Source organism: Polyodon spathula, chromosome 4 (genome assembly GCF_017654505.1).
Source record: "Polyodon spathula isolate WHYD16114869_AA chromosome 4, ASM1765450v1, whole genome shotgun sequence".
NCBI classification, from domain to species: domain Eukaryota; kingdom Metazoa; phylum Chordata; class Actinopteri; order Acipenseriformes; family Polyodontidae; genus Polyodon; species Polyodon spathula.
In genome coordinates this window covers 58,681,894-58,753,982 of record NC_054537.1, presented here as the reverse complement: position 1 = coordinate 58,753,982, position 72,089 = coordinate 58,681,894, and the positions used below count along the sequence as shown (strand labels likewise).

The 72,089-nt window shown below is 39.1% G+C and overlaps 2 protein-coding genes across 8 annotated transcripts in view; both read right to left on the bottom strand.

Annotated features, from left to right (window-relative positions):
• Positions 1-14,296: 14,296 nt before the first annotated feature.
• Positions 14,297-60,441, bottom strand: LOC121314678. 6 transcript variants are annotated; one of them, XM_041248176.1, is made up of 16 exons: positions 60,119-60,441; positions 52,821-52,869; positions 51,801-51,869; positions 48,987-49,007; positions 42,087-42,105; positions 35,148-35,201; positions 33,537-33,599; positions 28,492-28,631; positions 26,811-26,927; positions 24,617-24,668; positions 21,535-21,823; positions 19,439-19,493; positions 18,609-18,674; positions 18,096-18,200; positions 15,475-15,550; positions 14,297-14,909 (listed from the first exon to the last, which is right to left on the bottom strand). In XM_041248176.1, the coding sequence occupies exons 1-16, from the start codon at positions 60,151-60,153 to the stop codon at positions 14,848-14,850; spliced, it is 1,272 nt and encodes a 423-aa protein (XP_041104110.1). In that variant the 5' UTR covers positions 60,154-60,441; the 3' UTR covers positions 14,297-14,847. The 6 variants fall into 6 exon arrangements, with proteins under 6 accessions (XP_041104110.1, XP_041104109.1, XP_041104112.1 ...); XM_041248175.1 differs by having other exon boundaries at positions 35,148-35,204; positions 60,119-60,440; XM_041248178.1 differs by lacking the exon at positions 48,987-49,007.
• A 4,946-nt stretch (positions 60,442-65,387) lies between these two features.
• The window catches only part of LOC121314677 (coiled-coil domain-containing protein 12-like), a 31,474-nt gene continuing 24,772 nt past the window's right edge, over positions 65,388-72,089 (bottom strand). Inside the window, exons 4-7 of one of the 2 annotated variants that reach the window (XM_041248174.1) lie at positions 68,670-68,731; positions 67,460-67,494; positions 67,068-67,144; positions 65,388-65,576 (exon numbers count right to left, since the gene is read on the bottom strand). In XM_041248174.1, the coding sequence (XP_041104108.1) occupies positions 65,497-65,576; positions 67,068-67,144; positions 67,460-67,494; positions 68,670-68,731 (254 nt within the window). In that variant the 3' untranslated portion in view covers positions 65,388-65,496. The other variant, XM_041248173.1, reaches the window with a different exon arrangement.

Below are 72,089 nucleotides of genomic sequence, written 5' to 3'. Positions count from 1 at the left end.
AGCATTCAGAACAGAAAATAGGAGGCACTTTTTTACACAGAGAATCGTGAGGGTCTGGAATCAACTCCCCAGTAACGTTGTTGAAGCTGACACCCTGGGATCCTTCAAGAAGCTGCTTGATGAGATTCTGGGATCAATAATCTACTAATAACCAAACGAGCAAGATGGGCCGAATGGCCTCCTCTCGTTTGTAAACTTTATGTTCTTATGAATGAGGAAGGCTGTTCAGTCTTGGTATGGAGGATTCTTCAGACAAACTCAAAGCCATACAAACATCAATTTAAATGACATTTGAAGTTATTTACGCTTTCATTGTTCCAGAGCTCAGAAATATTGTACTGTATGGTTAGGAAACAAAGAAATCAAACTCAGTCATTAGCTAAAATACAGAACTACACATTTCAAAAGGAAATCCAACAGCAATAATCTCAAGTCGCACTCCCCTTTCAAGTGATACATCAGTCCCTCCATCGTTGTAAAGATTATATTGAAACTGAAACTCTGTTTTGTTTGGTAATGGCCATTTTTGGAGGATATTATTCTGATTATAATTCAAACAACTGTTTTTGTGACAAGGATCTAGGTATAAAATGGGTTTTAGGTTAGATTTTGGCGGAGTGACTAGAACTGCCAGTAATAAAACCTCAAAATATATTAGGGCTGAAGAAAGACAACTCTTTATATTTTATTGGCGCATATTAGGAGAAAAGGAAACAGACAGTCTAGCAAAAAGCTTATTGGTACGGTGGTAACACATTTTGGACTGGATCACTCTGAACAAGAAAGAAGGAATCCAAGCTGCAACTCTACCTCTCGAACAGGGAGAGCGCTAAGTAAGGTTGTTGGTATGCCTTCACAGGGATGGGCTGACTCGATGGTAGAACAGAACCGGAAGTTGTCTATCTTCGGGAAAGGGCCTAGCGGTAGGACTGCTAAACAAATTAATTGGGATCAGCTGTGGAGTGCACACTGGCTTCATAGAGCATGGCACTGTGCTGATCAGGAGGAGGAGTGTGGCAGTACACAAAGGGGATGCAGCTAGTACTGCCCCTTACTCTGAAATACCAACGCACTGGAGCACTGTTATTTTTGTGTCCTATAATTGTTTTGCAGACAAATATCGGCTTGGGGGCTGCAGCCACGGAGCCAGCACAAACCCTGGAGAATATCTGCAAGCACACACACTGGCAGCACCCAACACACCAAAACCTGGAGCACCACTTCTAAAGCACCACCACAAACACACACCAGCACCACTACACTGCGCACAGACAGCCACAACACAGCACCACTAACACACAGCACAGCACACAACACACAAACCCTGGAGCACCACTACCTCTGCACAGCACAGCACAAACTGGAGCACCACTACCTCTGCACAGCACAGCACCACAACACACAAACCCTGGAGCACCACTACCTCTGCACAGCACAGCACCACAACACACAAACCCTGGAGCACCACTACCTCTGCACAGCACAGCACCACAGCACATAAACCCCAGAGCACCACTACCTCTGCACAGCACAGCACCACAACACACAAACCCTGGAGCACCACTACCTCTGCACAGCACAGCACCACAGCACACAAACCCTGGAGCACCAATACCTCTGCACAGCACAGCACAGCACACACACACAAACCCTGGAGCACCACTACCTCTGCACAGCACAGCACCACAGCACATAAACCCTGGAGCACCATTACCTCTGCACAGCACAGCACCACAGCACACAAACCCTGGAGCACCATTACCTCTGCACAGCACAGCACCACAACACACAAACCCTGGAGCACCAATACCACTGCACAGCACAGCACCACAACACGATATGAACATAATTTAGATATTTTATTTAACATCAAGTAATCAAAGAAACTAGAAAATTATATTGCATTAGTCTACTGGAAGCCATAATAGTGGTAACCCGTTCCATACTGTTATCATTCTCTGTGTAAAGAAGTGTCTCCTACCATCTATCCATCTTTATCAGAAAGCAAACATTGTTGGCTCTCCAGTTGATTTACATGTTGGTTTAAATGCATTGTAAGCAAACGTGATTGTTTTTTCATTGAAGATTGGTTGGGGCTGGTTCACCTCATGGCAACACAGCAACACGCTACTGGCCAGGGTCTAATCAAGGCCACGGAGAGAGCTGTCAGGCTCACCTCCAGGATTCAGCAGCTTGGCAACATCAACACCTTAGCTTCAGTTTGCAAAGAAGTGTCTCCTAGTTGTATATAAAAGCAGCACTGAAAAGGAGGATGGTTGTGAAAGGGTTAAGTGGAGTAGCTCTCACTTTCTAGTAGGTGTGCCGGGCCTGCTCAGGTTTGTTATTAATAAACTTAGCAACAGTCAGTGCTTCAGGCAGGAGTGGGGTGTAGCTGTAGGGAGCGGCAAGCAGAAGAATGTACAGGTTTTGCAGCACCATATAGAATTACATAACGTTCTAATGAAACCTACTGAATAATGTTGCATTGACATATTGAATTGCACATTGCTTTGTAGTTTTCCATATACTTAATGAAAATGTGACAAAAATTGAAAATGTGACATTTCTAATTCCAACATGAAATACCGTACTACTATAATGGCTTCCTAGACTTTTGCAATATCATTTTGTAGTTTGTTTATTATATGCTGTTAAATAAAAGATGTAAATTATATTCACAGTTTTTGGGTTTTTTTATTATTATTTTTTAGCATGTCTCAATGCTAAAATTCATGTGACGCAAAACTTTTGGCAATAGCTGTACCTGAGCAGCCTGGAGTCACAGGACAGCACTGCAGGATACCCCTCCCCCTCACATAGCACAGTGGCTAACCCTCCTGAACAAATACAGGACAAAGGGTTCAAGGTAAGCAGATCAAGGCTGCGATAGTGAAAACTAGACAAGATCATCAAGCCCAGGAAAGCAGCAAACTGTTAAAAAAAAAATAAATTATATATATTTTAAAAACCACATGCACTTTAAAGCTGCCGTGCCCCCAGTGATCGTCACTAAAATAATACTCCTGGGAGAATGTGTACGACATATCAGAATGTGTAAGACAAACAGCGCGAAAACAAAGCCTGCCATTCATTGGTTTTTATTTAGAAAAGCACATCACCTCCAGTCACAAGAGCCTCTGCTTACTGCAGATAGGCAAGATGAAGAGAGAGGCTAACTTCCTCTTTGCCATTTAAAATAGCTTGAAGCATAATCATAAACTAGAAAGCCTTCATTATAAATTGTATTTTCTAGCATGCAGTGCCGTATAGTGGCAGCTACCTGCTGCAATGAACTGTGGCATTTTGTTATATTATTAATGAACTGTGGTATTTTGTTATATTAAAATGAGCTGTGGAATTGTACATTAATGACTTGTGCCTTTGCTTATAAAAGTTTACCACGTTCATTTAAATATTACTATGTGTATACTATGCATCTATTATGCTTCACCGTGGTTTCTGATTTTTTTTAACAATGCTTTACCTGTAATTTACCATTTGTACAGTATACTTTACTACTCTTCGCTATTATTTTACTTGGTTCTGTATACAGTGGTAAACTTTTATAAGAGCTGTCATTTCCCCTTGTAATATCACTCCAAAAAACAGTTGGCGTCTGGAGCAATGTGATTGACTGTTTTACAGTGCTTTACGATATTTATCTTTGCTATGTTTTATTATACTTGTACTTGACTGCGTGGTGCTGTTCACTGACCTGCTATATAGCAGGAAACCTTTATAAAGGGTGACCTTTCCTCTGATACTATAACTACCAAAATAAGTGTAATGGATTAATATGCATTCTTATGCAATGTTCTATTGTGACACCCCCTCTATAATACAAAATGCATTCTATAGGCACCTGGGGTACCATGATAATATTTTATCAACTCATCCATTGCTCATAAATAAACAATCTCTCGATAGAGAAGAAGGCTGACAAAAGAATGGAAATGTTTTACCGCATGCATTTGTATCTCGTGGTGTGATCTTTCTGCCTGTGCACAATTACACAGGAGTAAAGAGTTCCCTCTCCTTCAGCCTGGGGATAGATAAACTAGCAAATGAAAAGGAAACCAGGACATGCAGTTACCTGAACTCCTGTAGCTGTGCCCCACCCTGATGCTCAGAGGGACTGTGCAGTTTGTCAGTACTGATGGCTCATAGTGACTCTTCTTTTTGTAATATGAGATGTGAACATTTATTACTTAAAGGGTGCAGTGTTTCACAATCATGTACTTTAATAAACTAAACTGGGGAGAAAACTTGGGTAAAAAATTGGAGACAACTACATTTAAAAAAAAAAAAAAAAAAAAAAAAGTATTGCACCCAAGTTAGCTACAGCTAATTTACATTACAACAACTACAAATACAATGCTAATAACAATAAATATATATACTAAAACAACAATAAAATACAATAAAGGAAAGTCAACAAATGGTCACAAAGCTGGTCCTGTTTCAACCATTTTTTCAGGTCTGTTAAAAAACTCTTGTAGTCTGATTTAAAACACATGGATGAAGGCTATATTTGCATCCTGAGCCATTCGAAAAAAGGCAGAATACTGTAGTAGTGACGTCAAAATGGCACATTCTTCTAAACGGGTTTTCAACCTTTTTTAGAAACTGTGCCCCTTCTGTCCATAGGCTTCAGCTAAAGTATCCTTTACAATTTTCGCTCACTGAATGGTACCACAGTTGCATTAAAAGGCAGAATAATCTGATTAACACCAAACAGTAGATTTAATTCTTAAAACTTAATTATATGTCTTTGGATGCACAGAAATAAAATACATTACTTAGGTATTTCTTTGGAAACAAACTTTCTATTCTGCAAAGTCATTACAAAGAATACAAATGTCTGCACTGCATCACCTTACCATTTACTTACCACCTCAGCTTAATTATGTGTGTTATTTAAAATGTTTACAGCATCAAAAACGTTAAACTCAAATGCAAACTGTAATAACCAACAATAATAAACTTAGCATAATTATCCAAAGGGACTATATATAACTATATATCCATTTCAAATACGGACAACATAATCAACCAGCCGCTATTGCTGTTACTAAAATGCAGCCGCTGTAATAAATAAAAATAAAAATAAACCCGTTATAGTATGAGTATGTGTATTGTGTTTACTATTTATTCAGACGCCTACTTCACCTATCAGAGTGGAAAGCCACGCAATCGAAATCGCGCATGCGTTCTAGTGGAAAATATGGACGTAATAGATTATTATTTTTTTTACTACCTGCGCCCGGGATCAAGTGTGTGTGATTTCATTTCATTTGTTGATTTATACTGTAACTACAGTATAATCGTAAATCTCGAAAAACTACTCACTTCTAAATCTTTTGTAGTCATTTTTGTATTCGTTTAGCATCAATACATGTTAATTTGGATTCATATATTGTTTTTTTCTGACTTTATGTGAACGAAAAGACACACATTTGCCCGTTTTCCCATTGGAAATAGTGATATTTTGAAATATCACTGTCCTGGTCACAAAAGCAAAGTTTGTGGGGAATAATAGCCATTTTCTATACTTTTGAGGCATAAGCAATTAGGAAATAACACTTACTACCCAGGAACAAAAAAAAAAAAAAAAAAAAAAATTGTTACACGGTGTTATTAAAGCACATGTAGTAGTGGTTGTTTTGCTTTATTGTGATATTACTGATGCGCAAGTGTTACCACCGACGCCAGGAACAGTTGAATTATAATATTGCATATTGACACTGGTGTGTATTCATATCAGGTGCCAACACTGCTCTATCTAGTGGAATTCAGCAGTATTGCAGCCTCCTGACCTAGCCAGAATACTTTTTTTACCCTTTTTTTTTTTTTCGGGGGGGGGTATCATTCATTTTTCAGGTCCTCTGTGTTGATACTGAGAACCTAAATACATATTTTTGTGTTTTTGTATCTTACACCTGCCTCCTGGGTTTTCATGTAATTGATAAGGGTCAGAGTGGGGAAGCTTATTTGATATCCTTGCGGGGATTGAACTTGTCTTATATTGGGGACTTGCTTGTCTAAGTGTAATTTCCATGCAGGAAATGAAGGGCGTGTGTGTATTACATGGCATAGCCTGTGAAAGAGCAACAGCCGTAGGGTTAGTTTAGGGAAGGTTGATCCCAAACCGTGTATTGAGAGGGTTTGCGTGGTGTAGTAGGTTCCCGGAGCGGGACGTCTCTTTTAGTTAGGCTGGCGCTCACCTTGTGAGGCAAACTTTTAGTTTTAGCTTTGTTTTGGTTTTTCTTTATTAAATGTGACACTAGGGCTATCATTGCTGGTACTCTAGTGTCAGCACTTGTGTTATTAAATCTGTGCGGCATGTCAACACCCACTGCTCTGTGTCTGATTCAGTATTATTCAATGCAACCCACACACTTAACGAATCCCCGTTACAGAAATGCATCAAACGTTTTTTTTTTTTTTTTTTTTTTTCGGATCAAGAAAATGTATGCTTTAAACCTTTCTTAAGCTTGTGACGTCATTACATACAGCTGTTTGTTCACTGAATCCAGTTTAATGAAAACCAGTTTTTGTACGATAAGATCTAAATATATTTTGTGCGAAATTTAGCAAATTCGCTAGAAATGTGTTTGCCTTGTTGATGGAAACATAGCTTGTGTCAGAGAGATTACAGTGTTAATGTTTGATCGCTGGAGCAAAGCATAGTGTCAACATCGCAAGGAAGCAGCTTACTAATAAGGGAAAGGGTACAAACACTAGTTCCATCTCCACATCTGCCTCCTTTCTGGACTACACCCCTGAAGCCATGGCCTCCTGTGTGGAGCGCCTGCATTGTAGTTGTAACAAGTCTAGCTGGTGTGCTCATGAAACAGAGGATGGAATGAAGAAGTGTGAATGTGCCAAAAATGGACTAATGTGTACTGGACTACGATTCAATGGCGCATGTAATAACTGCTCTTAATTTTAATACAAGACAGTTTTCAGACAGGTGTCCCTGCTGAAAAAAACATTAAATTGTCTGTAGTGGTCTTTTATGGTCTGTAGTTGCAATGGGTCATAGGGATTTAGAATATGCTGTAATGGTGTTTTACAACACAATGGGAAAAAAAAAGTAACAAGTAAATAAAATCTCACCAAAAGGCATACAAGATAAAAATATAATCTAATAGTACAATAACCCTTCCGTTAATAATTCAATTGAAAATAGATATGTTCTACAAAAAATAGCTAACAATTGCAGGTGGCGGAGGCGGAGCTGAGGCAGGAGCAGGAGGAAGAGCCTGATGCTTGACCAGGTACTTGAGGACTCTGAGGCCCCGAAGCACCGAGGGCACCAAGGGTATTGATGAGGGGAGCCAGCCAAAATTCCCATTATATGTTATATATTAACTTAAAACAATTATTTCTGCTGACACCTGCAGGCATGCCAAAGTTTCCAGATGGTGCTGTGTATCTGATTGGTGCCTCTTTAGCTTGCATATTTTTGAAGTCCTCTGCCATCTGATAATGTATGTTGTTTATCGGCTTACTACGTGGTGTACGCGTTAGTAAGCTTTAGGAAGCATCGGTAAACTGTTAACTTTTCTGCTTTTATGATGGATCGGTGGTTGGTTCGTGCAAAAGAAAAGAAAAACACAACAGCAGTGACTGATGGAGCAAGGTCTTTCCCATTATAAAACCAGAAATGGACTTGTTTGGACTTTTCTTTTTAACTGTACTTTAATTAAATACTGTAACTTTTAAAACAAATACATAACTTCACCCACAACAAAAGGGGAAGAGAATGGTTACTTACCGGTTGTGTTTAATTCACTGTCCGGCAAGAGAGAGGTTTCTGAAAGAAGGAAAAGGGGTTGAGGGGTTTGGTTGGTTTTGAGGCGCGATCACACTAGAAATTGCACATTTGCAGAGTGTTGTGCAGATGTAGTTGTTGGAAACCTTCAAATCTTTTTCTTTGTTAATATGTGTGTACAGTGCCTATAGAAAGTCTATACCCCCTTGAACTTTTTTACATTTTGTGTCAGTGCCTAGGAGTTTCATGCATTTAAATCAGGATTTTTTTCCACTTATCTACACACCATACTCCACACTGTTAAGGGGGAAAAAAGCTTTTATTGAGAAAAATTATATATTAAAAATACAAAACTGAAAGATCATAATTGGATAAGTCTCCACCCCCCTGAGTTAATACTTGATGGAAGCACCTTTGGCAGCAATTACAGCTGTGAGTCTGTTTGGATACTCCAACTTTGCACATCTAGATTTGGCAGTTTTTGACCATTCTTCTTTACAAAACTGTTCAAGCTCTGTCAAGTTCCTTGGGGAGCGTTGATGGACAGCAATCTTCAAGTCATGTCGTAAATTTTCAATTGGATTTAGGTTGGGTCTCTGACCGGGCCACTCAAGAACATTTACATTTTTGTTCCTTAGCCACTCGAGTGTAGCTTTGGCTGTGTGCTTTGGGTCGTTGCCATGCTGAAAGGTGAACTTCCGTCCCAGTTTCAACTTCTCTGTACTTTGTTCCATTCATTTTCCCTTCTATCCTGACAAGTACCCTAGTTCCTGCCGATGGGAAACCCCATATTTTATGAATGGTTTATCTTATGCTTGCTTAATGTTATTTATTTGATACTGTGGAAGGGTGGGGGTACTCGCTATTTATTTTAGCCCGCAGAGGGTGGTGTTGTCTGTGGCTTTTGTACCGGCAACGGTAATCGGGACCACAGGGTTACCAACACAGGTATCATCAAAAATAATAATGAAAACCAAACACAGTAATAAAACTACAAAACAAAAGTGCTGCTTACGCAGTGCCCCCACTGCCGCTATGCCGGTGAGCTTGGGTCTCTGTCCTACATTTGGCTATTCTCTATACACTGGGGTGGCCAGAGTTCCCTATAGTTCTACACACGTCCCCTCGGGCACATAATAATTTAAATTCGGCAGATTTGCTACCATAGTGGATTTTGAATTGTCATTTTTCACTCACACGTTCACAAAAAAGCCAGTTTTGCATTTATACTTTTAATTCCAAAAACATTCAAATACATGTTTACTTAATGAAATATGACTGCTAAAACAGTATTTACAATAACTCGTTAGACCACCTAAAGTGTCACTGCAACAACATGGACAACAAAGGTCTTCTAAAAATCAGTTACAGTATTTATCATTCTTCTATGGCTCTTCATTTTAAGGTACCAGTAAACTTAAGATAAGTATTTGCTATCTCTCAGTTTTAAAACTTAGCTACGGTTCACAACATAACACAGTGGAACGATCACAGTACTATCATGCAGTAATTGTAGGGCAGTACTGCCACGTGTGACATCTTTAAGAATAAAGCCAAAACGAAAATGCTTTAAATTTGCTTCGAAATAGTTTCAAACTGGTTAATAGACTAGCAAGCACTGTCAAAATCAGCTCAGTTTTAAACGGCGCAGAACTAATTTATTTTAACATTTTTTAAGTAACTTGAACTCTGCAACTGTTTAAGAGCTGAAAACAATTAACAATGTCTAATTAAGCAAATTATCAGTTAAATTAAGGGTCTAGTTAAGTAATTGAGAGCTCAGCTGGAATGAAAACCAGCAGACACAGGGAACCACTGCTCCAGGGAAAAACAGCAGTTACATTGGATTTGTTGCAATTGGCATTAACTTGCGTACTAGTTTAGGATCATCTTTCATACTAACCACAGGATCATCCCATTAGTACGCTCCTTTTAGTTTTTTACAATTGACCCTTGAACTCTCGGATTTCCAGGTATATTTGCCTTTTTCAAGGTTTTGCTTTCCATGAACACTTCACTTGCATCTTATTGGCACAACGATTATCTACATGTTAATCGCTCCTCTCTGCATTAATAATAAAATGTACAGAAAAAAAGTAATGATAGGTATTTTTTTATTTTGTGGTTCTTAATTCACAGCTTTTGTGCCAGTATGAAATGATTTCATTTTCAACATGCAAGCAGCTGTCCTGAGGGTGGAAATACTTCAGGAATTAGGTGATAACTGTAGTATGCACTGTTAGTCTCAACCTGAGTGCTGGTCTCAATACTGGGAAGTGCGTCAGTTTGTCCTTTTAACAATTATTTGGATAATTAATAGATAAACCCTTGAAGAATCTTTGTTGGGAGAGCTCAGTAAAGCTGCTGACTTGGTCGGATCCCTGGGTTCGAATCCAGCTCAGGTTAAAAGGAGTTTGTAGGAAGGTCACAACTTAGGCGAAGTGGTCACAAAACCACCACACAGATACACAGAATTAGGCCATCTCTGCAGGGCTGATAGGCAAGTGGTGTTCAGGCCAGTAGTGAGGGCTGGATTAAATCAAATCTATGGCAGCACCATAGCCATTAAGAATAGCCATTGTGGTACAATAAACTTTGACTAGAGAGGTGTGAGAGGAAGCTCTGATATCAGCTACCACTGTACTCTCTTTGTTCACTTTTTGCCATTTCCTATACTGCACATAGGCCCTAATTACATTCTGCATGTCGTCTCTCTTAGCAAGTGATATTTTCAGAATTATATGGTTCTGAATTAAAATATTTCTGTTGAAAATATAGTTCTGTACCAACAAAACTAACTACAGCACATCTAAAAAAATACCCTGGGCGAGATTATTTTAGTATCATTGCTGTGAAGTAAAAGCTTGTGCACAACAACTGAATGCAAGGGGTAATTACTCCTTGGTAGAGTCAGGAGAAAAACAACACAACATTCGCAACAAACCTAAAGCAAGTTTAACATACTACAAGAATGTTACTTAAATATTTGTTACAAACAAATTACAGTACTTTGGAATGTAATCTATATAAACTACACTGAACAAAAATATAAACACAACATGTAAAGTGTTGGTCCCATGTTTCATGAGCTGAAATAAAAGATCCCAGAAATTTTCCATACACACAGAAAGCTTATTTCTCTCAAATTTTGTGCACAAATTTGTTTACATCCCTGTTAGTGAGCATTTCTCCTTTGCCAACATAATCCATACACCTGACAGGTGTGGCATATCAAGAAGCTGATTAAACAGCATAATCATTACACAGGTGCACCTTGTGCTGGGAACAATGAAAGGCCACTGTAAAATGTGCAGTTTTGTCACACAACACAATGCCACAGATGTCTCAAGTTTTGAGGGAGCATGCATTTGGCATGCTGACTGCAGGAATGTCCACCAGAGCTGTTGCCAGAGAACTGAATGTTCATTTTTCTACCATAAGCCGCCTCAAACATCGTTTTAGAGAATATGGCAGTACTTCCAACTGGCCTCACAACCGCAGACCACGTGTACCCACGCCAGCCCAGGACCTCCACATCCGGCTTCTTCACCTGTGGGATCGTCTCAGATCAGCCACTCAGACAGCTGATGAAACTATGGGTTTGTACAACAGAAGAATTTCTGCACAAACTGTCAGAAACCGTCTCAGGGAAGCTCATCTGTGTGCTCGTCGTCCTCACCAGGGTCTTGACCTGATTGTAGTTTGGTGCCGTAACTGACTTCAGTGGGCAAATGCTCACCTTCGAAGGCCACTGGCACACTGGAGAAGTGTGCTCTTTGCAGATGAATCCCGGTTTCAACTGTACTGGCAGATGGCAGACATCGTGTATGGCGTAGTGTGGGCGAGCGGTTTGCTGATGTCAACGTTGTGAACAGAGTGCCCCATGGTGGTGGTTGGGTTAAGGTATGGGCAGGCATAAGTTATGGACAACGAACAGAATTGCATTTTATCGATGGCAATTTGAACGCACAGAGATACCATAATGAGATCCTGAGGCCCATTGTCGTGCCATTCATCCACCGCCATCACCACGTTTCAGCATGATAATGCACGGCCCCATGTTGCAAGGATCTGTACACAATTCCTGGAAGCTGAAAATGTCCCAGTTCTTCCATGGCCTGCATACTCACCAGACATGTCACCCATTGAGCATGTTTGGGATGGTCTGGATCAACGTGTACGACAGCGTGTTCCAGTTCCCGCCAATATCCAGCAACTTCACACAAAGTGGGACAACATTCCACAGGCCACAATCAACAACCTGATCAACTCTATGCGAAAGAGATGTATCGCACTGCATGAGGCAAATGGTGGCCACACCAGATACTGACTGGTTTTCTGATCCACACCCCTACCTTTTTTGTTTTTTTTAAGGTATCTGTGACCAACAGATGCCTGTATTCCCAGTCATGTGAAATCCATAGATTAGGGCCTAATGAATTTATTTCGATTGACTGATTTCCTTATATGAACTGTAACTCAGTAAAATCTTTGAAATCGTTGCAAGTTGCGTTTATATTTTTGTTCAATGTACATATGAGTTTATGATTCCGTGACAGCTGCAGCATCACACATTACATCGTTAACAACGTACTACCTACCTACACACAATGTGGAAATCCCTGCCTAAAACATAACAAATAAACAGATTTACTTACCACAGTTATTGGAATGGTTAAATATTCATTATGTAACAGTTCACTTTGAAACTCAAAACAAGCGCAAACTACACAGTCAGGTTTCTTCAATGTGCACAATTTCCATGCTGTTTGTTAGGATACAAGCATGTCGTCCTGCTCCAGATCCAAGGTGGCGCACTTTCTGTTTACATCGAATACACGAGGGTGGCGGGCATGTACTTACACAGCATTTTCAAAACTGATTCGCTAGTAGGATGGTACCAGCAAATCAGATGCCCGCTGCTTGCCTGCTTGAGATAAATACTGTAAATAGCAAGGCAGGGCGTTCGGTGCAGTTTCATTGATAAACTTAAGTAATGTTACTATCATGCATGTTATAAAAATGTAATTATTGACTTGATTATCCAGTATGTATACCGATGTACATGAGGAACGGAATCGATCAAAAAATCGATTTAATCTTAGCAGTCTTAATAGATGTACAGTAGTCAGTGCTGCCTAATTGGGATACTGATAATCTGGATTTCTGCTTAAATGGGATACAACTCTAGGAGACAGTTCTTCCTAATGCTATTTATGTTGTTTAATTGGGACATCACTTTGTTTAATTGGGATACAGTATTTTCAAATAATGAACGGAGATCGCTTTTCAGTGCAAGACAGGTTTGCGTAGCACAGTGCAGTGAGTATGTCATTACCCTGTGACTTGCGTAAAACAGGTTGAACTCTTAAAAGGAGCTGGAGTCTCCTGTGGTTTCTCAGAAGAAAGTTGCCATCATGTCGCAGGTGCCTCGTCTTGTGATAAGATGCGATTTCATTCTTTTGTTATTTCATGTAGAAACAAACACCAATTCATTTTCAGGAATAATAATCATAATAAAAAAATTATGCATGTATCATTTAAAATCAATGTGTTTTCATCCTTTAGTAGAAACTATTATTTAGAAACAAAGTTCGACTAAGGTTGTCTCAAATACCTCAGGTTTAATAGGGACAGCTGCTTATTCTGGCTATTTTTACTTCTCCCGTGGCATCCTTACAAAGCGGTGCCGACTGTACCAAATATCTATATGTCCGATCTAGTGATTTTTAAATTTGTGATCCAGTGTTTCCATCAGTAGCCCTGACAGTGATGTACATCAGTGAGTTCACTGTTAAACCTTTGCGGTCCTATGTCGGACCAGGTCCGACATTACAATTTTCCCTTTCCAGTCCGATGTCGGACCCTGTCCTACATCATCAAAAAGACGTCAAGCACAGGTCTCTAGTCATTTTTTCTCCATAAAGATGAGAAAACCTTTCAATGGCCAAGAAGCCAAAAAAAAAAAAAAAAAAGGGCGGATCTGAGCAATACAGAGGCCCTGCACCACAGACCTAACACAGACGTGAAAAAACAAGACAGCTGCTTCCGCATCCAGTACTCAAAGAATATCACAGACATTTGCAGAGCTTTTTGAGATGTTACAGTAATAAAATAATGACTTGGATCATATTTATTAGTATGCACTACTATGAAGAGGTATGTGATAAATACAGCAAACAAGGGGTGGGGCTTGGCTGGAGATGCAGTATAGAGTATCCTGTTGATATGCAGTGCCTTTTAAACCCTTTTTAACGCCGTTTTCAAATCTGAATATACTGACTTCTTGGGGGTTGGAGGCACTCTGCTTTGCCTCGAGGAGCATAGCACGACAAGGCGACTGTATATTCAACGTATACAGACACCCTGCTGGAACTTATTGCACACTTCTATATATAGCAATCAACAGAAAATGATTTCCAGAATATATTACAAAACAAAGACACTGCAAACACTAAAACTTTCATAAGACTCCTCCAAGAATTCTATGCCACAGCGAGAAAGTCAGACGGACATTTCTATGACAAAAAAACTTTAATAATGAGCTATGGACTTGAAAAACAATGCTTTGTTGACTGATACATAAAACAAATATAGACCGCAGACCTCGGCTCATAGTGGGAAACTAAAGGCCCCTAGGGAAGAACTATAGTTACCTCCAGGGGACAATGCCCTCAGCCTGTGGCTTCAGGCATTATAGCCCCGTCGGTAACTATAATTCTTTCCTCAGGGGCCACAGTGTCCCACTATACGCCTCCTCTCCAGTTCAGAGAGATATACAGATAAATAACCCAAGTGGTGCTGCATCCTCTCTAATAGGTACCCTTATCCCAATAACTACCCAGGTCACGGGAACATTGAGAAAATAAGTACCCGGGTGCTATTTTAAACAAAATACAATAAACGTTGTTTAAAAAAAAAACAAAGTGTCAGACTTCATTCCCTGGTATTCACTTCTTCGTTGCCTTTACTTGGAATAACTCAAATCCAAGTGAATTCTTGGGAAAAGAGCTTCACTGCAGTAGAACAGGGCATTGCTGATTCTCTCCGTTCAGAACAAGGACTCATTTTCATCTCCTCCCTAACATGTTCCTGGAAGCAGGTGAGAATTCATCAGGATATCTGGATGGACCTTTACAAAAGTAAATCACCAGGAAGAGAGGAAAAAGATGAAGTGAATGGATATGGCAATCACATAGTACACTCAGAACCCTATTATAAAATTGATAACTAGCAAGAATCCACACCACCTTCAACAGTCTTGGACAAATACCGGACTATTTTAACAAACACAGCTTGAAATATATTCAGTTGCAAAAATGTTCATATAAATCAGAATTTATAACTATCAAAAAGATGCAAAGGAAACCAATGCATAAATGAGGTCTATTTACTGCAATAATGGTACAAACCATGCTTTTATTTGACAGAACTCAAAATTAAAAGAATGTTCGAATATTCATTATATTACCATCACTTATAACAAACACAAAAATAAACAAGTGTCGGCCACAGAGAAGGGTTACAAGTTACAGGGTAGTGGAATTAAGATTTAGATCATACACATTTACCCCAAGTAACTACAGATTCATGACAAACACAGCACACGGGTACTGGTTTTGACGCTATCCCAAGCTGTGAGAGAGGCTTCAGTTGTTGACAAAGTTCCATAAAGCTAACAAGTTTTGTATAATTACCCTGGTAGCCCTCTCTCCCAGACAGTCTCATCGGAGGATACTCCTGAGGACCAGAGGGCTGTTCATTGCTTTTAGGCTAAAAAAAAAACAAAAAACAATTTATAAGTAGTGGTATACATAATAGTGCCAGGACAAATATTTGAACAAATATTTTCTGACATGTATTCGGATACAAAAATCTGATGTTCGTATTACCTTGCACTTATTTACCTCTTTCCCAGAATTTGCGCAACAGTTTCAAAAAACGGCAAATGAAAGAGCTCTGTGTGATATGTGAAACATATATATAAGCTTGTTGCTGTTTCAGTGCAGCTATCCAGCAGCACGATTACAAAGGCTTGTTTGCAAGCAGGCTATTTCTTGTCTCAAGTTCTGCTGACATCCCTGCTACTGCCCACAAACAGCAACTGCGACCTGTCACCCCCGATCCTAAGGGACTGAGGTCACTGTTCCGGTGCAGACTACTGCTGGTCTTGTGTTTGTACTGACCAGTAGTTAGCTAGTGTCTGACCTGCAGTCGGTACAGCGTGCACTCAGTGTCAGCAGCGAGTGTCGGTTTAGTGTCCATACGCCACTGCGTGGTCTATACACTGTTTGTTGTGAACACAGCAATATTACCGTGTCTGGGTTCCATACATGTTTCTCTTGCATGGCTAAATTGCCTCCAAGTGATGGACACAATAAATGCACTGTCTGCTGGGTCTCAAGCATGCGCATAGGGCCTTGCCTGGTGTCACTTTTTACGACTTGTGTGCTCCCTTCACCAAGCGTATGCTGGAGAACCAGGTAGCATGTCACTGAAAGGAGCATTCCTCCACACTTGCGCAGAATTCAGCATCAACAATGAGTTAGGCTGGACCCTCCTCCTGAAGCTCTGTGCCAAGGGGGAGGGGGGGAGGTGGGGGAAAGCAGCGCTAAGAGTACAGCCGAGAAACCTAGTTCCTCGTCCCCTTCCCCTAAAATAAGGGACGAGCAGCCCTCCATCACTCCTGCTGCCCCTCCGGTTCATCCGGATTTTCTGTTCGAGCTACATTCCCACTTGGGCTCACCTGGCTACACTGCAGCAGTTTCTCCTTCTGTACACTCACTATACAGAGTGTTAGAAGCGGACAAGCCAGGTCTTACCAACTTCCCGCCAGTAGAGGCCCACATTGCTACTCTTGTTCAGCTTAACAATCTGTGTTTGCTAGCCAAGGATGTAGCGTGCCCGATTAAGCAGTTCAGAGTGACACAAATCATTTTAAAGAAAGCATATGCAGCTAGTGTGTTTACCGCACGCCTGGCAAACTACAATGGCATACTTGTTTGCAAAACAGGCACAACTTATTGTGTCCCTCTCTGAGAACCATAGGCCCTTGTCTGAGCAACTTGACGAGCTGCGCCTAATTTCCAGGAACCTGCTGCGGCTGTCTAGGCTTAGCGGACAAAATCTGGAAACCTGGCAGCTTTAGTGGCTGCGCACAAGCAGCTCTGGCTCTCCCAAGCACGCATGCTTGATGGAAATTAGACGGCACTGCTGGACGCTCTGGTCACTCCAGGCCACACATTTGGCCCAGTGGTGAGCGAGATGCTACAGCAATCTTACTGCACAAGAGAGTGTGCCTTCTCCCCAAGAGACACCCTCCACCACATAAGCCTGCAGCTCAGTGGCATCCTAAGCCCCATTTTCAGATGAAACCAGTAACACTGGGTGCTCCCACCTCAGGTGGTACTGCCAGGAGGCAGCCAGCCCGCAAATCGCATTCAATGGAGGCAAGCAGCCTGTGCCTAGGCAACAGGCTGCGTCTCAGACGAAGCTGCAGCCCTAGGATGTTGCTGCCACAAGCCCAGGGCTCGTTCTCCAGAAGCCACTTTGACTACTGGGACCCCCAAGCACTCAATACTGTGCAAACTGTTTCCTCTATCCAGTTCCAACACGCTCCCCCTCCATTCCGGGGCATGGCAATAACAACTGTCATGAAATCACAAGCCGCCACTCAGGAGGTAGCAGCTCTGCTGCAAAAGCGGGCCATTTGCATAGTAGACCCCCCCTCCCTCCCCAGTAAGAACTGGAGATTCTACTCCAGGTATTTTCTGGTGCCAAAACGTTTGTTTTATTTGAAATGTTTAAAGTTAAATGTAGTTTTTGTTTGCTTGTTCAGCTACAAAAAGGCACAAGTAAACCTCATGTTATTACTTTATGAAAATGTGTCTATGGCCACGGTTTACTGTGAAGAAAACGGCAATGGCAAGGAATGAAAATAAAGAAATAAATAAAATACAATGTCAACTTTATGTATTATTTATTTCGGGAATAAACAAAACAATGTTTAACTTATTAAATATTAGCAAATATTAAAACATGAAAATCCTGTGTTTGTCCCAGCACTAACATACAATACAATATAATAGCATAATATAATTACAGACACACTACTAACATGACAAGGCAAGAACTACTCAACTAAATAGGTTTGAATCTAGGTCTAGATATTTCAGGTTGATCTGTCACATTTACAGGGATTTGTCTCCTTAGAGTTAATCATAGACTGGTGTGAGCAGCTCTGAGATCAGACCCCGTGGTCTTCTATCCTACAGTAACTAGCGGTCTTTAACACAGGTTCTACCTGCAATGAACTTACTGATGCAAAACTTCTCAGCCGATACTCCATCAGTATGTCAGTCAGCTTCTGTGTGATCTTCAGAATCATCTGTGCATCGCCCTCAGTTTCTATACGGAAGTTTTCCTGAAAAAACATCCAAAATATTTTAAAACATACTGTGCTACACAAAAAAAGTGTGTTTGGTTTATAATTGTGCATTGAGTTAAAGTATAAAAATAACATTTATAAAAAGCAGCAGTGTTTAAGGGACAAGAAGAATCTTGGCCTCTTGTTAATGTAGAGATAAATTATGTACCAATCCACACTGTCCCCACTGACTCACCTGGTAAAATCACGGTAGGAGTATGTCAAAGACAATTCTGGTGCATAACAAGGTCATTTTATACTGCCCTCATTACACAAAAACCACCTTGCTCAGGCTTGCCTCAAATGTAGAATTATACAGGTGTCTGAATATATCAGTAAATACATTGCCAATTCAGGAGGGTAATAAGCAAGTACGACTTTCAAACTACAGAGTGAAAAACATACCAGAATTTCAAAGACTGGAGAACTTATGGAGCTCCCTTCAGGAGTTCTCTTGTAGATTTGGTTACCCTGGAAAAATATAACAAAAGAAATCACCATAACAAAAACATTCAATTTTTTAAAATTTAGTAGTCACTAATTATTTTATTATTTTCTCCCAATTTTTAGCATATCCAATTATTTTTAGGCTCAGCTCAATGCTACAACCCCTGTGCTGACTTGGCAAAGACAAACACAAGCTGTCCTCCGAAGCGTGTGCTGTCAGCCAACTGCTTCCTTTCACACTGCAGACTCACTGTGACGCCACCTCAGAGCTACACTGTCGGAGGACAACGCAGCTCTGGGCAGCTTACAGGCAAGCCCACAGGCACCTGGCCAGACCACAAGGGTCACTGGTGCGCAGTGAGCCAAGGACACCCTGGCTGACCTAGCCCTCCCCCCCCAGGAAGGTGCTCGGCCAATTGTGCACTACCCCCTGGGAGCTCATGTCCATGGTCGGCAGTGGAATAGCCTGGATCTGAACCGGCGACCAGGCTACAGGGAGCATCATGCACTCCACGGGGAGTGCCTTTACCAGATGCTCTACTCGGGGGCCCCCCCTTAGATTTCTTAACAAAACAAACACACAATGTAAACAAACATTCTTATTTGTAAATGTTAATAGCGAATGCAGGTTAAATTTTTAGAATACAGGCGTTTTATTTGAAAGCATTTTAAAGTACTCAGTTACCCAATTCTTATTCCGAGTTGTCACAACATGTATTTTAAGAAGAGGTCACAACAGTACCTGACTTTCTGTAAAAGTGTTAGCAGTAGAAACGCCAGTGACTTACAACCATTGGAACCATTTGATCAATTTCTTGTCTTCTGATGACTGTTTCAAATTCACTGTTGAAAAGAAGAAACTCATTGAATCTAAACTGACCCAAAAATTTTTGATTACTAATATTTTTTGTATTTATTTCTTTTTTAAATGTTGGGGTTCATGAAGGTAAGCATACATTTTATATATTTGACTACTGTATTAGACAAAGAGAAGGAGATGCGATAACCTTTTAATGGACTAACTCAGGGTTCTCCGCAGGAATTTTGTACAGCAGGGCGGCAGAACATTATAGCCGGGAGCACATTTAACGGAAAAATAAACTTGACTTACTTTAAATATATAATACTTCCAAGAATTTGAATAATGTGTTGTCTTTCGTTGACTGTATCTAGTGGTGCTTTATGTTCTACATTTTCTTTTTCGTTACTGTTTTTTATTCTGGTAAATTACCGTGCTTATTTAGGCACTCTACGATTTGACTAGGGAAAGATAACATAGGGTTACTTGGAGTCCACAAAAAAATTAAACGGTAACCTTTTCACTTCCTTTTTAGTTTAATTATTGAGCTTATCGCTTCATTTAAATTGTTTTCTTTATGTTAAGTTTTCAGGGCATTTTGTTAATGCATGTCCATTTTTGTTTTTAGCTGGTTTACATCTTTTGCAACTGTTCATTTTAACCATTTTTATTACACAACAGTACTTGCACACGTTTGGACACCATCATAACTGTGAAACCGGAGTGTAATAATCCAGCACCTCTGCACTTAAGCATTTGTATATCAGCTGACAAGTGTTCAGCTGATATCCCATCATGCTTTTCTTCTTAAAAGGTGTACAGCTGCTATATACATGAACCCCCATGGGTTCAAAAAAATGGACAATGATAATACCTGATAATAATCTTAATTTTTTTTTAATAAAGTAGCTGCCGCAAATATAGTATTAGGCAGTGGTTTGCGCCAATCGCTGGCATATTTTTCATTCAGGCAATACAGCATATACGGGATCAGGTGATATATACTACCCTGGCTTAGAAGCACTATCTGTCCAGCTGCTGCGGAAGCATTCAACACCACGCTTGGGCAAATACGGGTAGTGGGCACCCTTGAAAGGGAGGTGACAGATACTGATGAAATGGACTGAAGTGCATTAATTCGTTCCCAAGACTGTATCCTGCACAAACTCTTGTCAACAACAAAATTAGTTGCTCAGGAATCAGTGGCTGCGTGTGAGACAGAAGGGGAAGGTTACAGTCTCACAAGGTCTTGAAAGCTTGCGATTAATTATTGTTTAGTTAGTCCAATAAAAGGTATCACATCTCCTTCTCTTTATCAATCATCTCTGGACATACAGAAGCCATTTCATGTATCAATGACTACTGTATTACAAATCTGTTTTTTCTTAAAGCTGAAACAAAAGGGACTATACAGTAATCATCTCATGTTTGAGTCTTCTGTTTTGCTGGAACCAGGTTAGGCATAAAGCCCCACTGATCCCTTAGGAGATTCCATGTGAGATATACAGAGCGTGTAGCTGACTGGGGATTGGACGGGAGAGGAGCCTTTGTTCCTGACCCGTGAACCACACCATGTTCACAATAGCACTGTGGGAGGCACACAGAGGAAGTAAATGGGAAAGTTCCATTTACAAAGTACACAATTCCATTCACAATTAGAAAAATGATTCAGTATCATAAGCCAATCAGCTTCCAGTTACAGCGTTAATACACAGTAGTAGCCCGCTGGAACGTCACCAAATTTAAAATCAATCTGCACAAGTACCGTCAGCTCGACTGGAGCTCAGATAGCATCTTTCAACAACAAATCAATACAGTTCAATAATATTGCTCCATTCAGACACTGTCCAGATAAACTATAAGCAGCTCTGACAAGTAAAAAAAGTGATTTAATAAAGTTTTTTTTTTTTTTTTTTCCTCCAATTATATGTATGATAATTTATGAAAATGTTTGGGACCATTTTCTTAACTTCTCAGAGGAAGGGTACTCGACAAATCATTACTAGTTCAAGGTAAACAAAGGTTAGAAAGAAAATTGAGAAAAATAATTTTCTAATAGCGATTAAATTAAGTAACATCAATTACCTTCTTACTCCCACTTCAAAGTCGCTCATTTCCAGTCTCTTCCTCTCCTCTCTAAGAGGGCTGCCTTCACGGAAACTTCCACTAGGAAATTCATCAGGATATCTTCCAGGGCAATCCGGGACCCTTCTCCTTGGAAAAGCATCAGGGTGCATTCCAGGAATATCATCTCGGGGCATACCAGCAGAAAAATCTCCATGGGGCATTCCAGGAGGAAAATCACTGGGGTGCATTCCAGGGGGAAAATCACTGGGGTGCAATCTACCTGGGCCACCATGAGGAAATCTCTCACCTTGAATAAATAGATATTAGAGTATGTGAAACAGCATACAACATTAACACTTTAACTGGAACAGAACAAAACCCAGTAGTCATAAACGCTCTCAAGGTCCATTTTCCCACAATAGAAGACAGAGAATCATTCCTCTGAGACCAAGAAAACAAAAACACAGCAAACAAATCTGCTTCCGATGCACTGTAAACATTACCTACAGCAAGTATGATATACGAGAGGCTTGCATGACACTGGAATTGGGAAGCTTAATGTTAATTTGTATTCTGTATTTAAAAATAAAATAAAATTAAGAAAATAAGAAAAGGGGACCTGAGTGTTTTCTTGGAGTGTAGATCACTCTGTAACCCTTTAAGGACTGTTGACTGTGTAAACACGATCATACTGAAGTGTCTTTCTCGGCCCATGAACGGGCCAACATGATAAAAACGTCAATTTGTTGACTTACTGGGCTATCACACTTAACCATACAGGTTGGAATGCATAGCATAGCAGAAAAAAAAGAGGAACTTGTTTAGAAATAAGAAAGAAAACGGAAACACTGTAAATCCAATGTATTTGACTTACGATATTAGAACATGTATTCTCTCATGTGTTTTATATATGTTTTAACAACTTTTATAAATATCAAGAAATGAGTGCATATAAGCAGATACTGTTTCATGAGCTAAATTTATCATCCAGTATATATATATATATATATATATATATATATATATATATATATATATATATATATATATATATACAGTGGCTTGCAAAAGTATTGACCCCCCTTGGCATTTTTCCTATTTTGTTGCCTTACAACCTGGAATTAAAATTGATTTTTTGGGGGTTTGTATCATTTGATTTACACAACATGCCTACCACTTTGAAGATGCAAAATATTTTTTATTTTGAAACAAACAAGAAATAAGACAAAAAAACTGAAAACTTGAGCGTGCATAAGTATTCACCCCCCCAAAGTCAATACTTTGTAGAGCCACCTTTTGCAGCAATTACAGCTGCAAGTCTCTTGGGGTATGTATCTATAAGCTTGGCACATCTAGCCACTGGGATTTTTGCCCATTCTTCAGGGCAAAACTGCTCCAGCTCCTTCAAGTTGGATGGGTTCCGCTGGTGTACAGCAATCTTTAAGTCATACCACAGATTCTCAATTGGATTGAGGTCTGGGCTTTGACTAGGCCATTCCAAGACATTTAAATGTTTCCCCTTAAACCACTCAAGTGTTGCTTTAGCAGTATGCTTAGGGTCATTGTCCTGCTGGAAGGTGAACCTCCGTCCCAGTCTCAAATCTCTGGAAGACTGAAACAGGTTTCCCTCAAGAATTTCCCTGTATTCAGCGCCATCCATCATTCCTTCAATTCTGACCAGTTTCCCAGTCCCTGCCGATGAAAAACATCCCCACAGCATGATGCTGCCACCACCATGCTTCACTGTGGGGATGGTGTTCTCGGGGTGATGAGAGGTGTTGGGTTTGCGCCAGACATAGCGTTTTCCTTGATGGCCAAAAAGCTCAATTTTAGTCTCATCTGACCAGAGTACCTTCTTCCATATGTTTGGGGAGTCTCCCACATGCCTTTTGGCGAACACCAAACGTGTTTGCTTATTTTTTTCTTTAAGCAATGGCTTTTTTCTGGCCACTCTTCCGTAAAGCCCAGCTCTGTGGAGTGTACGGCTTAAAGTGGTCCTATGGACAGATACTCCAATCTCCGCTGTGGAGCTTTGCAGCTCCTTCAGGGTTATCTTTGGTCTCTTTGTTGCCTCTCTGATTAATGCCCTCCTTGCCTGGTCCGTGAGTTTTGGTGGGCGGCCCTCTCTTGCCAGGTTTGTTGTGGTGCCATATTCTTTCCATTTTTTAATAATGGCTTTAATGGTGCTCCGTGGGATGTTCAAAGTTTTGGATATTTTTTTATAACCCAACCCTGATCTGTACTTCTCCACAACTTTGTCCCTATCCTGTTTGGAGAGCTCCTTGGTCTTCATGGTGCCGCTTGCTTGGTGGTGCCCCTTGCTTAGTGGTGTTGCAGACTCTGGGGCCTTTCAGAACAGGTGTATATATACTGAGATCATGTGACAGATCATGTGACACTTAGATTGCACACAGGTGGACTTTATTTAACTAATTATGTGACTTCTGAAGGTAATTGGTTGCACCAGATCTTATTTAGAGGCTTAATAGCAAAGGGGGTGAATACATATGCACGCACCACTTTTCCGTTATTTATTTTTTAGAATTTTTTGAAACAAGTTATTTTTTTCATTTCACTTCACCAATTTGGACTATTTTGTGTATGTCCATTACATGAAATCCAAATAAAAATCCATTTTAATTCCAGGTTGTAAGGCAACAAAATAGGAAAAATTCCAAGGGAGGTCAATACTTTCGCAACCCACTGTGTATATATATATATATATCTATATATATATATATATAAATATATATATAATAAATATATATTTATCGATATTTTGAGATATAAAAACAACAGTGGTTATATATAAAAATGCTTAAGGGTTGCTTTGCTTGACCTATACCCCTCTCACATAAGTACAGCATCAACCAAGATAACCACAGATAGGTGGTTGTAATGCAATCTAAGGCGAGTCACCAATGTGCTGTAAAATGGCTTTATAGTAGAGTTTCAGCTATTTTTGGGGGCAAAAAAAAACCTGCCTTGGCAGAATTAGCCAGCATGTCTTACCATTTTGCTTGGGCCAACAATATTTCTCTTCTACATATCATTTCACCTTTCACAGAAATATTTTGCCCTATACCCCATAAAAACCTACCTGATTCAGTGTTTGAATTGTTAAAAGGTGGACCTCGATTTGACATTACCACCTACAACAACAACAAAAAAAAAACACTTCAGTTTTGAGTCGTATTTTTGTATTTTCTGCACCAAGTAACTGCAAAAAGATGATGCTTCTGTAATGAATTAGTAACTAGTAATTGCAGTCTTACATGAAAATAAGTCCAACACAAAGTTCATTCTTACCGGATGTGCACATCCTTTCATTAGAGGTCTCAAATGTACAGTTTTAAAAGAAACACATGCTAGAGTGAAGACGTCCTTTTTTATTATAAACAGGATATCTGACACTACAATTGGTTAAACAATTCTCTGAAAGCCAAGCATCAGACTGTGTTACAATTTCTTGGTCTTTTCACCAGGTGGATGAAATTGGACCCTCCCCTTCCATGGCTTCGATCTTGTCATTAACCAACCAGCTGCTTCCCTTATTAAGTGATTTGCTTTGTGTAATAGATTTCCTGAGAATAAGGCATGGAAACACTGAATTTATTAACTTTTAATTTTATTGAAAATACAGTACAAGTAGGATTTGAGGTGTTTCAAAACTGCACATATGTGACTGTCACAGAGACGGCGGAAGTGGGCGGCGTCAAAACCAGGAAGGAACGAAATACACAGACAGGACGGATGAATTGAAATGATGATGGCGCTTGCTTGCGCCGGTTTAGTGCAAAATAAAAGGGTTTAACAAACAAACAGAAACAGGACACGGCACTTTACGCCAAAATAAATAGACAAACAAAAACTGACTATACTTAACAAAACACAGTGAAAACGTGCATCTATATATACTGTTGTGCTGGGATTCAATTACTAATTAATTATTCACTTGAATCCCAGCACGTGAATTAATTATGTGCAACTACTTTAAATGTACGTGAAGTGATGTACAATCCCGTGCCTAAATACAAATATACATTTTAAACACTCGTGTTACAGACCTGTTTATATCCCGTGTACCAATGACTATACACCAATATTTAACAAACCACACGCAACATAACAGATAATATACACAGGGGCGGGCACTTTGTCACAGTGACCTATATACCTAATGAAAAAGGCAAAACAGGTAAGATTTATGAAAATTGTAGCTAACAAAATGAACTGTTCTAGGTTGTTAAAATAGTCAGTTATGTTCCAGTCTAGAGACTACACAAAAACACAGCAAGTTACAAATAGGATAAGCAGCATAGCTTATAAACAAGACATGACTGGGACTAACTTGGCCCTGATATGTTACACATAGTGGTTATAAAAAGACAGAGGAAGGGAAAACCTTGACTGTCTTTCATAGAAATAAATAAAAACAATAAAGCCATCCATTTTAAATTTTGGGTAGAACTTCTTTACAGAATTCGTAATTCTAAAAATCATTGTATTTTAAAAGTTTTATAACAGGCGTTTAAAGTTAGTACCCTGGATTTAGCAGGATGTCTAATTTCATATTTACATAACTCATTGCAAAAGTAGTATTTAGAAATTATTTTGGAGACGTCATGACAACGCATGGCAACAGCAAATCGGCTTCACTGAAAACACTAACCCGAAAATCGCTATCTAAAATGCCCACAAAAATGTACATACAGCTATGGGGAAAAAAAAAAACAAAACATACTTCTCTGTGAATACTAATAAAATCAAACTGGTTTGTTTCAGTTACAAAAGTTAAAAAAAAAAGAAGTCTAAAATCACAATAGACATGGACCTTAGGGTGTTCTCAAAGCAGTAACAACAATACTTTGATCTAACACAAGGCTGTAATAATGTGATGTTGCATGAACTATTTACAAAGTTTGTACAATGGGGCATTGCTAGTAATAAATAAGTATGCTTCAAAGAAACTTCCATTTAACAGTGTTGCTGCTCCAATAGCCATGCTGGATTTTTTCGTTCAAGAAGCCGGCCGATGTAAGAAGTTTTTTCTTTTCAAAGGGGCCCTCCTAGGGTTTTAGAGGCAAATACCATTCTCTTTCTTTTCAATATAATAAAGGGAGATTCATATAAAGTGAAATTATGAAAACACATATTTCATGTTATTCATTGAAGGTCACCAAAATTGGTGCATACTTTGAATACACAAGTACCAACCTTAAACTAAGTATCCAAATAGTAAACGTCTGAGGACTTATACTTTCATTCAGAATGTGGGGCTGAACTGTCCTTACCTTAATTACTCCCCTTCCTTCCAACTGCTCAAGAAGCTTTGCCTTCACTTGTAGTTTCTTGTTCAGTTTTACATCTCCCAAATCATCCTTAGGGATTATACCATCAGGTTTACTTTTCTAAAATAAAGATATAGCAGTTTTAGAAATTTGAATAACATTGTATGTATCACGAATAAGTAATTGCCTGTGATCACAAATGCTACAATAAACCCTCCACAAGCTTCCCTTCTTACCCTATAATAAATTCCTCTCATGCACTAAAGAGTGGATTGTATACCTAGGGCTTATGCTCTGTTTTTATTCATTTCATTTTTCGGTGCTTATTTTTAGCCATTTTCGAATTTTACGTAAAACTGTTTTTATATACTGTATGAAATTATTGTTATATTGTTATAGTAGTAACTCAAAAGTACTTGCACACTTAAGTTGTACCTTCTTTCCTTTGCTGTCTTCCACACCGAAATCCCTATGGCTCACAGGCACATTCTTCTGGGGTTTTGATGTGTAGACATTTTACATTTTGCCGCAATTTGCAATTTGGTTTTAAATCCTCTGTGTCTTAACTAATACAGCTTTAAAACCCGCAAACAAGCCTCCTTTCCTAATTGTAATCTAGTTTTAAATCTCGCAAGTGAAGTCTCCAATAAAAATATAAGAATTTGCTACCACTCAGTTGTTGGGTGGATTTCAAGTATACTGAACAAATAAATGATAGACACTAGCCAAGTATTTATTTATTTAGTTTTTCAAATGGGAAAGGGGTGAAGTTTTTTCGTATCGGAGGGATGGGTGTTTAAATCAGTTAAAAACAAAAATCTGAAGCCCTATGTATATCTTAGTAGTCAAATCTGTATATCCACCATGCTTCCTTTCTGCATTAACTAAATCTGTAAAGACGCTTTTAAATTACATGTTTAAACTCCTTGTGTAAAAACCTTACGGCAAGGGCTGAAATGTTTTTAAATATAGTTCCCACTGCGATTCTGGTATGTGTTTTCATATAAAAATTTAAATATATTCCACAAGAACTGCCACTACTTTTGCAGTAAAACATAATTTAGTAAAATCAAAGCAAGCTCCTCATTGAATTATCATGTCTATTTAAGTTTTTTAATAACATATGTAAGTTATATGGGACCTTTCTTTGCTGGTTTCCATCTTCTTGGATCACTTGAAACAACTTTCAGTACTTTCTACAGAAATAGGAACTTATAAACTGACAAAGAATGGATGTACAACACTACCAAGGCTTAACTATGACACTGGATCTTTAAAACTGGGCAAACATTTAGTGAAAATGTTTTGATATTATATAATTTTTATTTACACACTAAATGTTCAAACTTGAGAAACGAGAAACAGTGGATTATCTGACACATAGATTCATTGCTTTGATTAGTTTATCCCACTTAAGCATTTAATTTGAAACCCTACATTTTTAATTTGAGTACTTTGGTTTTTATAACCTTTCTTGAAAACATGTTGTGGATACTACGGCAGTTTTAACAGGGGTTGACTTTCAAAGAGGAAAGCAAGCAATTGACAAATCCAGTTCTTACAATTATTGAAATGGAAAATGTATCAATTAGAAGATCAGAGTGCATCAGGGTTGCTTTGCTTTCCCTACGTCAATCTACTCTTCCAGTAAATTTTTTGGCTTCATTCAAATACCTTTACTAACCAGATATTTGCTGCGATGGTTCATACTAATGATGTGATCAACAAGGACGTTCATGCTTCCCTTGACTTTACACAGCCTGCAGAAGTAATGTGGGGGGAACGCATTATTGGGGTTACGGAACTCAAGCACATGCTGCAGACCTGCAGAGAGAGAGAGGAGAGAGACAGAGACTTAAAACGCAAACAATGAGAAACTTGTTAAACCCAACAATGGCAACCTCAGAATTACACTTCAATTGATTAAAGCAGTCGTTACCTCCACCTTGATCACCCCACTATGTGGCCAACAAAATCCTGATGATTTATTTGCTTGTTTTAATTTTTAAATCTGTTTTTTCTGAAAAATGGAAATCAATAAAAAAAAATGGAATACAACAAAATTATCAATGCATCAAATAAAATAAAAAGTAAATAATTTACTTATTAAAAGACATTTATGCAGGGCCAAATCTATTAAAACTTTGGTCTAGTGTATTTAAATATTTGTATTGAATTATCATAAATATATAACAAATCCATAACATATGAAAAACAAGCTTTAAGAGAAACAAAGAGAGAGAAAGAGAAGGATGGAAAGATGAGAAGGAAGAGAGAGAGCGAGAGACAGTGTGAGTGTGCCACACTTTTCACTGACAGGAGATTGTAAGATTATGGGATTGGAGAGCCTGAACATACAGTATTTGATTTGTTCCAATTTCAGTAAATACTGAGGATCTCGAACCCAATGTAATCAGGCGTCTTGCCAACAAGGCGGCAAAGGCAATGGTGTCAGATTGTAACTTTGTTAAAAATATCACTGGGCACAACACCGAAGAGAGATGTAAAAGGTGACGGATTGATGGGTACTTTAGAGTGTCTAACAAAACAGATGACCAGAACGGAGCCAGCCTGGGACAGGTCCAGTACATATGTATGAGTGAGGCAGTGTTTGAACCTGTCACAGGTAGACTGTTGCCAATCTGACCTTCGACAGATGTAGACAATGTACAATTTTTTATTGTATTAGCCCATGTCGGGGGCAAATTGATGAGGAGTGTATTCTATGGAGAATGGATTCCCACACTTCATCTGGAAAACTCAAGGCCTATAACCTGCTCCCGTGCAGTTTTTATTGATAATAGGGACGAGCAATGCAAAGACAGAATAATGGCATAAGTTTTTGATATGATGCCTACAACCATGATTGAAATTAAGCAAAGGATCACTATAGGACTCAGGAGGTATCTGGGGAAAAGTGGCTTATTTTGTGCAAAGTCACAAATTTTAAGGTAACAAAAGAAATGAGTTTGCAGTAGATCAAATGTTTAAGAGACTTGTTCAAATGAAGCAAAGGTACCTTCAATATATAGGTCTTTCAGACAACAAATAACATTTTGATATCAAAAGTTAAAGGTCTTATCTTCAAGAGAGGGTGGTAATATGTGATTGGGGCCTAGAGATAGCACCAAAGTGCCTACCGAATTGAGTCCAGGTTCGAAGACAGTGAATAACTAGTGGGTTGGTGCTGTACGGAGAAAGGGGGAGGGAGGAACACAGTAGAGCAGATATAGATGATGCTTTGCAAGAGGATTCTTCTAAATATGACCACTCTAAGTGTTCATGCATGATTTTATTTTTAAAGCACATATTGTACACTAACTGGCCAAAGAATTACAGAATGTGCCCTATAGGGTGTTGAAACACCTCTGGCCTTGATGACGGCAACAATTTGACAAGGTAGAATTTCCAAAAGATGGCGATAAACATCTGGCAATATTTGTCACTATCCCTCCAGGAGAATGGATCTTAGTTGCGTCAAGGAGGATGGAAGATACGAATAGTTCAAATACATCCCAAAGATTCTCCATTGAGTTGATATCTGAAGACTGTTGGTCCAGGGAAAACATGTGATGTTCTCCAAACCAGTCCTGCATCACACATGCCCAATGGAGATTGGTATGGTCATCCTGGAACACCCCATCAGTGCCTTGATATAGAACTGTTGGGTGTACCTGGCCAGCCAAGATCCCTAGATAGTCCCAGGATTTCATCTGGCCCTGCAAGGGAAGAACGGTCCTAAAATCAGCCAGCTGAACATCTCACGACCTCCATAGCCCTGAACTGTTGGCAGGATGTATTGAGGGTCCAATGATTCATGAGGTTTCCACCATATCTGAACCCTTCCATCTGTTTAAAACACGAAGAAACAGGATTCATCAGACCACAGAACATTTATCATCTGGTCAACTGGTTACGGCATCACGGCAGGTGGATTTCCTGGTTCTTCTCGGAGAAGCGAACAGTTATGCAAATTCATTTTCCAAGGCTGTGCAATTCCTGGCGCACTGTATAGTGTAACCTTTTTGTTCAATACAGCCAAACTGAAAATAAATTTAGAGCAAGTGGCTTGCAAAGAGACAACTGCTACAGCTAATCAAACCCTATACATTCAGCTTCACACAATCATTCAGGTGCCAAACAGAGAAAAACTGACATTCTGAGTGGAAGTTCATTCCAAGTTTGAAGAATGAGGTTATCTTTGTGATCCAATTTCTTCAATTCGAGTCATTTGTGCAGTTTTGATAGTTCTGCATGTTGCCGAGCAAGGGTTTACTGAGCTGCACTTAGTGTGCAAAACACTTCAAGCCAAATGTCTGACTCCTTGAAGTCAGCAACCTCCATCTCCAAATCTCTGATTGAGATGCCCGGAATCACCATCAGTTCCAATTCTTGCACATAAGCTTCATGGTGGCAAATCATAAACATGAACAAGGGGCAATGCCACCAAAAGTCCACAAAACGAGACGAACAATACACAGAGCTGAGAAAAAGTTTGTGAACCCCTTAGGATTTTCACATATTTCAAACCTAAAATGTTATTAGATCTTAAATCTAAGTTCTAATAATAAACCTGATTAAACAAATGACACAAACATGACACTTTTTCTACATTTATCCACAAATGATTCAACATTCAATATCCATGTGCGAAAAAGTGTGTGAACCTTTAGATTCAGTTACTGGTGGCACCCCCTTGTGCAGCAACGACTTCAACTAAGCGTTTCCTGTAACTGTTGGTCAATCTTTCAAATTGTTTTTGAGGAATTTTGGCCTATTCCTCCTTACAGCACTGCTTCAGTTCTGTGACATTTGAGGGCTTCCTTGCACGCTTCAAGTCCTGTCACATTTCAATGGGGTTTAGGTCCAGACTTTAACTAGGCCATTCTAAAACGTGGAATTTCTTCTTCTGCATTCTTTTGTAGATCTGCTTGTACGTTTAGGATCATTGTCTTGCTTGCTGCTAGACCCACTTTCGGTTCAGCATCAGCTCACTGCCTGACATTCTCCTCTAGAATCTTCTGATACAATGCAGAATTCATGGTTGTGTCAATGATGGCAAGACGTCCAGGTCCTGAGGCAGCAAAGCAGCCCCAAACCATCACACTCCCACCACCATACTTGACAGTTGAGATGAGGTTCTTCTGTTCGAATGCAGTGTTTGGTTTTCGCCAAACATAATGTTTCTCACGGAGGCCAAAAATTCTACCTTTGACTCGTCTGTCCAGAGAACACAGTTCCAGAAGTCTTGTGGATCATCTATGTGCTCTTTGGCGAACTTCAGACGGGCAGCAATGTTCTTTTTAGAGATCAGTGGTTTCCTCCTGGCTGTCCTTCCATGAACACCGTTCTTGTTCAGTCTTTTTTCTGATAGATAAGTCATGAACACTCACATTTGGAGAGTGGCCTGCAGATCCTTGGATGTTACTCTGGGGTTCTTTGTGACTTCCTTGATGATTTTCCTGTTTGTTCTTGGAGAGATTTTGGTAGGATGACCACTTCTGGGTAGAGTGACTTTGGTCTTGAACTTTCTCCAGCTGTCTGACAGTGGATTGGTGGAGCCCCAAGTCCTTAGAAATGGTTTTGTAACCCTTTCTAGACTGATGAGCATCAATAACTGTTTCTCGGGGGTCCTCAGAGATTTCTTTTGATCGTGGCATGACGTGTTTACACACACCTGTATGGTGAAGCCCAAACTCACAAAGTTTCTGATCTTTATATAGGGTGGGGCCTCCCAAACTCATCCCTGAAGATCTACCTAATTATTTAAACACCTGATTCTAATTATCCCCTTCATTGAGCTGATAAAACCAGGGGTTCACTTACTTCTTCACATACCCTGAATCTTAATTGCTCATTGTTTGTCTAATTCATACATCATTTTGTTTCAAAAGACATGGAATTGGTTAATATAAACCCTATTGCATATTTAAGAAAAGACCGGTTTTGATTCAAGAAGGCTATCATGGTAAAACTACGGAATGTCGTGTGTTGATCCTTCTGCACCCAGAGTTCTTCTGGATGTTTTTTCCATTTCTTGTAGATCTAGGGGACCTTTGTCCACTTTCTTAAACCCTGCATCAGTCTCCCATTATCATACACCTTGTGGAACACTGACCGTATTCTTACCCATGTGCGAAAGGACAGCATCAGAAATGAATCTGGAAGCTGCAGTGAAAGTGCTGTTGCGCACATTTATAAAACACACCAAAAGGCAGGAACAAATAAACAAGGTATAATGACTAAAAGAGTTAAACAATACAAGTCATGCACCAAAACAACAGTCACATTTAGGCTTGGCAGTGGCCTTCACTAAAGGTTCTCCTTCTCTCCCAACTCACCCAAACAAACAAAGCTTCTGGCTCCCTTTATATATCATGTGGTTGGGGCCATGATTGAACAATTATTTAAATAAAGGACCCAGCCACTTTCCCCACGTGGATTATGGCATGAATGGAACTAACCCCATCCAAATTTATATGTTGGGCTTCCTCTCCACAGCATGTTATTCAGTGAATGGTGTTCACCAATATACACTTTATTGGTCACATGGAGCACCATTTGACCCGGCTTAGTTTGAATATCATTTCCACAGAGCAGCTGCAAGTTAGAGGCAATTCTGTAATTTTTTGGCTAGTCAGTTATTAAATTTGATTGCATGTCATAGAACCCGCCCCCCCCCCCCCCCCCTTCCTCTTCCTTAGTCTTCAGGTTAACAGTGCCACTTACCAATAACAGGCTCTTGCGGATGCCTAATTTGAAGAAACTTCTCCAGGGTATTTAAATTTTGCACTGAAAGTACACATACAAAAACTCAATGATGTCATCTACTTTCACATAAACAGCAGCAACCTGTTTATACAGTATATACAGTACCAGCAATGATAGTCATAAGACCCACAAATTATTGCCAAACCTGGTCTAACCCAGATGCATTATTCCATCTGCACCATGAAACTAGTCTGTAAAGCCGATTCCATCTGCAGTCTACAATGCAACAATAGACATTACACAAAAGATAATTTACATTTTTTAAAATGAATTCACCAACTTCCAATAATTCCTGACATTCAATTTTTTCAATAACCCTGCCACTCGCATTCCTTTACATGGGGCGCTCATTTACGTGAATTCCATCATTAGCTGAAGATATGGCGCCATGCCAGCCTCGCAATCCTAAATAGGGCTGACAAGAGTTTCAACTAAAATAGGTTGATTGGCTGTTGAAGTAAATTAATGAGTTGGATTTCAAATCGCTTTGAAGTCTGTCCCAGTTGCAGATGGAAACGTGACATTAACTTCACTTCAGGCTGGATGACCTTTGTGCTGGATATTCTAACCGGGTTATCAATACTTCCTACCACTTAAACCAAATTTCGCTATTAATAAGCCCTGTTCACACTTGTATCGGAATGATAACACTGTCTGCCCAAACTCACTTTTCAACTCCAGTACAAGAGCGATAATATTACTATATACATGTCCAGATTTAGGCTGGTTTATATGGACACACTTACAAAGATATTCTGTATTACACACTCCACTGATTCTCTATGGGACCTCCGGCACACTGCGCGCAAAAGGTTGTGGGATATAGAGTTCTGGAGAAAATTTTCTATTGACAGTCAATGAAGCGGTGTTGGATTGAGTTGCTTTAAGCTTATTTTAATCAATGTTTAAAAATATAATAAAACAGGTGACATACTGTAATCTATATGAAAAATGCACTTTTCTGAACTCAATACCAGAGATGGCACATGCACAGAAAACAGAGACAAGCGTTTCACACAGTACTAGAATAGACAGAAGCAATTATAAAACTTAGATTTATTAGTATTAGCCATCAGTTTGTATATATTTTTACTACTGTAACTTATCTGTCAATATAAAAAACAACACATTAATTAAACAAGCATGACTGAAGTAAAGGCAGAGTTGAGAATCTTGGTAATATAGAATATTCTTGGTGTAGTGTGCCTATGCCTCAGACTCCTATATTCCGTTGTCGTACCGATCCACTGATCTGTTCAGTCATATCGCAACTGTACCAGTATGAAGCATGCTCTGGTCTGGGTTCCGTACTGATACAGTTATATTAGTAAATAACTCCAGTATGAACAGGCATTGTGATACTGTTCTGCAATGATACCGGTATAAAAATGCAAGTGTGAACAGGGTATTAGTTAGCTTCCGTTTCAAGACGACACCTGGCCAGAAAATCAAGATATGCCACTAAGACATAGGGCTCATTAGGGCAAACAATCTGTTCAGAAGTCAAAATACTATTGAAGATAGCAGACAAATGATAGTTACAGCTTAATTAACAACTTATGTACTCACAAGGGGAGTTGGGGGTGTGGTGGGGAAATTCACCAGTCTTCCGCCTCAGGAAGCCTGCTGAAAAACATGTACTATAAGTGAGTTAAGAACGTGCATGAATGTTGCTCTGAAAAGGGTTAGCTTCTGCAGCTCTGTAAGGCCAGCAGAGGTTAAGGAGAATGCAAGCCCCATGGGAAACAGATGGGTATGTAGACAAAAGCCCCTGGAAGGAATATAATATTCAATAGTACAGACGAGTTCCTTTTATACGTCAATCAGCAGCCCCCATGGGGTGGTTCGGGGCAGGGATGGCACACTGGTTTGAACCAGTGTTTAGGTGTTAAGATTGGGGTGAGTTCAATAGAGTAAAGTGACATTCCGGAGGAGAGGGGGTTAACAGGGAGCTGTCCCTTTTCTATTGGAGCAGCCAGGAGGGGATGAACAGGGATGTCTGATTGCTATGTGCAAACTACATCTATATCTATCTATCTATCTATCTATCTATCTATCTATCTATCTATATCTATATCTATATCTATATCTATATCTATATATATATATATATATATATATACAGTGCCTTGCAAAAGTATTCAGACCCCTGACCAATTCTCTCATATTACTGAATTACAAATGGTACAGTGAAATTTCGTTCTGTTCAATATTTTATTTTAACACACTTAAATTCAAAATCAATTATTGTAAGGTGACATTGGTTTTATGTTGGGAAATATAAAAAAAAAAAAACTGAAATATCTTGCTTGCATAAATATTCAACCCCCACACATTAATATTTGGTAGAGCCACCTTTCGCTGCAATAACAGCTTTAACTCTTTTGGGGTAAGTATGTACTAGCTTTGCACACAGTGTCTTCATGGCAGATTTGCTCCAGGTTGTTCAGGTTGGTTGGACGACGCTTATGGACCGCAATTTTCAAATAGTGCCACAGATTCTCAATGGGATTGAGATCAGGACTTTGACTGTGCCACTGTAGGACATTCACCTTTTTGTTCTTGAGCCACTCCAATGTTGCTTTGGCCTTGTGCTTGGGATTATTGTCCTGCTGAAAGGTGAATTTCCTCCCAAGCTTCAGTTTTTTAGCGGACTGAAGCAGATTCTCTTGCAGTATTTTCCTGTATTTTGCTCCGTCCATTCTTCCTTCAATTGTAACAAGATGCCCAGTCCCTGCTGATGAGAAGCATCCCCACCGCGTGATGCTGCCACCACCATACTTCACTGTAGGGATGGTGTGTTTTGAGGCATGGGCAGTGTTAGGTTTGCACCACACATAGCGCTTTGAGTTTTGGCCAAAAATCTCTATCTTGGTCTCAACTGACCACAAAGCCTTTTCCCACATTGCAACTGGGTCACTCTAATGCTTTCTGGCAAACTCCAGATGTGCTTTCAGCTGGTACTTTTTGAGTAACGGCTTCTTTCTTGCCACCATCCCATACAGGCCCGCGTTATGCAGAGCTCTTGATATGGTTGACTTGTGCACCATTACTCCACTCCCAGCCACTGAACTCTCTAGCTCCTTCAAAGTGATTGTTGGCCTCTCTGTGGCTTCTCTCACAAGTCTCCTTCTTGTTTGAGCGCTCAGTTTTGAGGGAAGGCCTTTTCTTGGCAGTGCCTGGGTGGTGTGATGCAGCTTCCACTTCCTGATTATTGATCCAACTGTGCTCACTGAGATATAAAAACACTTGGATATTATTTTGTGCCCTTTCCCTAATCTATGCATTTGTATTACTTTATCTCTAACTTCTGTAGAATGCTCTTTGGTCTTCATTTTCCTTCAGATTCACAGCCTTACCAATGATCCTTCAACAGTGGGGTTTTTATCCAGAAAATGTGACAGCAACTTTAATGGTTCACAGGTGGAGGCCAATGGTAAGGTAATTGTGTCCTTGTTAGGGCAATTTCTTTCATCGGTGCAAACCGGGAGCTTCCACAGCACAGGGGTTGAATACTTAAGCAAGCAAGATATTTCAGTTTTTTATTTTTCTTAAAAATATTTCCCAACATAAAACCAATGTCACCTTACAATATTTGATTCTGAGTTCCAGTGTTTAAAAATAAAATATCAAACCGAACGAAATTTCAATGTACCATTTGTAATTCAGTAATATGAGAGAATTGATCAGGGGTCTGAATACTTTTGCAAGGCACTGTATGTGTGTGTGTGTGTGTGTGTACTATATATATATATATATATATATATATGTGTGTGTGTGTGTATATATATATATATATGCATGCTTTGGAGAATTCATGTATCATTAGAACACTTAGGTTTGTGCTAGAAGTAATTAAGTGTCTCCTACATAATGTAATAAAAACACTAAAAGTATCAAAAGGACTTCAAGTTTCTTTATTTTACCACCTACTTTAAGCTTTTAACAACTACAAAACCTAGGTAAGAATCTGGAGGTTAGGAGTTGACTGGCTTCAACCTATTCCCTTGTGGATACAAAACAAAAACACCACAAAATGTGACAATTGTCAGTCTCTGTGCGAGACAGGTGCTGTTCAAGTAAGGAAAGATGTTCTCTTGCTTGCAGAGCTGTGAAGGGAAGCTTATACAGCATCTGACCAACTATCCTGCACAATATACATAAAACGCAAAGTCTAAGACTTAAAATGATTGTGGGTAACAAAATAATTCCATACGTTTTCCACGCCATGCAGGTCTCAAACATGTAGATTTGAATGTGTATCAATGTTTAGTAAACAGGATATCTGGTATGACACCAAGTTAAAGAGATTTGCTTTCAGATAGTTTTGCAAATTCAAAGTAATTTCACACTTTTTGGTTGCAAGGCAAGAAAACTGAGAAATTAAATACAAAACTGCACATCTGAGACCAATACAGTAGTGGTTAGGGCTCTGGACTCCTGACTGAGGGTTGTGTGTTCAATCCCAGGTGGGGGGGACACTGCTGTTGTACCCTTGAGCAAGGTACTTTACCTAGGCTGCTTCAGTAAAAAAAAAAAAAAACAACTGCATAAATGAGGAACTATATGTAAAAATAATGTGAGATCTTGTAACAAGACAAATATAGTTATATTTGATATTTTATCTGTAAACACAAATAGTTGAAATATTTAAATATATACAGGCACTCCTCACACTTACGACACAATTGGTTCCTGAAAGTCGAAGCATCGCAAGTCGAAAAGCACATTTTCCCATAGGAACAATGTTATAAATTGGGGTTATGTGCCTGACTTTTTGGCCAGATAATATAGTTTTACAAAAATAACCTGTTATATTGTACTCATGCAAATATTTACTTAAACCTTTACACTCAGGCCACAATCAACAGCCTGATCAACTCTATGCGAAGGAGATGTGTCGCGCTAATCAGACACCTACCTGGCTTGTTTAAAAGTACAGACTCGGGGCTTTCCAATGACATATTGAGTGTGTGTATGTGGTACTCCTAGCAGGAAATACGATCCTCTGAAGTTAAGCTCCTTATCATGTGACAGAGTTCACAGCTTAGGTTTCGTTTTGAGTCCACTGCTCTTATGCTCTTATCAGTCACTGTTAAGGGCAAATAAATTCTAAAAAAAAAACAAACAAACAAAAGACATTACATGTATAAAAAACGCTAGAGTAAGACCCAGGCAGGTGCTGCGGTTCAGACACCGAGCATGCACACATGACGCATGACTCAGGTCTCGGCGTGTCGTAAATGCTGTATCGATGTCGTAAAGTCCAAGTAGTGTAATAGAAAAGAATCTTAAGTGCCGTGCATTGTAATTCAAGGATCGCCTGTATATGCTTGAATAAATCAATTTTTTTTAAATATTCAACTATTCATTGCACAAAGTCAAATATTATTTCAAAATATTTAATTTTTGCAGAAAACAAATACTATTTGAAAATATTTAAATATACAGTACTGTGCAAAAGTTTTAGGCAGGTGTGAAAAAATGCTGTAAAGTAAGAATGCTTTCAAAAATAGACATGTTAATAGTTTATATTCATCAATTAACTAAATGCAAAGTGAGTGAACAGAAGAAAAAGCTACATCAAATCAATATTTGGTGTGACCACCCTTTGCCTTCAAAACAGCATCAATTCTAGGTACACATGCACACAGTTTTTGAAGGAACTCTGCAGGTAGGTTGACCCAAACATCTTGGAGAACTAACCACAGTTCTTCTGTGGATTTAGGCAGCCTCAGTTGCTTCTGTCTCTTCATGTAATCCTAGACAGACTCGATGATGTTGAGATCAGGGCTCTGTGGGGGCCATACCATCACTTCCAGGACTCCTTGTTCTTCTTTACGCTGAAGATAGTTCTTAATGACTTTCGCTGATTGTTTCGGGTCGTTGTCATGCTGCAGAATAAATTTGGGGCCAATCAGATGCCTCCCTGATGGTATTGCATGATGGATAAGTATCTGCCTGTACTTCTCAGCATTGAGGAGACCATTAATTCTGACCAAATCCCCAACTCCATTTGCAGAAATGCAGCCCCAAACTTGCAAGGAACCTCCACCATGCTTCACTGTTGCCTGCAGACACTCATTCGTGTACCGCTCTCCAGCCCTTCGGCGAACAAACTGCCTTCTGCTACAGCCAAATATCGCAAATTTTGACATGTCAGTCCAGAGCACCTGCTGCCATTTTTCTGCACCCCAGTTCCTGTGTTTTCGTGCACAGTTGAGTTGCTTGGCCTTGTTTCCACGTCGGAGGTATGGCTTTTTGGCCACAAGTCTTCCATGAAGGCCACTTCTGACCAGCCTTCTCCGGACAGTAGATGGGTGTACCAGGGTCCAATTGTTTTCTGCCAATTCTGAGCTGATGGCATTGCTGGACATCTTCCGATTGCGAAGGGAAGTAAGCATGATGTGTCTTTCATCTGCTGCAGTAAGTTTCCTTGGCCGACCACTGCGTCTACGGTCCTCAACTTTGCCCGTTTCTTTGTGCTTCTTCAAAAGAACTTGGACAGCACATCTGGAAACCCCTGTCTGCCTTGAAATTTCTGCCTGGGAGAGACCTTGCTGATGTAGTATAACTACCTTGTGTGTTGTTGCTGTGCTCAGTCTTGCCATGGTGTATGACTTTTGACAGTAAACTGTCTTCAGCAACCTCACCTTGTTAGCTGAGTTTGGCTGTTCCTCACCTTTATTCCTCTTACACAGCTGTTTCTGTTTCAGTTAATGATTGTGTTTCAACCTACATATTGAACTGATGATCATTAGCACCTGTTTGGTATAATTGTTTAATCATATACCTGACTATAATCCTACAAAATCCCTGACTTTGTGCAAGTGTACCTAGAAGAATTGATGCTGTTTTGAAGGCAAAGGGTGGTCACAACAAATATGGATTTGATGTAGATTTTCCTTCTGTTCACTCACTTTGCATTTTGTTAATTGATAAATATAATCTATTAACATGTCTATTTTTGAAAGCATTCTTACTTTACAGCATGAAATCTAATTGAAATAGAGAAGTTTCAAAAAGATAATTTAGTGGTTAACAAGGACAAGGCTTAACCTGCTTAGAAAGCAGGATAATAATTAGGCTGCTGTATGTTAGTTACATATTTAAGGGGCGTTCACACCGAACGTGGCAAGGCAGTGCCGCGTGGCAAAAGCAGTTGTTCTCAATGAAGGCGTTCACGCGCAGGGCAAGAGGGAAGCTGCACTCAAGCGGCAGCGCAGAATGGCGTGCAGGAGACTTTCACCACGCCATGATGTAAATTACCAGCAGCCAATCAGGGGAAAGTAGGATGCTCCTTTGTGAGGTAGAAATAAAATAAATAAATAAATAAGTAAAACTAGGAAAAGCTCATGGTTCTGATTTCAGATTTTCCAGAGTTTGGTTTGAAATCTGCCTTCATCAAACTGGAGCTCCTGTATCAGCCGATGATATTCGCTGTACCTTTTTCTTTTCTTGAGGATGTCATGGACCCACAGCGAGCTCACATATCTTTTCTTTCTCCGGTAGAGCAGGGCGATCGTAATTCTCTTTTGTTTGCTGTTCATTGTTCCAGGTATTGTGTTGTCGCTTTTTCATTATCCCCCCCCAACCCCCCAAAAAAAGTTTGATATGATGGCAGTAGTTGCATTTTTAATCATCTGTATACGATAATGCTAAATAATATTAGTGTATAATGATTCCTTTAACTCACACTGTCTTTGCCTATACCCAGCAAACCAGACAAAACTCAAAAAAAGAAAATATCTCAATTTTTAAAAGCAACATGTTTTTATTTTAAACACAATTGCCTGATATTTTGGGTAATTATGTGTGTGTGTGTGTGTGTGTGTGTGTGTGGAGGGGGGGGGGGGGGGGTGATTATGATGGCGTGTGTGAGTGTGGGGGGGTTAAAATTAGATTTAAAAAATATATATATAATGCTTTGCTCCTCAATTAATTAATATTATTATTTTTTTTTTAAACACTTTGTTTTCTGTATAAAGAGTTTTCTCTTCCCGCTGGCATTTACTGTGTGTTGCTTGTACATGCAGCTATGACAACAGACCGCCAACTGACTTTCCCCTGCCGCGTTCGGTGTGAAAAGTGGCCTGCGGCGACTGCAGAGCCACATGCAAGGAGGCGGCATGCGCACCGCGTCCGGTGTGAACGCCCTTTTATGAAGAGTGTAAAGTACTTCAATGTATTTTAACTATTTTACTCATTTCAATATTTTAAAATAATTGCTTTCCACAACCCATTTTTTTATATTTTCAAATAAGTTCCTTTCTGCATTCTGTACTTAATTATTTTCAAATAATAGTTACTTTCTGCAATATGTATTAAATTATTTTTCAAATAGTTACTTTTCACAAACCATGTTTATAACTACATTTATCCCAGGTCTGACCACAAGAGGAGTATTTGATTCAGCAATAACCCATTGTCCTTTTATGCTATAACCTGGACTCAATATTGTGTTATTAAGTATGTTATTTACTATTACACATTTTTTTATGTACTTACCCTTCAGGGGTTTCATTTTCTGCAAATGGATGTTGTCCGGAAAAATAAACAAAATAATTAAAATTAGTGCGAGCCACAAAAACCATATTCAGAATCACTGTGTGAAAGACTGCCTACCAGAGTACAACCTGCACTAGGAGCGCCGATGACAGCACAATGCCAAGCCCTGTTAACACACAGGACAGATGCTGTAGCCACTCACCCTTTTTTTAAATCTTTATTTACAATACCCAATTATTTTACCCCCCTGATTTTCACCCAATTTAGTAGGTCCAATTAAGATTCCTCATCGCAGCAATTCCCCTATCCCGCTACCAAGCTATTTGCCTCTTTACACCCAAGAGCTTGATACAAGAGGCCAGCTTGCTACATCGAGGTAAACCTTATTTTGAACGCCTTCTTGCAAAGCATTAACATAAGCATATTCGCATTTGTCTGCAGCTGATTCTCTGATTTCCCACTGTAAAAATGCATGTCACATTAGTGCAGCGCTTGCTTGGGCACCGGCGAATCTACTGGTACAGGGTGGGAGAAGCAGACGCCTGGAGATTCTGCCTCTATGGAGAGTGCTGCTCACGAGCTTTGCAGTTTTGAACTCGTCGTATTGGTCTAATTGAATACTAACACGTGAAGCACAGTAGAAACACTCAGGTAAGCATAAATAAAAATCACAATTCTCATACTTTGATGGTTTTTGTTTTAATTTCCCTTTTAAAAAAACAACCATTTCAGCAATATTATTATCTCAAACGTTTTAAAACTGGTAAAAATGTAAATCAGAATATTAAGAGTAGAAAATACACATTTAAGTGTATACAGTAGTTACTATACAGGAATACTATTCTTAGTTTTGCTGTAATCCGCTTGATCATGTACGAGCCAATACCATTACAATATCATAACGCCAGACAGTCGTAAACATGCAGAGAATCAGAAAGCAAAAGAAGGCAACAACAGCAAAGCACTGCATTCTTCTATGCTGAAAAACTTAGACCTACTGTACTGCGCACAAGGTAGGGCTTTCCCGAAGTAAGTAAGCCAAATTAATTGCGTATTTAATTATAGTTTAGTTTATTTCTTGCCTTTAATAAAGCCATAAAATTAGCAATGTTAAACCATGGCCGTTTAACTGAATTATATTTTCTGACGATAAAGAAACAAGCTCAAAGCTATTTTTCTAGCTATACATTCCTTAAAAGGAAATTGATCGCTTGACTGAGTAAAGGATGCAGTCCCTACACTACACACCATTTGTTTCATAAATACATTCTGTCTGGAGACACACCTCTTGTTAAATCTTGCAAATAAGGAAGAATTAGCAAAGAAACAATTGGTCAGAACTAATTATGCGTTTACATTAATAGGGGAGCTATTTAAATTATAATCGGGTAAAACATAGCAGTGAAGCGGTTTTAGAGCAACGAGTCCATCAACACACCTTTCAGGGTTTAACACATTGATAAAAAGTGGGAAAAAAAAAACGGAATTGGCCATTTTTGAAAAACGGAATTTGGCATTCCAAACAATGGAACAATTAGTAGCCCTAAAGACTGTTACAACTGTAGGCAGTGCAGACGCCAGTGTTTTATGCAGTAGTATAAAACAATTCTATGCAGGCCACCAGTTAAGGATGCAGTCTAGATCTATCAGAACAACTGACAGGGCTGCATTTATGATAATATCTCAGACAGGCTTCATAAAGGTAAATATATGCTTCTTAAAAATACTATATTTGTTTTATATATACAAATAAAATCAGAGAGTGATTCAGAATCAGAGGCAAAGTCACATAAATGTCTTGTTTAAATTTTAAAGTAAACTGTAAAATTGTTGAGATACTTGTGTTGGAATATTGTTTTGAAACTGTATAATGCAACAAAAATAACAAATTCAAAGGGTTAATGCATGGCCGAAGGTTTCTCACTGATAATTTAACCCTTTCTCAGTCAAAACGGCAAGTTTCTCAGTATCTAAAAAGCTTAGAGGGAATGCTGTTCACAATAAACAAACAATTGCAGTTAACGCTGCTACAGCATGTCTGTTTGGTCATTGCAAATCTTTTCACAAAACAAACATTAAAACTTTAAAAGCAACAGTATCCAGTGCAAAACCACCATGAAAAAACATATTTCTAGGTGAAAAATGCTAGAATAAAAGTCGCTACATTTAAAAAAAATAAAAAAACACATGAAATTTTTGGTCCGCTAAAATAAAGGCCTTTACATAATCTCTGCAAGTAAGAAGTTGCAGTGTCCAATGTGAACACACAACACAAAATAAATTAACATCCAAAGTAGCACTATAGCATTAAAACGTTCAATACATAAAAAGGGTGTCTGAGTTACAAGCTCTAGCAGTGTCTTAAAAATAAATAAATAAATAGATCAAATCCTAAATATGGATTGTAGTGTTACAACAGGAAAGCGTAACCAAATCAGACTGCGGATTCTGTATCATCTCCATGTCTTTGTTTTCTGAACCGAAGATAACCCTAACCCTAATCCTGAATCATTCAATGCACAGAACAACTACTTCTAGGCAGTTTCTTCTACTCATGTATGCCCCAATATTTCCCCTCAGGCATTATTTGTGCATGGTTATTAAACCATGAAAATGTGACTTTCAGCTAAAAGTGGGGCAATCCTTTAAACCAGGGCACTGACTTGGCAGAATCTGGTAATATATTTTGACTTCAGGCCATTGCACACGGGATTCGATCATGCATCCAATTTTAACTTGCGTCTAGAAGAAAAAAACCCATCACGTGCATTCCCAATTGCACCTTGCACACTGGAGTCCGTAACTGTCGTGCAATGGTGACGCTTCACTTTTGGAATCGAAACAAGTTTGATTTGATATGTGTTAATTACATCGACCAATGCAAAAACAACTGGGAAGACAAGTGGATTCTTGCAGTTCCAGTTTTTGTGTTCAACATGGCTCTGGAGAAGTTTATTCTCCGCGTAGCTAACCACAAAGAACTGTATATTACAGTGGTCCTCAAAGTGGTGCCCGTGGGCAAATTCGTGCCCGCGAAGCCAGGCCATCGTGCCCGTGGCAACTATTCTTAAATTATGGGTCGTGAACACATTTCTGGCGGGTCGTAGTGTGGAAAAATAAAGAAAGCTTTAAACAGGTTTTCCAACAAAAGCGTCACAGCAGTCTGTTGACAGTGCTGCTTGCTTATGCTGTGCTTGTACGTATTTGACTTTTTTTTTTTCCTGAAGGGCCTCTGCGATACGATCAGCCAATTGAAAATCTGCAATGTCTCTGCGGTTGCTCAATCATATGTTAGCTGGGTGGGACATAAACTGTGTCTGTTTCAGTTACAGGTACTGACAGTAAGTTTAACCAATAGAAGAGTGAAATATCTGCCAAGTTTTACGCACCTGTCCAATCATAAGCAAGCAGAGGTTGTTCACGGTATTGTGCATGAAAATTGAAGGCGAGTGAGTAGCCAAAGGGAAAGTGAAAGATCTGACAGCTGCAAAATCATTCGTGAGCAGAGGCGGGGTGTTAATATGCCGGGTAAGCACAGAATTTCGTCAACTGTTATTGAGAAAAATAATACATTTCAGTATTTAGAATCTAATTTTCTATCTCTATGTTCTTTATTTCACCAGACGAGGGAAACGCTGTAGTATATTTAGTTACGAATCCACTTAAATAACTGTACTGGAGATGAGCGATCTTTAAAACAGAGTAGTGCTGACAAATTTGTGAAATTGAAACAAAGCGAGACGCTATCTATTCTCTTATTTAGTTTATTCATGGTTATCTGTGTAAAGATGCTATTTAAAAATATTTGCACTAACCTTTTTATGTAAATTCTTTAAAGAAAAAGCGCAGCACGCACAATTACTGCCTGAGTTGGCTTTATCAGTGAGCCAAGAATAACCCCACTAAACTCTTAATATGTGTGTGTGTGTGTATATACACACACACACATACACACACACACACACACACTGTATGTCGCGAGAGCAGTGTTTAAGATAACAACCTATGCAATAGTTAGCGTGCCCGCAAACAGACAAGATCAATTTATGCCCGTGCCAAAATTACTTTGACTTTTACTACAACTGTTTACATAAGGTGTGTGTATTTTTATTTATTTATTTATTTTTTACATTTTAACCACTTTTTTAAACTTTTAAATTTGATTCCCTGCCTCAAGATGGCTTCTCATGTACCCGCATGAATTTCTCAGACCCAGATTTCCCATCATCCTCCTGCTCACTGGTAAATCCATCTCAGTTACATATTGGCATCATTGTCATTGGATATTTAATTCTCAATTTCCAGCATGCTTTTGGTCAAGTGACTAGTCTGCCTCTATTGAACTTTGATCTAGCGTGGAGGCACTGGGGTCCAGACATGCATGTGAAATGTTAGGAAATGCAATAAAATTCAGGCTGAAAACATAACACAGTTGATTATTGAGACGATCGCAAATGGCATGCAACCAATTTCAATTGTGGAGGATACCGGATTCAACTCTAATGCCTTTTGTTGATCCAGATTACAGAAGGCTGTTGATCTTTTTTTTTTTTTTTTTGCTATTCTGAGACCCGAGTGATGTTAATATGTTTTTTTTTTGTTTGTTTGTTTTTATAAACCGAAGATTGCTCCCATTTTATGTTTAATTTTTGGTCTATTTTTAGTGATTTGGATTTTAGCACTGTTTGAATAATTAGACTGCATAACATTTCTGTAATAATTCAATTAATGCTCGCCTCTAATCAAAACAGACCATTATCGTACCGCTGATGATATTATTTCATGCTGCTTCACTGTTTTTACACATTTGTTCATATATAGGGCTTAATGTAGTAATTTGATTTAGTTATTTTTTTTCCAGTCAAACAACTGGGCTTTTAAATAGGCCAAGCCTTCATTTTTCATCACAGCAGAACGTAAATGAGCTTGCCACATGTTAATAAGAAACTAGCTTTATTAAAGCTATAATGAAAAATAAAAGCATTTTGCTGGACTCACTATTAGAAGCGTTATGACGAGTAACTGTACTTAAATTAATAAAGATGAGTCGCTTAAGCATTTAAATGAAAAAGTATGACTTACGATTTAAAAGCCCATTTGGTGGTTTCACACAAGAAAAAAAATGTAAATTAAACCAATTTTACTGTTAACATGTTTCTCAGTTGTGATTGAGATACACAAATGGATTAACACTAGAACAGCCAGATTTTCGAACTACCTAGAACCGCCACACAGGTCACTTTGACCCATATATTTTTAAACTGCTTCGTTATGAAAATGAAAGACATACTATAGGATACAACTGAAAAGTTTTATTCATGAACATCGTATCTAACAATTGCATTGCAGAAACATCGTATTTAAATGGAAAAATAAAAGGCTTTATTTATAAAATGAGCGCATATACAGCACGACTACGAACAGTGAAAAAATATAATAAAATACACATTTCAAAAGAAACGGGTATGTACATATACCCGTGCACAGGTGTAAACGGGTATATGTACACACAAAACTATAAAACCAAAATCATTCTTTCTAATACTACATGAAAATAAAATATAACACTACTTCCGGTATCATGGCTGCATTGTACTCTATGGAGGAGAGTACACATCTGCCAGCTGACTGTGCCTGCATCCAGGATTTGTGCTGTAAACACAGACGCAGTTCCATTGAACACTATTGTGTAAACATGTGTAAACTGGTACATGCAAATCTGTAAAACTAACATTTTAATAATATTTTATTTAATATTTAATTTTAATAATATAAAAAAAAAGAATATATAACATGCGTTTCATATTAGGCACATAAGTTGTTATCCTAGCTGTCATTTCAGTTTGCTGTATACAAGTGCAACTAGGATTTTTAAATGTCTAAATGTATATTATATTAAACTGAATCTAGCACCCCTAATTGGCATTGATGTTTATTAAATTATATACATATATATAATCAGGCTGGAACGATAGAGTTTTTTTTACTATCGATGCATCGTTTACTAAGAACGCAAAAGAAACGTGTAAATATTAAGTGCATATACACCCACCCCTTGTTATATCGCCCCTTGCTATACTGCAGATACGGATTGGTTCTGGAGTTGGCTCCCCATTTTTACTGTCTAAGTGTGTATGTCTTAGCTGCAATATACATTGGCACTTACAATTACCGTTGTTTTCTTTCGTACTGCAAATCAAAAACAAAAATATACAAAAAATTTAAAAACAAAGCATTACTATCGTACTGTTATCATATACACATGTATTGCACAATAACACAAAGCAAATAAAATATCTACTTGCTGAAGCGGTTTTTATTTTAGCCAACGAGGTGTTCATGTGTGGCAGCAATGCACTAGCAAACGTCACAGGGCAGTGACATCAGCTCCCTAGCAACAAGCCCCTATGTTGGGAATGGATAATTTCAATGCAGCAGGTTTGTGCTTTTGAGAAAGGAGAGGAAGACTCATGAAATTAATTGGAGACTGAAGTCGATGAGAAGCAATTACACTCTGTTGTACAAATTCAAACGATGTGCTGCTTTTTATATGAAAAATGAGAAAAAGCGGGTTGTGTAGAGGATTTATACTGGACCCTGACGCACCCCAATAAAACGAGAGAGAGGTTAGGTTGTACAGTAATTTGTCAGCCTATTTGTTTTTATGGGTCTCTCGTTACATCACGGCCCTCGATATTAAATTAAAGGATTTATTTTGGACCCTGACACCCGCGATATATCGAGTGGGTGGTGTATTTTCATCAAATCTAAATTGTAAAAAGTAAACGTTTCTCCAGTTGAACTTAAAACTACATATTTCTACTTATTTACGTCTAGTCACACTGTCTGCAAGGTTCCCCACAAAAAGTTAATAAAACATTACAAATATTACTGTCTTACCTTAAGATGTCTTGACAGCAACTGGATTAGAGAAAGAAAAAATAAAACTCCAACGGTGAACACAAGAATAACTTTACAAGTCCAACGTAACAAAGTCTGTGCTCACTCCAGAGCTTATTTTCTGATTTTATTCAAAAATATTATGGCATCCACATTCTCCGGTTTCAAAGAAGAATGGCGTTTGTTCACAAGCATCCCTGCTTTGCTGAACACACGCTCGCTCGGGACCGATGTTGGAGGGATACTTAACATGCTCTTTACCAAGGCTGCTAGGTTGGGAGAGTGTGTCTGGTTAATTTTCCACCAAATCAATAACTGGCCATTTTAATTCACAGAGGCGTTCAAACATATAATAAACTTTGTTCCACCTTGTTTGTACGTCCTGTATTAACTTGAGTGGTGCTTTTTCTCTGTTCAGCATTTCTGTTCGTTTCCTATTTAAAAGCACTTGCTGCAATATCACTCTTTTTAAAACGTGCAACCAGTCTCTTTCTGCTGCCACCAACGTATGGACTTGTCGTCCTCCAAGCTTTTCTAAATGCAGAGATTAATATTGTGCCCTGCACAGCTCATACTTGTCACGCTACCAAAAAGTAACACAGCAAGCTCGCTTGCAGAAAGCAAAGACATTGCTCCACACATGTTGGCCGCATTGCCATGAACACAAGCTATTACTTCTGTAGCCACTTCAAACTCTGTGTTTATCTGATTGATCTCTTCTGCTAAATTCACAGCTGTGTGTCTCTCCTGTAAGTTTCATGTCATAATACTTTTGACTGGAGTTTCCAGTTTTGCTTAATGTAATGACAGGTGACTGTTAAAAACGCTTCTCGTGTCATGCTTGTCCATACGTTGGTAGTGATGGACATTGAATTACACTCGTGACTTAAATCTTGTCTAAGCTTTTCCTTTGCACGTTCTTGATCCAGAGTAATGAATTTGGAGATTGTCTTTCGACAGGGCATTTCACAGCCCAGAGCAAGAGTCACAATCAGATTTATAAACACAGCTCCCTCTACTATACTAACAGGTCTGATATCTTGTGTGATAACATCCACTATCGGGCCTGTTATTTATTTTGCTCTGATGCTTTTTGGATCAGCTTTCTTTCCAAAATAAGCTGTCACTGATTGTGTTGCTTCCTTTAGTTTTTTTTTTACTTGTCTTGCTGCTGTCATGTTTTGTTGGGTGTTGTCTTACTAAATGATCCCGCAGGTTGGTGGTATTGCCACAGAAGCTCATTAAAACTCCACAAACAGCGCATTATACCTTTCTAATTTGTTCTTTTGTAAAAAAATAAAACAAAAACAAAAAAACCTTCCAAACTTCTGACAGCATGATTTCAAATTAAATTAAACCAACAGTTTAGCTAGCAAAATCTGTTCCTGAATTGCAGCCTACCTCTAGTCTCTTCTCTAGGTTTTTTTTTTTTTTTTTTTTGTCATGCTTACTCTGAAAACGCACATGCTGCGTAATGGGCGGGGAGGTTTTTTTTTTATTATTATTTAAAGGAACCAAAGCAAAACGTAAGGAATAAGAGTGTAGATTTACATTTTGCCAGTCCTATTAATGCCTCACCCCCCCCCCCCCCCCCCCAACCATCGATGGTTATTTTATCCATCAATGGTTATTCAAACGATTCGATGGCTCGATGCATCGATACATTGTCCCAGCCCTAATCTGTGTCGCAAGCCTTTTCCAAAGGTTTCTATAGGAATATTGTGGTTTGGTGTTCCTGGAAATCTTTCTCCCATACACACATTGTTTTGCCTCAATGTACAATCATTTAGAAACAAGTACCTTCCAAGATTAACAGGATGATAGCTGCATAGTGCATAGCCAGGGAAGTAATTATATTTTCTCAGGCATAATGGAACATATGTCCCAGTTTTCTATATGGCTCACTGTTCAGGGCTATTTCAGCCAGAAAGTGGTTGTATATTAAATTTCCAATTCAAAAGAACAGATGTTTCACAGTAAAATGTTGCAAATAGCGATACAGGTCGGAGTAACAAAAAATGGACTTTAACATTAACCCTTTGTGGTCCTATGGTCGGACCAGGTCCGACATTACAATTTTCCCTTTCCAGTCATAAAGACATAAAGCACAGGTCACTAGTTGTTTTTTTTCTACGGAAAAAGCTGAGAACTTTTCAATGGCCGAATGAACAACAATTGCACCATGCACCACAGAGAGGACCTAAACAAAGGAGCTGCTTCTGCATCCAGTGCTCAAAGAATAGCAGACATTTGCAGAGCTTTTTGAGATGTTATAGTAATAACATAATGACTTGGATCGCATTATTGAGGAGTTTGGTGATAAAACGATTGATCAGGAGAGGATGTATCAGTATGCATGACTATGAAGAGGTATGTGAAAAATACAACAAACAAGGGATGGGGCTTGGCTGGAGATGCAGTACTGAGTATACTTTTGCAATTTAATGCCTTTTAAACCTGTTTTACTCTGAAAATTTAAACACTGCGTGTAAAATAAATTGGACCCGACGCGACTGACAAGCACTGAATAAATGGACCGCAAACGGTTAAACATTACATATCTCCCTGCTTCAACAGATCTTCAGTTCACCGTATTAACTTGGAGGACCCTAAAATGCTCAAATTTTATTCTTCTTTTTAACCGTGTTTTGGAAAAATTCAAGTTTGAAATGTTGCTCTTTTCATTTTTGGAGTAATGTATATTCTTCTGTAAGCAAATTAAGAAGGAATAAATCTCCAGTAGCTCCAGTGTTAACATTCCCCTCAATACAAATGCACGGACAATGGCATTTTCATATTTTCATACACACTTACCAATTTGTGTTTCCGTCCTGCCTTATGATGCTTTAAATCAGCACTGCTTGTACATGTCACCTTGCAAGTCTAAAACAAAAAGGATACCACTGAAAAGTGTACAACATTAACACCATCTTGAACCTTTTTTCTAGTTGTTAAAAAGCACACTCACAGAAGAGAAAACAAAAAAGGGTGCCAAGCAGACCTTGTACAGTACAAGTGTTTAATTGCAGCTACCAAAAGGTACCTGCTTTGCACTTCTATTTGATACATTAGTCTTCCATGTACAGTTTTCAAAGAAACACGTTATAGCAAACATGTATTTCCATTTTAAAACATGACACCCGGTACTTTAACGTAAAACAAGTTATCAGTTTCTATGCCTTTTTCTCCGGGTATATGTTACACTTGCACTTCCTGGGTAATTTCACCTCCCAGTGTCTTCTCGGTCAAAGCAAGTTACTGGCTGAAAACATGTCAGTCAATAAATGAAGCAACTGGTTGGCTAATGGCAGTAAATAAGCCAGTGAAGGGTTGGGGACAATTCACCCTCCAGATGAAATGACCAAGAAAGTGCAACACCAGCCAAAAGCATGGCTTGCAAACTAGATCTCTACCCAAATCTACTACCAGATATCACGATGCACAATAAAAATACACGTTCACTATAAAATGTGTTTGTCTTTCAAAGTTGGAGATTTAAGACTAATATAATGAATGTAAGTACACAACTTGTACGAGTTATGGAATTAGTTTGTTAGCCACAATCACTTTAATTACTGTACACCAAAGCAACCAATGCTGAAAGTGAGTTTTTCCCAGCAGGCAAACAAAGTCCATGGCATGTATTTAATCTCATTATCTGAAATGATGGTGTGATTTTGGAACACATTTTTATGTTGAGTCAGACAGTTCAATCTGAAAACTGAATATTGTAGTTAACATGTCTCTTTCTTTCTGCTTTTTTTCTGTTGCTGAAATAAACTGATGCAGGCATGGCTGCTCAAAAAGACCATTTTAATAAAGAATTAAACTCACTTCACAAAAATGTAACTGTGGGGGTTCACTGCCATTATCCATTTTGGATCTGCAAAAATAACAGAAGAAAAGAAGCAAGAAGTCATGCATTACTTATGTAAAGAACAAGTGGACTAAATTTGACTCTTTAGTTTTTGCATCTTTAATCTCAAAATCCATAGCATGTTTTTAAACTAAACCTTAAGTTACTGCTTTTAAAAAAAAAAAAAATCAACACATTAATACATAAGCACATAAGCAATTAGGAAATAACATTTACTACCCAGGAACCAAAAAAAAATTGTTACACGGTGTTATTGAACAGTGATTGTAGATCCTACCAAAGTTTATTGTATACTGTGTACAATCAATCAATCTTTACTTCATATAGCACCTTTCATAGTGGACCACCATCACAAAGCACTTCACAAGATGCAGTAACAATATGAAAAGCCACAGTACTTTAAATAGAGAAATACGTAATACATGCTAGAGTTTAAAAACAAAAAAAAAAAAAAAAAGCATAATACATCATAGTAGCATAATACATGAAACAGTACCAGCAACACAGCAGCTAATAGCAGATATAGGGCTTAAAGATCATGGAAAGCAAGAGAGAACAAGTAAGCAATGGTGGGAGCATCACGCACCAAAGCTGGGAGAAAGTTCCACAGAGTCGGAGCCATGAAGCTAAGCGAGCGTTCTCCAAGTGTAGCACACTTTTGCTTGGGGATAACAAGCAGGCCAGAGTTGGAGGACCTCAGCTTGCAGGCAGGGACATATCAAGTCAGGAAGTTGAAGAGGTACCCAGGACCAGTGTGATAAAGGGCATTTTGAAAGTAACTCTGAACTTTACAGGTAGCTAGTGCAGCTGAACAAGACAAGGGGTGATGTGATCACATTTTTTTACATCTGGTAAGGATCCTGGAAGTGGCTTTCTGAACTAGCTGCAGTCAGTTTATGGTGCATGCCGGGAGACCACCATATAGAGTTGCAGAGGTCAAGTCGAGAGGAGACAAATGCATGAGCATGAGTATCTCCATCTGGGAGGGAAAGGTAGGGGCGGACTTTGGAGATGTTTCGAAGACGGTAGAAGGAAGATTTGACCACGGAGGAGATGTGGACATCAAAGGAGAGGTTGCTGTCAAGAAGTCAGCCAAGTCTTCGTACTGTGGGGGAAGGCAGCTGCAGACAGTTTCCGAGGTTCAGGGCAGCTACATTGAGATTCTTAAGTTGAATTTTAGATCCTACTAGGAGTACAGATTTACTAGCGTCCAGCTGAAGAACATTCCAGGCCTCGACATCTTGAATGCAAGCCGAGAGCCGGACCACGGCAGAGGGGCTTCCAGGGTTGTTTTAAGTAGAGCTGGGTGTCGTCAGCATAAGATTGAAACATGAGGCTGTGTTCGCAGATGAGGTGACCCAAGGGTAGCATGTAGCTATTGAAGAGAAGGGGCCCAAGAACAGATCCTTTTGTGACTGCATCCAGCATAGAGAACAGACTGCATGCACCCAGATAAGAGGACAACCACGAGAGACACGTTCCAGAGATTCCAGCACACTTCTGAAGGTGGTCAAGAAGAATGCCGTTAGGTCAAGGAGGACAAGCACAGTGGGAGCACCAGCATTAACCCTTTGCTGTCCTATGTCAGACCAGGTCCGACATTACAATTTTCCTTTTCCAGTCCGATATCATCAAAAAGAGTAAAGCACAGGTCTCTAGTCATTTTTTCTCTGGAAAAAGCTGAGAAAACCTTTCAATGCCAGATTGAGACCGATAGGAGCCGAGAAAAAAAAGAAGGGCGTATCTGATAGCCCCATGCACCAGAGATAACACGGACACAAACAAAGGAGATGGCTGTTTCTGCATCCAGCGCTCAAAGAATACACTGTGTAACAAATATATTTTTTTTTTTTGTTCCTGGGTAGTAAGTGTTATTTCCTAATTGCTTATGCCTCAAGTATAGAAAATGGCTTTTTTTCTGACTTTATGTGAACGAAAAGACACAAATTCGCCCGTTTTCTCATTGGAAATAGTGATATTTTGAAATATCACTGTTCTGGTCACAAAAGCAAAGTTTGTGGGGAATAATAACCATTTTTTATACTTTTGAGGCATAAGCAATTAGGAAATAACACTTACTACCCAGGAACAAAAATTGTGTTACATAGTGATATCACAGATATTTGCAGAGCTTTTTGAGATGTTTTAGTAATAAAACAATGACTTAGATCGCATTATTGAAGAGTTTGGTGATAAAATGAGTGATCGGGAGAGGATTTATCAGTATGCATGTCTATAAAGAGGCATGTGAAACATACAACGAACAAGGGGTGGGGCTTGGCTGGAGATAAATTACTGAGTGTCCTTTTGCAATTCAGTGCCTTTTAAACCTGTTTTATTCTTTTATTCTGCAGGGAACATATACTGTCTAATATACGCTAATAAAACATATTGCAAAAATAAAATGCTTTTTTTTTTAACCCTTTAAAACTCCAACAAGTTATTTTTGGAATTTGAAATTAGCTAGAACAATGCATTACCCTAGAAATTAAAAACAAAGAATGCAAACAACACTTATTTTCAAGAATTACAACAGATACTAAAGTAAAATTAGAACGTGTACTAAATATTTCAAACACAGACTAAACATTTTTTTGACCCGGACGGCCTTCCATAATAAACAGAAAAAAACACAACAAGCTTATGTTCATATGTATTGAAGAACATCCTGGTCAGAAATGCATTATTTAGTACACATTCTAATTTGACTTTAGTACGTGTTGTAATTGGAATTACGATGTATATTAATTTGGCCAATCAGATTGCTGAAAATGAAATGAGAACCAATGAATTTAAAGAAACTAGTATGTGTAATAAATTATCCAATTAAGAGTAGTCTAACACCTGCCATTCCCCTCCAGTTCGTGGCAGTATATGGGCTTGGCATTGAGTAAAGACTAGTGAAAGATGGATAGACCCAGACCCTCCGAGATGAGCATCAACCAGCAATTTTAGAGCCTTAGAAATCACTAAGTGGTAACCCCATTGTAAATAATATGTAATTTTACACAAGTGTTGAATGATCTGACATTGACAATAAATATTAGCTATGGTAACTCAATATTTACGTATAACTAAAATAAATATAATTAGAAAATAAATAACAATTATGTTCATTGTTAATAAAAACTGAACTGTGTCTAACAATACCCCTTGTAAATGATGCCTCTGTCTCATTGGGTAAATCTTCTATATAAATAAATAACTTAAAGATGTTATTCCGAAGGCGATTGGGTACTCTTGTAATTATGCTACATGACTGTAAAATGACAAGCCCAAACGTAGAAAATGTGTACTTAATTAACATGTGTTTAGAACAGAGTTTTTTTTTTTTTTTTTTTTTTTTTTATGTATTCTGATTGGTTAAAATCAATGTGTGCTAAACATTTAAAGTACTACATAACATGTTTTTGACCCGGGTGGCTTTCCATATTTATGTGCCGCATAATCATGTCACCCACGATTTAAACAGTGACTAATTTCAACACACTGCAAACAAAGTTTGATTGTGTGTGCCCTCAGTGCTGCAAACTTGAGGGGAATACATGTACAGTGTCTCACGGGTAGGGTTGCGTGTTCAAAAGAACCTAGAAATAAATTTTAATAAAATGCATAAATGTATCATCCTCGTCTCTTCTTATGTTTGACTACACCTAAAAGGGAAATTTGCTGGACCTCAGTATTATTGTTACTGTAACAGGAACAGTAGTCAGAGAAGATTTTCTTGCATAAAACATGAATTAAAAACCATTTACTTTCTACAAACGCTGCCACTGTGTGCATATATGTATAATTTGTTTGTATACACACACATACATATATATATATATATATATATATATATATATATATATATATATATATAGAGAGAGAGAGAGAGAGAGAGAGAGAGAGAGAGAGAGAGAGAGAGAGAGAGAGAGTTAAAGATCCATGCCACTCTCACAGTTTGTTGCCCCTTTAAGACAGACCCAGGACACCAGAAATGGAATTTAAAGCGCTTGCACGCTATTTTTAATAAACACAAAAGGAAACAAACAAAACACAAAATAAACACCTATACAGTCAGGATCGCCCTAACTAACACCCCAGACAGCTAAGCTGTTTATCGGTACACCAAAACACAAAACCCCCACAGTTTATCACAGTACCTTTTCTGACTGCTCTGAACCAGAACACAATTTCTGCTTCCTACCCCTCATACCCCTGCATTCTTTAAATACCCTGCACCTGGCTCTAATTTACAATTAACACCAGGTGCAGGGGATTACTAAACAATAAAACAATTAAACCATTAACACCCAAATGTGCATTCTCACATGTTCTCTGCAGGGAAGGATTTTAACCCCCTCCCTGCCATCTTACTATATAATATCTCTCTCTCTCTCTCTCTCTCTATATATATATATATACATATACACACACACACACACACAGGGTTGTAGTGAAAAGTTTAATTCAAAATGTAATTCAAAAGTTTTCATACCCTTTGATGCTATGGTAGCATTGTCTACAAGGTGCTATAAATTTTGATATGATAATGCAGAAGCAAATTCTAGAAAAGTCTAGGAAGTGCTGGGTAGTAGCAGGGACCGAAATTAACACCAGCCAAATGCGGGTTAATTTGGTCTGTGGCGGGTAAATTTCCCATACTTGTACTCCACAGTGGTGGGTACGTTTTTGTACACTTAACACTTTGAATGTCAGCGGCTCTGTGCAGTAGTGCGAATTTGCGACAGACCGCTGTGCCTTTAAACAGAAGCTGTTGGCTAAAACAATAAACTTATGTCACCACAACTTCTGCTTTCGATTGATCTATTATTTAATATATGCTGTCATTCGAGTTTTTTTTTTCTTTAGAAAAACGCATATGAAAATGAAACCAAACAGGAGTCGTTGATTGCGCTGTGAAGGGACTAGTTTTCCGTACAGTCCATCAGCATCTCTCTCCTTCGTTTAATAATAATTAAGGTTAGTTTCTGATATTTACTTAATTAAATCTAAAAGGATTTTTATAATAAATTTATGTTAGAGACAGTATAAATATGATCGTATGTCATTATTTTCAGATGTACATCGCTGTTAATGAGAACTTGTAAATGCTTACTGCTAAATTAGTTGAAGTAATGTTTACATGCTTTTTTTCTGATTGATTTACAATAAAGTCAAATATTATTTAAATGTGTGGAAAACATTTTGCTGGATAAACGATCACGAAAGTAACTTAGTAAGTTTTCAGCGTCTCTGTGTGAAGGGTAGCAGCAGGCAGATTGTCAGATTGAGTGAAGCGGGATACTTACACAGGTTCGAAACAAACCCCTCAAAGACAACGTGGGCTGTACTGCCGTTCCCGCCGCGATTACGTTTTACAAATAAAAATGCTACAGCCGAACAGCAAAAACAGTTTAGAAAAAGTTGGTGAAAATGCTGAAAATAAGATCGCCCTGGCAGTGTTGTCTAATTATGTCTTGAATTACTCCTCTTGTTTATTTTTTAATTTTTAGAATGGCAACAAATACACTGCGGGCTGCTGGTCTTCTATTTGCCGACAAAGACAGTGAGCCCGAAATTTGTGATCCTCAGGACAGTTTAGCTAGCGAGGTAGGAAGAGACGATATGGCACGCCATTTGTGCCAAAACTATCCAGCCATTCAAATTTGTCAATTCACGAATTGACCACTTTGTCCAGCAATTCATAAATGTATTTGTTAATTTATCTAAATTCATTAATTCATTTGTCAATTCATTAATACGAAAGGCTGCACGGACGTGCAACTTTCTAATCAACCACACGAACTTGCCTGCGAACTTCCAACGGTCAATCTCGCACTGCCAAAAACACTGCAACCTTTCTAGCACACGAATATTTTAACAAACGAAACTCCAGCCTCACTTAAAGCTGCTTCAGCCATAATATTTCAGTTTATTAAAAAGGGCGTTTCAAAAGATAAAAAATTATATGGAGAGTCTATTAACTAAAACCCTTAGGGCTGTATTCTGGTCACAGCGCAAAAGCAAGTGCGAACGGCGGTTGCCCCCAATTCTGTGGCGCATAAATGGAGCAAAGCTCTTTAAAAAAAAATAAAAAAAATACAAATTCCAGCACTGAAATGGCATTTTGAAGAGATGTCTTGCCCAGTTAGAGCGACTGCCCCATTATTAACATATTCACCGAAGCGATTCTGATGACCGCTGAAACCAGGTTAATTTAGTGGTGCAATCGGGTACTTTAACAATTGCACACTATAAAAAGCAAAGTCGTCCTAAGTAACAACTTTATGTGTTTGCTCTGACAAAGAAAGAGGAAATCAAAGAAAGAAAAGTAAAAGAATGACTGGGATCAGTGATGGGGTATTTCTCTCTGGCGTACTCCATCGCTAAATTCTTGTAGTTCACATATTGTAGTTCATATTTAGAGAATTCCACAATGATAAATAACTTGCTTTAGTTATGTATTTATTCAAGACTGAGTAATTTAGTTTGGTATATAACTATTCACAAACCAAAATCTCAGGTTTCTGTGACAGTTTATAAATTACTCGACCTTCGGTCTCCTAATTTATAACGTCACAGAAACACTCAATTAAATAATTTTCCTGCAACTCACTGAAGCCCATATATTATATATTATATATATATATTATATATATATATATATATATATATATATATATATAAACACACACACACATAGACACAGAGCAACACCGCAGTAACTGCATGACAGAGTAAAGCTCCCATGCCCTTACTGGACCTCATTCACAGGTGGGCTGACAGTTCTACTGTAGTACGGGGATCTGGGCCTACTTACAAATGCAGCTAGGCCTGTTGTAGCGAGTGCTGCTGTGCCGCTTTTTCCTTACATTCTCCGCCAAAAGCACAATTCGGATGAAGAATAAATGCTTTACACCAATTACACTGTGGAAATACGGTGCTGGTCTGACATTTTGTTTTACACGCTGTTGAAAAGCAAAGCGTGCCTCTTGTTTATGCCAAATGCATTCTTCCATACTCACCCGCACGTCTTACCCAGACACCTCCAGTATTACACCAAAAAATACGGTTAGCGAAGTCCCCTTGAGAATGATTTTAAATGCACGGTAAAATAAGCACACAACAACAATCACAATCTGTCTCGGGATCGTTTTTAAACTCGTGTTATGTTCATAATGTGTCCAGTGTTTTCGTATTGAGTATGCATGTACAGAATAAATACGGTACTGCTCTACAAATAAAATATATATGTATAAATACTCACTCTGTTGGATGCTCGGGGTCATAAAGGTCCCCCATCTTTACCTCTGACACGAAACTATCCTTTCTTTATAAAAAATATCCAGCAAATCCTATTTCCAAACCAGGGAGTTGTCGAAACAAGATTCACCAAACAAAACAAGAATGGAACACTGCAATTCTGTAAACGCGTTTATTTCTTTATTTTTCTTCTAAAACAAAATAAAACGGAGAAATTCAACTCTCGTTGCATACAAATGTTCAGGTGTAAACAGATAAACCACAGTTTGTTCTATTCAACTATCTCTCTGTCTATCTCGTTGTTCTCCCTCCGAAACGGAAACTGAAACAAACTAGTAGTAACTTCCTACCAACCAATCGTGCATCAGCTGTAACCTGGGTGTTTGCAAGATCAGAGGCTTCACGTTTCTGCTCAGGGCAATCTGGAGGTAAGAAATGGTTAGATATTTTTTTAAAGGTACATTTTTAATTTCAGAGGATTTTCTAAAGTTTTTTTTTTTTTTTCTGTCTGAAAAATGTTGTTCTCTAAGGTCTGTTCATAATGGGCAAATCCTTCCTTTACTAAGATGGTGGATGCACTGTGACATCATGCTACTTGGTAGCGGCGACCTCTATATAATTACGATGTCTATATAATTTCTTCAGACGTCCGATTTACTTTGACTTCCAAGTATAAGATCACGTCATGCGCAACAAGTACTATTAGGGCCTGTAGGCCCACTGAGTCTGTGTTGCATAGAATTTTAGTGACATTTACAGATGGGGGCCAAATGGTTGTTGCAGTGGAAATTAATTTAGCTGTAAAAGTATTCTGGAAAATGAAGACATTTACAGATTTTATTTTACAGTGTAGCCATTGTTTGCCAATTTAATATTACTGGTTTTAACGTTTAAGAATTACTGTATACAAGTACAGTGCATTCCAATGAATTGCATACATGATAATTGCATATTCCTGTTAACTTTAAAAAAAAGTGAAGCACATCTCTTATGAAAATGCACATTTTTGTTGTGCAGAACTGTTTATGTAAATACCCTCCATGCTTTACGCAAAAGTGTATATTGCATGAGGTTTGTTTTGTTCACCAGACCGGAAATTACAAAAATAAAGTCTTTCTAACTGGATTACAATTGCCTCCCTTTGACTATTCCTGCACTGCATCACCCATCACCTGTACACAATCGGCAGCCACTTTGCCACAGTAGGTTATTGTTCACTTTTTAAAATTGTTTTCGTTTCTTTCCTTGGGCGTGGCTTATAAGGAACTTAAAATAACAAATTGTTATTTCGTTTTTAATAACCACAGAGAGAGAAATGCAGTGGTTTGTAATGCACCACAACAAGGCGCTGTTGTACACGATTGTGAATTCCAGGCCCACAGTACTATGTACCTATTATTTTTTTTCTGTTGCACTTGTTGTTACTTGTATTAGATAACTGCTAATGCCAGCTATACAGTTGAAAAATGATTGTTACATACTGGAATGTAAAAAATTAACTGTCTTGTAAAATGAACGAAAATGCCTCATTTGGCATTAAATCAGAAATTGCATTGCTACAGAAAGTGAAACCTTGAAACGAAGACAAAAATAAGTGGGACAAATATTTTGCTCTTGTTATAATAGTAAATGTAGAGGGATGGCAATACTTGTGCACACAAATTCTCCCTTTGCAGTCCAGAACATTATCACAGACAACGATGGTCGCTGTGTACTAATAGAAGGTAAACTGTATAATAAACCTGTTGTATTGTTGAATGTCTGTGCACCAAATAATGACCCAATACCCTTTTTCACTCAAATTGCCAAACTACTTGCCAGTTATGTAAGGGTTGCAATACTAATGGGAGTTAATTTCAATGCTGTTTCTAACCCTAACTTAGACAGGTCAAATAGACCACCTCCTTCAGATAAAGATTTCAAATGACACTTGTAAAGGAGCTGGATTATCTGATGTTTGGACATTAATTCATCCTAAAGAAAGCGAGAACATGTTTTATTCGAGACCCCACAAATGTTACTCAAGGATTGACGCTTTCTGGGTTACACAAGATATTTTGAGAGATGAGGCAACAGTTCTCATGGTGGCCCCCAGATGGTCCAGGAGAATGTAGTTTTCAAACCCCTGCCTGCTGCTGCGAGGCCAGCCCTGGGAGATCCCACTATGCATGGATCTCCACAGCCAGGCGAAAAACACCCTCTGGCACCCAGAACCGGGGAGACTCCAGCTGTGGGTCTGTCTTAGGGCTCTCAGATGCAGTAGTCAGTATATTGCAGAACGCTAGGGCTTCTTCCACAAGAGCAGTGTATACTTAAAAGCGGAACTATTTTCAAAATTGGTGCATGGCCAGAGGCCACGATTACGTTTATTGCCCTATAGCAATTATTTTGCAGTTTCTGCAAGATCTGTTAGAGGCAGGTAAACCCTCCTCCATATTGAAAGTATACCTAGCAGCCATATTTGCATGCCATGTCCCCACTGACTCAGTATCCCTGGGCGCTCATATACTGGCGACCAGTTTTCTAAAGGGTGCTCGGCGGTTACGACCTTCTATAAAGGATGTCCCTCCCAAATGGAGTTTAGACGTGGTACTGGAGGCTCTCACTAAGGCCTTGTTTGAGCCCATACATGCCAGTTGAAGTATCTTTCTATGAAGACAGCCTGTCAATTAGCTATTACCTCCGCTAAGCGGGTCAGTCAGCTACAGGCACTGTCCGTACAGTTCCTACATGCGTATATGGGACAATGGAAACATGGTGTCATTGCGCACGAACAGCTTTTCACTTGAATCAGTCAGTGGAACTAAAGGCTTTCCACCCCCCTCCCTTTGCAGAGGAGTCAGACTTATAAAGAAAACAGCTTAGTATCCAATCCAGTCAGCTAAAGACAATATCCACCATGATTTCAAATTTAGCGACCTTGGAGTGACTAAGAAAAGCATATTGTTATCAGGTTTTATTTAATTATTTTTCATGCCTTATTAAAAATTGAAAGCTCTGATAAATGTCAGATACAAATTTTGGATTTTATATATTTGATCTGGGTTTTATTAATGGTTTCATTTCAGAAAATGTGTCTTTAATGAGGTTTCTCATTTTAACTCGAGTTAGTACGGTAACTCTTCTGCTTAGTCTAAATAATACAGTAAATCAGGAACCTCTAGGGGGCAGCAGTCATCATCTGGAGTTCGTTGCAATTGGGAACATTTTTAATCCGCACCTGGGGTCTATCTGGAAGCTCTTGGGTCGTTGCAATTGGTCATAACTAGCGCACTAGTTTAGTCTAGTCCTGAGGTACTAACTACAGGATCATCCACAGCTTTTTGTTTGTTGCAATTCACCGTTGATTATTACATGTCCGATATTGAGATGAGAGAATTGGTTGCACCTCCAGTAGGTGAGCAGGCTGCCTGTGTCCTGCGGCGACACGCTGGTCTTCCTGGAGCCGCTGGAAGGTGTTCAAGGGGAAGCTACTGAGTGGGGTGCAGGGAGGGCTCCTGGACAGCCCCCCTGCAGAGAGAGAAGACAGGAACACCAAGTAGGACATCAACTGCCTGAGGCTGCTGCACCTTACCCAGAGTGCCCCGCCACATGACAAGATGGGTAGTAACTAAAGATAAGGCTGTTGTGGTAAAAGCACAAAAACAACCTATTGAATAATTAAACAAGTTTCCAACTCATAGCTTGTTTTTGTTAAGAATCGGCATAGCAGCCACATTCTTTGATTTTATTTATTATCATTCTTAATTTCCCTTATCCAGGGCAACTTACAGTTGTTGCAAAATACACTACAAAATATCACATTACAGATAAGAGCAGTTATAAGATACAGTAAAATAATTGTTTGAGAGCAATTGACGGTGAGTTAAACTTACAGTAAACATATTTGCTTTTAAAGAGGAACAGAGCTTGTTTACAGTCTGCCCAGCCTCGCTGAAAACTTGCTTGCTGTAAGATCTTAATCGGTTGCTTAATGTTTCTGGCCAAGCGGGCTACTTTGGAAACCAACTTTGTTGTTTTTCCAGTGTTCATTTATGTGTATAAAATTAATCAAAATACAAATCACCTTACGTTTTTTTACAGGGTGCATAGTCAAATTCAAGCAGGCAGAAGAGCAACATCAACAGTAACAAAGAAAAATAAAAACGGGGTGAATGCTTGACCATCGATGGTCAACACACCAATGAATCGACGCATTGATGCGGCACACTAGCCTTAGTACAAACCCCCTCCCGTCATTGCATCTCTCCGAACCGCAGGAGAACATGCTGCAGTGCCAAACCAGACATCTCACTTAGTAAAATCACATTCATATGGCGTAGTGTTAGGCATGCAAATGTGGTTTGAATCCTGTTGCTGCGAGGTTGCCTTTGTGCTACCCCAGGTTTAGGGGGAATTATTCTGTGCTTAGTTCATCCGACTGCACTTAAGCAACCCTTACCTTCAGCGTTCGATAGTGTGTTAACATTTGCTGCTTAGCTTTGGTAGATGAAACAAGGTGACCAGCTGAGCTTCAGTCCTTCTGGCCAGTAAGTGTTTGCTGCAATGCAACGTCATTCACAATAGGTGTGCCTGTGTAACAGAGACCCCAGGTTTCTAATTTACATTACAGAATACAGAACAATTGTGCCCACAAAGTTGCTCACAAGATTAAACCTGGCATGACCGTTGCTGTCCTTCACTGTTTTCCCATGCAGATCTGGGCAGTCCAGTCCAGCCCTGTGACTACAGCAATGAAGCAGGATAGGCAACCTCTGCCCCTGGAAAGGAGGCCTTGAAACTGATCCACTCCATCGCCATCCCCACAGCCTGGGGCAGTAGGATTTACTAACGCCATGGGCAGGTAGTAAACACGCAGTTAAAACTGTGCTGTTTGTGTCCCCCTTATAATAAGACTAAAAGTATGGGACAATGGGAGCAATGACCAAGCCTTATTATATCTGGTTCTGTAACATGAAAGGGGAGCACTGCACTGTAATATAACAATAAACCCCGAAGCCAGACTTCTAAATGCATCTTTATAGGACAATGCGTCCTATACATGAATGAATAACTAAAATAAATTGTACCCAAACACATTATATGTACTGGAAAGAACCCAGCTGGTTGGCACCTAAGCATTATTAAACATTTAAGGTGAAGAACATTTGGTGCATTGTATTATGGATTCAATTAAAATAAATACACATTTTTTTAAAGGTTTTATTGCAAAAGATATGTACAGCTAGAACTGTAAAAAAAAACCAAAAAACACCTGAATATTTTTAAAACACAAAAGTCCTTTTGCGCCGCTAGTGTTTTTCTACTGATCTGTGTGTTATCAGTTTAACGGGGCTCCAGCACTCTTAATAAGCGGCACATGTAATCACAAGATCAGAATCTTCAGTCTGAATCCCCCTCATGCCCTCTCACTGCTCCCACTGCTGCAGCCAGGTCATCCTCATTGCCCTTTAACCTATCTCCTGGAAATGAAACAGAAACCAAGCAGACTATGAGAACCAACCAGCAACCATTCTGGAGTATAATAGGCCAATGGGGCAGTTCAAAACTACTGGTAACAACACCCTCCTAAAAACTCATCATTAAAAGGAAGTTATGCACCTTTACAAGCTACAAATAAAACAACTTTAAAAAGTCCAAGGTGTGAGTTGTCTGAATTTTGGGAATACCTGAAGGGCAAATAGCACAGCAAGTAAGAAAGTAGATCACCGTGACCTATATCCACACTACATGCAAATGCTCTCAATAACTTCAGCTGAAGAATGCCCGAGCCAAGTTTAACACCTGGATGAACAGTTAAGCGGTTCACCAGAGGGGATAAAAATCAGGGTCTTTAAAAGCTTGCAGAAGGGTCATTCATAGAGTAAACTCCAAAGTGTTGACTGACTGAATCCTGTCTCTTCTAGTAAAAATCCCACAGTAATGTAAAAATAAAGCGTTGCGACACCGACTTGAATGTACTAGGTGAACCAGTGCTTTGTTTTCAAAGTTAGGTGGTCATTGTCCAGCTCGGCCAACACTGAAAACACATTTAGGAGGCAGACTGAACTGTGCCAGCAAGGATACCAATAACAGTGTTGTGAGGCATTGTGACAGATAAAAAATGAATCCTAGTCAACAATCTCCCTCCCGACCTGTGAGGGCGCCGTATAAAGGAAACAGAGTGCTTTGGACTGGATGGTTTGACAGTTCATTCCAGGGTCAGTTGGAAGTCAGTCATCCTGGAAGGGGGTTGAGCCACTACACCAGAAGTCATCGCCTTAATGCGGTAGGCGACGTGTCAGTCACGGATTGGAGGATACGTGATTAGACTCGCCACTGAAGGGGGCGTGGCCGAGGGTATTTCAGGGGATGTGGCCGAGCAATCTGTGCCTTTGTTATGGTTATAGAAAGACCTGTAAAGAACGAGTGAAACCGAAAGTAACCGTGAGTCTTTTGTTAATCACTGTTTATTTGTATTTAGTAGACAGCTAACAACTGGGAGCTCTCGCTGTTCCAGCCAGCATTAAAACCCCGATTCCAAATACTGCACTAGTCACAAAATAACTGTGTATTCTCCACCAGCACTGGGGCACCACGAGATGGATGTAGAGCCGTGCCTGTATTTTTGCTGTATTATTATTCTTTTTTTTTTTGGGGGGGACTGAAACCGTTTTGCTTAGCTGTGCAATTACACATTGCTGTGTAGTTGCCAGCTTTATTATTTAACGGTGTTGCTATTGTTTGAGCACTGCATCTACAAGCCACAGACATGTATGTTAAACTCTACAGTGCTCTGCCGTAATGAGCAATGCATAATGTACTAAAATAAAACTGGTTTAAGTGACAAGAAAACAAATCAGTAATGTATTGTGGCAGATAGCGTTGGGTTTAGTTTAAATGTGAATTGTTAAACATTTAGTAATTGTAAACAACAGTGAAGAGGTTGATAGGACAAAGCTGCTGCCACTCACGGATCAGTTCTGCGATGGCTCTCTGTGTCCTCTTCTCAAGCTTCTCCAGCTTCTTAGCCACGTCTCTCTTCAAATCCCTGAGCAGCAAAAAAGAAAATGTTGGAACAGCATACAGGACAGTTGAGAGGAGGGGGTCCTTATATACCAGATACTAATGCTTTCCAGAATATTGCTATTTTATTGGCTTTAACTTTGAAAACTGACATATAAATAATAAATAAAAAACTGTCATCCTAGGATTTCTTATATGACAGCAAAATAAGAGTTAATTTCTGATGTGAATACTTCAGATGTCCTCCCATTCCCCTACACATACTGTACAGTGCACATGCATGCATACATATACACACACTCCAGAGCACAGAAACACATTTAAAACATTTAGTACTTACCAATCAGGCTTCCTGGGTGCAAGGTTAGCCAAGTCCTACGATAGACAATACAGGTTACAAGTTACCTACTACAATGGTAGCCTAAATGAATGGTGCTGAAATACTAAGTGATCCAATCATTGACGACTGGTGGCAAAAAATTTTGGGTGTTTACACCTCAGATGCAGGTGAGGGGAACAGCTGCAGCAGCAGTCACCGCAGCCTCGGGGAAAAAAAGGGACAGACAGCACAAAATAAAGGCAGATTAAAACTGAAAAGAAAAAAGTTGAACAAATAAGAGTTCATAAACATGAATTTGAAGTTAGATAAAGTTAGACAAAGACAAATTAGACTTGTGGATTTTATTTTAATATTTAAATAGCTTAAACATTTCCTGTATTTCCACGAAGTAACACACTATGCAAGACTGAGAAGAGCCGAAGTCGTGCTGCTCATATTTATAGCCTTTGTTGTCTTGGCTCATGCGCGCTGATCGCCTGATCACTGTGTTCACTAACTACCTGCGCTCCAGACATTTTTAAGCCAATCATAGCCACTCCTGGCTGACGGCTGGCTGCTACTGCGCATGTGCACGGTGGATTTGGGTGCTCGCATTTCTGAACAAGCACAGCCCTGCTTCAGCCCATTAAACAAATGGGATAAGTGGCATTGTTGATGTGCCAGTGTCACGTGAGAGGGGGGGAAATAAAAAGCACATCACCCAGGGAAGCGCAATTCATTAATAAGAGGCTGGAGGTTCGGCGAGCAAGCAAACACTGTTAATTGACTGCCCCTGGACCTAACACAAAAAAACTTGACTACAATGAAATGTTTGTTTGTTTTTACATGTGCATATTGCCTGCTTACGTTATTGTATATAATACATTTGAAATAGTATTAACAGGTGCCTGCTCTGACCATGTGCCATAAAAAACCTTCACACGCCACATGACTTGTACTGAACTAAAGAGGTGGGTGACATACATCAAAATATAAAAGCACAGTATTCGTTTGATGACCATATATATTAGAATATTCAAATTTTAAAATCAGAAATCAAGACACATGGTTAGATGCCATAAACAACTGTGAACGACGTGGGATTCTTCTATAAAAAATTATTTCACAAATGCAGTTCACACTTGCACACCACAAAATGTTGTGTAATACTAAAACCATACGTGAAGAGACTCAGCCTGTTACAGGTGTGCATTTCTGCACATGCACCTACCACTTCCTCGATCACTGGCTCCGGATTGGCTGCTTCGAGTTGGTCCCTCACCTTGTCCTCCACTGGAAACAAGCACAACGGTTCCTTTAGGACAGTGGTCAGTTAGCAAACTAGCTTGCAAGCTGCACTTTCACAGCTTCCTCGCATCGCTCCTCTAACCAATTTGCTTAATTTGCACAGGATGACAACTGCAGAAACTACGTGTCTCATAACCATTCTTTGGCTGATGCTGCTCGATTATTTTGTGACTATAAAAATACAGAGTAGGGTCTCCCGAGTGGCATATCCGGTAAAGGGCGCTCTGCGTGGAGTGCAGGATGTGCCCTATAGCCTGGAGGTCGCCAGTTCAAGTCCAGGCTATTCCACTGCTGGCCGTGGACGGGAGCTCCCAGGTGGAGGCGCACAATTGGCCAAGTGCCGCCCGAGGGGGGAGGGCTTAGGTCAGCCAGGGTGTCCTTGGCTCAATTATTCATATCTCATTTACTTCCTTTCCTAGTAATCCAACACTGCATGACTTGAAAGACAATAGGCTTCTTCAAAACTTTGTTATCATAAATAGCCACAGAAGATGCTCTTGCAAATTTGCATAGTCATTTTGGACAAGCCTATATCACAAACCGCTATATTAACATTGCACAACAAATATTACACCACAGCTATGGCTTTTAAAACAGCTACAGGACGAATACCTAAATTTTCATTGTGCCGCTAAAGAGATGAATTTCCTGTATTTTTGCATATTGCCATGCAGGCATAATTTGTGATATAAAGCGAGTCACGAATAACGGTGAATTAAAGAGCAGTGTTTTAATACTGTATGTTTAGTTGTTCTTTACATTTAAACACATGTATATAGTTTAGGACAAAACAAATACATTTTGTATCATTAACTGGAACAAAACAGTTTGTGTCATCTAAAAGAGGTATAAACTATCGACTGATGAGAGCTATCAATTAGGCGTTGCACTTGGTCTTTTGCAATCCCTGCTGTAGTCTGTCTGGCTCTGAAATTTTATGGCGGGGACTGGGGCAGCAGTCACTGAAATAACCCCGTTCATCCATCATCATCAATCCTTTACAGGGTCGCGGTGAGCCAGAGAATAACCCGGCAGACACAGGACGCAAGCCAGGACTACACCCTGGAAGGGACGCCAGTCCATTGCAGGGCACCACACACACAAACAGAGGACAATTCAGAATGACCAATCAACCTGAACAAAAAAAGGCACTTTACAGAGCGTTTAAAAGGGACCAAAAAGAAAGTACACAGAAAGAGTACACAGAAATGCAAACGCAAGTCAAAAAGCAAGTTAGAAAGGCCAACAGAGAAATAGAAAGGGGGCTAAAACCAATTCCAAAATGTTTTTCCAATATTACAACAGCAAGAGAACATTCAAAGAGGAGATTAAATGTCTAAAAGATACAAATGGCAAAATCATAGACGAAGAAAAAAAAATAGCAAATATATTAAATGATTACTTTTCACAAGTTTTTACAAAGGAGGATATGGACAACACGCCCCACATGTCAACCTCTTCCTATCCAGTCTTAATAACTTTAGCATAACCGAGGCAGAAGTGTTAAAGGGACTAGTAGCTCTTAAAATAAACAAACCCCCTGGGCCGGATGAGATCCTCCCAATAGTACTCAAAGAAATGAAAGAAGTTATTTACAAACCGCTAACCAAGATCATGCAACAGTCTCTTGACACTGGGGTTGTACCGACAGACTGGAAAATCGCAAACGTAATACCGATCCACAAAAAGGGAAACAACTGAACCAGGTAACTACAGACCAATAAGCCTGACTTCTAGTATATGTAAACTTATGGAAACTATAATAAGATCCAAAATGGAAAATTACCTATATGGTAACGGTATCCTGGGGGACAGTCAACATGGTTTTAGGAAAGGGAGATCGTGTCTAACTAACTTGCTTGATTTTTTTGAGGATGCAACATCGATAATGGATAATTGCAAAGCATATGACATGGTTTATTTAGATTTCCAGAAAGCTTTTGACAAAGTCCCGCACAAAAGATTAATTCTCAAACTGAACGCAGTTGGGATTCAAGGAAACACATGTACATGGATTAGGGAGTGGTTAACATGTAGAAAACAGAAAGTACTGATTAGAGGAAAAACCTCAGAATGGAGTGTGGTAACCAGCGGTGTACCACAGGGATCAGTATTAGGTCCTCTGCTATTCCTAATCTACATTAATGATTTAGATTCTGGTGTTGGAAAACATGGATTGAGAATTGATTAGGGGTTTGCTACGCATGTGGACTAGCAGAGCTATACTGGTGTTCTTTTCTGAAAAGAGACTAATATTGCAGATAGCAGACTGTTTGGTTCAAATTGCATGTACTGCTAACCACTGATAGAGACGATGCGTCTACAAACTGCCCAACAATGACTGCAAGCTAACGAGATAATAATGCTGTGGACTAGAAGGGAACAGGCTATAAAGACTTCAGAGAGATCAAAAGAGATAATCCCACTGGCATCAAAGGGGGTCGCAAGGAGATAACAAAAGGCAGATGTATGGACCTTTTGTCTCCAGGAGGGTGAAGAATGCACTGAGTTCAGAGGTTGTCACACTAGACCACACACACAGACACACACACATTAACACTCACACAATAAATTAAATTACCTTGACCATTGGTTAATGTCAGAGAAAGGGGAGGTGGACCATCTATACAGAAGGGTATTTAATGTCATGCAAGCATTGTAATTTTGAGTTCTGTATATCCTGTACCTGGGACCAGACTCCCTGCATATTTCAATAAACCTGGCAACTGACTGAAGAAAAGGACTCTGTGCATTTTCTTGAATCTACTTACTCACCATCTATTATTTTTTAAGTACTTCATTGGCGAGCCACCTGCGGACTGTTTCCTGAAACTTTTTTTTTCCAAATACCGGGGGGTTGATACTTGATTACGGAGAAACCTTTTTTGCAAGCCTGTATCCCATGAAGAGGACCAGGACAAAGCAGACAGAAGGAGACTGTTTCTACTTTCAGCTCAGACGGTGTGGAGAATCTTTGAATCAGGACTTCAGATCGAACATATAACCACGTACATTGGTGAGTAGTTACTGGTTTTTTGTTTTATATGCAGTTTTTAGAATGTAGTGAGAATCAAGGGTAAAGTATGAAAGAGGACTTTTGACTACTTGATAATTCATGTACATTGAGGACACAATTAGTTAAGACTGCTTAATTAAAAGTGTATTGACTATTAGGACTTTGGGTATGAAAGAGGACCTCTGGAATCCTAAAAAAAGTCATGAGTAAATCGTGTAGTGTTATGACGTGCCAGTAGAGTTTATTGGACTAGTTACACGGACTTGTATTGCTCAACAGGTACGGGCATACTCGGATTTATGTTTTATGTTTGTTTTTGAGAAGATT

Excerpts from the sequence above, each read along its gene's own strand:
- LOC121314678 (XM_041248175.1), bottom strand. The coding sequence starts at position 60,153 with ATGGGGGACCTTTATGACCCCGAGCATCCAACAGA. Across the intron at positions 52,870-60,118 it reads GACCCCGAGCATCCAACAGA|ATCCAAAATGGATAATGGCA; the intron begins GTGAGTATTTAT and ends TTATTTTTGCAG. Across the intron at positions 26,928-28,491 it reads ACCATCGCAGCAAATATCTG|AAAAGTAAACCTGATGGTAT; the intron begins GTTAGTAAAGGT and ends TCTTTATTTTAG.